Below are 72,089 nucleotides of genomic sequence, written 5' to 3'. Positions count from 1 at the left end.
AATATGGAATGGAATAGAATAGAATAGAATAGAATAGAATAGAATAGAATAGAATAGAATAGAATAGAATAGAATAGAATAGAATAGAATAGAATAGAATAGAATAGAATAGAACAGAATTTGATATGGAATGGAATGGAATGGAATGGAATGGAATGGAATAGAATAGAATAGAATAGAATAGAATAGAATAGAATAGAATAGAATAGAATAGAATAGAATAGAATAGAATAGAATAGAATAGAATAGAATAGAACAGAATATGGAATGGAATGGAATGGAATGGAATGGAATGGAATAGAATAGAATAGAATAGAATAGAATAGAATAGAATAGAATAGAATAGAATAGAATAGAACAGAATATGGAATGGAATGGAATGGAATGGAATGGAATGGAATAGAATAGAATAGAATAGAATAGAATAGAATAGAATAGAATAGAATAGAACAGAATATGGAATGGAATGGAATGGAATGGAATAGAATAGAATAGAATAGAATAGAATAGAATAGAATAGAATAGAATAGAATAGAATAGAATAGAATAGAATAGAATAGAATAGAATAGAACAGAATATGGAATGGAATGGAATGGAATGGAATGGAATGGAATGGAATGGAATAGAATAGAATAGAATAGAATAGAATAGAATAGAATAGAATAGAATAGAATAGAATAGAACAGAATTTGATATGGAATGGAATGGAATGGAATGGAATGGAATGGAATGGAATAGAATAGAATAGAATAGAATAGAATAGAATAGAATAGAATAGAATAGAATAGAATAGAATAGAATAGAATAGAATAGAATAGAACAGAATATGGAATGGAATGGAATGGAATGGAATGGAATGGAATGGAATAGAATAGAATAGAATAGAATAGAATAGAATAGAATAGAATAGAATAGAATAGAATAGAATAGAATAGAATAGAATAGAATAGAATAGAATAGAATAGAATAGAATAGAATAATAGAATAGAATAGAATAGAATAGAACAGAACAGAATATGGAATGGAATAGAATAGAATAGAATAGAATAGAATAGAATAGAATAGAATAGAATAGAATAGAATAGAATAGAATAGAATAGAATAGAATAGAATAGAATAGAACAGAACAGAATATGGAATGGAATAGAATAGAATAGAATAGAATAGAATAGAATAGAATAGAATAGAATAGAATAGAATAGAATAGAATAGAATAGAATAGAACAGAATTTGATATGGAATGGAATGGAATGGAATGGAATGGAATGGAATGGAATGGAATAGAATAGAATAGAATAGAATAGAATAGAATAGAATAGAATAGAATAGAATAGAATAGAATAGAATAGAATAGAATAGAACAGAATATGGAATGGAATGGAATGGAATGGAATGGAATGGAATGGAATAGAATAGAATAGAATAGAATAGAATAGAATAGAATAGAATAGAATAGAATAGAATAGAATTGTAAGGGACCTTGGAGGTCTTGTAAGGGACCTTGGAGTCCAGCCCCCTGTTCAAGCAGGAGAACCTATATCATCTCAGACAGGTGATTATCTAGTCTCTTCTTAAAAACCTCCAGTGATGTTTTTTCTATAATAGCCCTCTGGAAACTCATCGCCTTCATATATGTGAGAATGCAATTCCCATTCAATGAGACATGTTAGCAGCTCATTGTGGCAAACAATCCAAGAAAAAGATTGACAATTTATCTGACTATACCACTGTATATGTATACGTATATGTATATGTACATATGGGTCCACACAATTTATGTACATATTTGTTTTCACAATACATGGATTTTTCACAATAAATCAATATAAGAAATTAAAAAAACCTCCAGTGATGGAGCACCCACGATTTCTGAAGGCAAGCTGTTCCACTGGTTGATTCTCCTCACTGTTAGGAAGTTTCTCCTTAATTCCAGGTTACTTCTCAGCTTGATTAGTTTCCATCCATTTTTTCTTGTCTTGCCTTTGGAAAATAAGTTGGCCCCCCCTCTTCTTTGTGGCAGCCCCTCAAATACTGGAATATTGCTATCATGTCACCTTTAGTCCTTCTTTTCCCTAGACTGGCTAAACCCAATTTCTGCAAACGTTCTTCATGTGTTTTTGTCTCCAACTTTAATCATCTTAGTTGGTCTTCTTTGCACTTTTTCCAGTCTCAACATCTTTTTTGTAATGTGGTGACCAAAACTGGATGCAGTATTCCAAGTGTGGTATTACTAAGGTTTTATAAAGCAGTAGTAATACTTCAAGTGATTTTGATTCTATGCCTCTATTTATACAACCAAGGGTTGTATTAGTTTTTTTGGCTGTTGCTGCACACTGCTGGCTCATGTTTAAGTGATTGTACTTTAGGACTCTAAGGTCCCTCTTATAGTTACTGTTTTTGAGCCAGGTTTCTCCTAATCTGTACTGCCACCTTTGCTGCCTAGGTATAAAACCTTGCTTTTCTCCATTTTAAATTTCATGTTGTTGGATAGGGCCCATTTTTCAAGTCTTTCAAGATCTTTTTGGATCCTGACTATCTTCTGGGGTGTTGGCTATTCCTGCCAGCTTAGTGTCATCCGCACATTTGATGAGTTCCCCTTCAATTCCCTCATCTAAGTCATTTATGCAGATATTGAAGAGTAGTGGCCCTAAGACAGAATCTTGTTGTACCCCACGGCTTACTTCTCTCCATATAGATGTAGTACCATTGAAGACTACTCGCTGAGTACAGTTTGTCAGCCAGTTACAAATCCATCTGGGGACGATGCTGTCTGTTAAGTTTTGGGATCGGTGAGACATTGACAAGGCAGAACAGTGAAACGGCAACACGTTTACTCAGTAACAACAGAAGCAGCACTAACTGCTGCTTAACTACTATTTATACACTAGGCGGTGACCAATAGAATCAAAGCATTAATTCCCATGCAAAAACACAGTTAACAGTCCTGGAGACAAGCAGTCTGGAGTTCAAACAGACATAGCAATTAGCAATCATTCAACAGATTACAAGTAATTAAAACCAATACATAACACCCCTTCCCCAGATAGTTCTTTACCTTTTACCTATCTGCTCAGATCTACCTTATCAATAAGTCTAGTGGGATGAGCTCTACTAATTTGGAACTTAAGTAAAAAGGGCATTCAGATGGGCACTCCCACGTTGGAGCCCTTCAATACTTGAAGAAATCTTGGTTTCCCATTTATAAATGGAAACAGACTACAGCATTGTACATATCAACCGGTAACCCCCATCTTGACAATTAAGATGTTTCTGTAAAATTTATTTTAAAAAAATAAGACATGAACATTGAGCATGTTGTATTTAATTCAAATATTTGCACCCTGCTCTTCAACCCAGAAACCTCTTAGAATGGCTTACAGGCTAATAAAGACCAAATAGATAAACAATTTAATGGAAGCTTCATGCAGCTTTCATTAGAACTTTCATCCTCCAATTTCTGCCCTCTGAATGCTTCTTGTTTGTGACTGCTTTCCCTTGAATGCCCGTTAATTAGCCAGTTAATTAGTCATCTGCAAAAGTCCAGTAAGTTTTCCTTTAGTTATTGTTTTCTTCCCTTTACCTAGCGTATATCAAATTACAGAGTAAAGTGATGATGACCTGTTGCTAATCTCCCAAGAAAGGAATTATTTAATTAAACAGCAATGGAAAGGTTAATTCATCAAAGATCCTGCTATTGAGCCAGTGGCGTAGCATGGGGGGTGCAGGGGGGGCGGGCCGCACCGGGCGCAACATCTGGGGGGGGCGCGCTCGCACTGAGCTGCTCAGGGAGCCCCAAGGGCTGCACAGAGTCGGCTTGGCTCTGCTCTCGAGCTGCTCTTTCTTGCAAAGCGAAACAAGTCCGGCAGGTGAGATGGGCGGCCACATAAACTGAATAAAATAAATAGAAGCGCCCAACTCTCCGCCCAGGCTCAGGCCAACCGCAAGCGCCCCGCAGGCGCCCCGGCAGGCTTGGCCGAGCGAAGACGGACCCGCCGGCCGGCTGGCCTAGCTTCATGCGCATGCGTGGCTTTATTTAGCGGGGCTCACGTGCGAGCTTGAATGCAGCGGCTCTTGCAGGTCGGAGCCCCGCCCAGCCGCCCTCGAGAGGAACCCGGAAGCATCCCGCATGCGCGCGACTCTTCTTGGAAAGTCTACGCCGCTGCGGGGCGCGTCTTTTCGGCGGTGCCATGACGTCACCGGGTTAGGGGGCGCAAATTGCCCCGGGTGCTGACAACCCACGCTACGCCACTGTATTGAGCTGAACAAAATAGGAGCAAAGGTGTAAAGGGGAATGTTTTTCACTAAAGACATGGTTATTTCCAAAAAAACCCACTTGTTTATTCCCAGTGGATGCACAACTGTGAATTTCTGCAAAACATGACCCACAACTCAAATATAAACAAAATTGGGAGGATAACCTTAGTAGCCATGGAATTCAACAGGGTGGCAATGACAGTATATTGGTTTTCTCTAAAAGGTATACAATGAGAGAAGCAATTGCAAGTTAAAATTTTGGAAGAAACCATGAATTCAATTATTTTAAATCAGTTCTCATAATCCTAAAAGCAGAAAACTACTGTAGTGAAAACCAGAAAATATTTCCTTAATTTGGATCCCTGCAGATCACCAAAGCCATTATGTCCAAACTGAGCCCAGTTGCAAGTAATAGCTGTTAGAGAAACAGATAGATGGATTACAATTGGGGAAAAAAGATTAAAAATGCAATTAGAAAAGAATAATGCAAAGATTACAATGGAGAGGGGGAAAAAGGAAGAAGATGAGGAGATGGGTGGGACTGAAGAAATATCCATAATAAAGAAGCATATTCCCAGCTTCATAGAAGATAAGGTAAAGGTAAAGGTTCCCCCGCACATGCGTGCTAGTCGTTTCCGACTCTAGGGGCCGGTGCTCATCTCCGTTTCAAAGCTGAAGAGCCAGCGCTTGTCCGAGGACGACTCCGTGGTCATGTGGCCGGCATGACTAGACGCCAAAGGCGCACGGAACGCTGTTACCTTCCCACCGTGGTGGTCCCTATTTTTCTACTTGCATTTTTATGTGCATTCGAACTGCTAGGTTGGCAGAAGCTGGGACGAGTAACAGGCGCTCACTCTGTTACGTGGCACTCAGGATTCGACCCGCCAAACTGCCGACCATCTGATCGACAAGCTCAGCGTCCTAACCCACTGAGCCACCGCATATCATAGAAGATACATTTCTTCTATTTTCATACGGAGATTGAAAGAAAAAAAGTTTGACCCCAGCAGTTTCAGGGGAATGTAGATGCAAACAATGGATAAGAGCCAGCAAAATGGCTTCCATGTGCCATTTTGTCCAGTGGCCTGAACTAATGTTTTTCACGATACCAGTAGAGGCCTCATCAAGTCTGGAACCTTTTTCTAAGTGACAAACACAGTCCAAGCACAGCAATGGAAGCAGTGCTTGCTTCTCTGATTGCAGCAGGAAACAGAAAAATGTTATGAGGGCTGAGTGAAAAGCAGGTGTCAAATGCCTTAGGAATGTTCCAGCAAACTGGCCAAAAAACTTGGGCATTGAGTTTCCTTGCCCTTCTCCCCTTCCCCCTTCACTCTCTCTGCTTTGCTAAGTGGAGTTAAAATGTTTTTCCCAAGGCAAAACATAATATATTTTGGTTCCAGGAAATGGATTCTTCCAGCTGTTGACCCCCTCCCTTATGTTAATTGGCCTAATCCTGTAAAGCTCTTTCTTCACACACAGGCTTCATCCAAGGCCCAGAGGCACTGCAGGGAGAAGCTAGAAACCATCCTGGATTGATTGGAAAATAAAGGCTCACCAGAAGAATTAATTTACTTGTGAAGGTGTTTCCCATTCCTCATTTAGGCAGGAAAAATGTTTCCCATTCCCTTCTACATTTAGGCAGGAAAAATCAAATGCACAGGTATAGTATAGCTGGTACCTTGCTGAATAGTAGCAACTGTGAGAGAGATCTCGAAGTCCTAGTGCACAATCACTTCAATATGAGCCAGCAGTGTGCTGCAGCTGCCAAAAAAGCCAACACAGTGCTAGGCTGCATTAACAGAGGGATAGAATCAAGATCGCGTGAAGTACTAATACCACTTTACAATGCCTTGGTAAGGCCACACCTGGAATACTGCATCCAGTTTTGGTCACCACAATGTAAAAAAGATGTCGAGACTCTAGAAAGGGTACAGAGAAGAGCAACAAAGATGATTGGGGGACTGGAGGCTAAAACATATAGGGAACGGTTGCTGGAATTGGGTATGTGTAGTTTAACGAAGAGAAGGGTGAGGGGTGACATGATAGCAGTGTTCCAATATCTCAGGGGCTGCCACAAAGAAGAGGGAGTCAAGCTATTCTCCAAAGCACCTGAAAGCAGAACAAGAAGCAATGGATGGAAACTAGTCAAGGAGAGAAGCAACCTAGAACTAAGGAGACATTTCCTGACAGTTAGAACAATTAACCAGTGGAACAACCTGCCTCCAGAGGTGGTGAATGCTCCAACACTGGAGGTTTTTAAGAAGAGACTGGCCAGCTACTTGTCTGAAATGGTATAAGGTTTCCTGCCTGAGCAGGGGGTTGGACTAGATGACCTCCAAGGTCCCTTCCAACTTATTATTATTATTATTACCTGCCAAATATATGTTGATCAGTGGGTTGATCAGATTATGTAACAGAGCAAAGTGATAGAATTTCATCATCAAAGAAGAGATGATGGATAGAAAGAGATGGCTTTGTTTTTCTTCCCAATAGCTGAAAAAAAAATGGGGGGAAAGTAATGTTTATGTGCATCTCAGATATGTTTGCAAAAACAAAAATGCCCTAGTCTGATGCCCCCAAAGTGCTGAATGGTTAACTGTGAATGCTACTCTGAGTTCTTCTATCAGCAGTATTCTCTTCTTCCTCGTCCCCCTTGAGTGGCCAGAAGCAATTCACAGCCCAAGAAGTACATCAACTTTAACTACTATAGAGGTTAAATTGACAGAATAGAACTGGGTAGACCTCTGTTCTAATTATCCCTTAACTGTAGAGCTCACTGGAGGGATATGAGGTCATCAGGACCCCTGAATGAAACCTCCTGTTCGGGATTGTTGTTATCACACATACCAATCATAGCATTACTTTCATGGTAAGCAATATTATACTAAGTGCAGAAAAGGAGTAAGAAGTAGCTGTCAAAAGAAACTAAAAGCAGGAAACAACAGAAAGGGAAATGTAACTAAATCTCATTTACCCAAACATCATTCATTATAGCTATCCATCTCTTTCTTGAAAATTATCCTGGCTTCCACCATGATCGTATATTACTTCATATGTTGCCTTTTGTTCTTTAAACAATATCACCTCTCTCTATTTCAAGATCTTATCAACTCTAGCCAGGCATAATTTTCTCAGTCCCCCCCCTTCTTATTTACTCTTCCTTCATAGAATGGCTTTGCTATTCAGTCCTTAACCTTAGGGTACTTTTTGTACACATTATTCATTTTTATATTCAATATACACATATTCATCTGCTATTCATTCCTGATTCTAACTTTTCTCATTTTGCTAAATACACTTCTAAAGTATTTTATTCCCACTTCATGCAATTTACTTTTATATATCTTTCTGCATGAGTAAACCTCATACAATCTAGTATATTCCATTTTCCTTATCAGTCATAACTATTTCATCTTGTAATTTGTACCTTGGCTAACACTTACTTCAAATCATGTAAGCTTTTAGATAGAAACATGTATATTCCTCAAACATGTAGCCATACATATCTTAAATAACCAAAGGAACCTTGCATGACCTTATCTTATTCTTCTGTGGTTCTTTATGACCCAATGGGCATCATTTCACCAGAGATGTCTTTCAGCAACTGCTTCTTTGACTTATTCTAAGTTCACACATATCATCAGAGATAATATCAAATCACAGTGACTTCTTTCAGCTCTTTTTTAAATTGCACCAGGATCTTCTTCAAACATTTTTCCTTTAACACAAGCTTAATTTTTATTGCTTACATCTTCAATAATTAGAATTATAACATCAGGGGTGTAAAAATCCAGAGAGCCATTAGATGGCAGACAGATACAGAAAATGAACTCTTTTCTAACAGTTAGCAGTCACCCAGATGTTTATAGCCCAGATCCAGTAGTCCTAAAACCCTGGAAGGTTATATAGCAACTTATTCATCTATGCTGGTCATCTGTGGAAGCCCTTTCTTTGATGTCCCCACTGCTTGATAGATAGCTGAGACTTTGAAGAGAGAGAGCTTTCTCCATTCTGCTGTCATGATTAACAAATTCTATCTTTTCATAGGAGTTACTTAATTGCTATGCTAGTATAACTTGCTTTTAACATTAGGCATTTTCTCTTTAACCTTCTGGTTCTTTTAATGCTAACTTTATTCAGTTTTTTGTGGCTGAGTGGATATAGGATTTTAACGATCTTTGAAAAATCTTATAGTTCATAAACCTCACAGGAAATTATATATTTCAGTGCAATCTATAAACTGATGATCTAAAAATGAGATTATATACAAAGGTATATGGAGACAAATATAGAGCATAAAGAACAATCTAGCTGGCTATGAATCCTGGGAGTTGTAGTACCAGGCTGAGTACAAGGTGTAGCAAATATTAGAAAAATCAAGGCTGCTCCAGTCATAACAAGCAGCTATTGCAGAGGATGAGATCAGTCTGTGTCCCATTATTATGGAGCCAATAGTGAGCTTGAAATAAATATTTGTTTTCTTCCACTTTGTTTTAGCGTTCTTTGCAAGAGGCCACATCATTTGGGCTGCAGTTATTTAAACATTTCCTGGGTTCTTCTATTTTCTACCAGCCCTTTTAAATGAGTACTATCTTTGGGATTTGTCCTTTTTTTTCTTGCTGTGACTCTCATGAAGAGTTTGTGGAATTGTTGTCATTGTTTATTTTTGTTGACCCTTCAAAGCAGGATGTAAACATGATAAGTAAAAGACAATAACACTCTGAATGAAAGACTCATGCTAAACCAGTGTAGAAAGTGTGCTTTGCACAAGGGAAAATGGGAGAGGGGAAGAGAAGAGGAAAGTGTGTGGGTTATGGTTGGAGAGAAGGCTAAATATAGCTCAGACCACAGCAATGTTTTATGTGGCCCATCTGGGGTTTTAGTCTTGAATTAAGTTCTGTTTGGCAGCGGGAAGTGGAAAACCCGAGCACATTTGAGTAAGAAAATTGTTTGCCTATCAAAGAGGCTCATTGTGCCCTGTGCCTGTCAGTTTGTGAAAGAGCCATGGAGGTATGAGGATGGGGGAGGGAAGGGGAGGGAGGAGGAACCCTCCTTAATGCCTTTAGCAGCTGTGAGCTTGGCCAGACTGAAGTTCAAGGAACTCATATTAGGTACAACCTTGTCCTCCATCAACGTTGCTCTTCTGAAGATCTTGCCAGATGGGGAAAACTTGGGAGCTGGCAACTCTTCTGACTCAATTTAGTGAAGTAGGTTGTTATTCTTCTACATAGGCATACTAGGGAGTGTGCATTTCAAAATAAAAATTTATTGGAAAATAATGGTTAGCCGTTCCAAATTCTAATTCTTGCAGCTTTTTTCTATATCACACAAACCTCATGATTCAACATTATCAGTCTTCTTTTTTTGCTTTTGTTCCTTGTCCCTGCCACACCTCCGTATCCTTAGCTTTGTAATTTCTTGCAGATGAAAATGTAATTGAGACTCTCAAATATTTAAGCAATTTTTTTGTTGTGATTCTTATTACTATGACCTTATAAAAATAAAGTACTGTGCTATGGATTGGGAAATTTTCTTACACTTAGTAATTCAGACTGCTTATTATGGTCACAAATTCACACATTTTTTATGGCCAATGCAAGCTTGCTTTCTGCTTAATTAAAGATTTCTCCAGCTATGAGCCCAAGATATACAACTACCATCCATAATATTTAAAGAAAATGGTTTTGTTATTCATTTCTATATGACCTCCCAGCAAATCCAATAACAAATAGAAATGGACATTCTCTGCACAAAGAGACTTTCTCCAGCCTGATCCCCTCAAGATGTGCTGAGATGATGACTTCTTTATGGCAAGGCATAAAGCCCACCCTAGCACCCAACCTTAAATAAGCATCAGACTAGACAAGTTTATTCTAGAAAATGCCTTTTTTCTGGAAGGCAATGAAAAGGGTTGTTGTTTTTTTACAAATAAAGAAGAAAGGGGTTCACTGGCAGTGAGACCAGATTCACAGGTAGACTAAGATCAAAATTCAGAGCTAGTGAAAATCTTGCTAGAGACTACAATCTAGCTGCAGATTGGAGATGCTCAATAATTATTGAAGGCAGCCGTGTTTAGCATCATTCTCCCCTCGCTTTTTGTGCTGTCTCATGGATTCATGGAAATTATATCAAAGGGGCTTTCTGAATGAATATCAAAGTCTGATTTGCTAGGTCAAATCCTTGGGATTCCATGCAACTTTCAAAGAAGCAGTTGTGAATTCTGTGGAGAAAGGTATGAAAATACATAAAGAAATCCACCCCTCAAAATTTAAAAGACTAAGATAGCAAGCTATCAAAATAAAGATGTCCATCTGAGTTCTTGCAGGACAGTTGGAGGTGCATCACAAACCAGTCTTAGGGCTTGTGACCAACTAGTAAGGCCACTTCTTCTTATGTGTAACAAAATTGGCTCATAATTCCTTTTCAGTCATAAATAGCTGGTTCATATCTATCTCTTCCTCAGGGTAATCTTCCTCTCAATCCAGAAAAATCAGACTTAATAATCTTTTGTCTAAAATCTTCTTCATGTTGTTCTGCAATTCCTCTAAATCAGGGGTGTCAAACTCAATTTCATTGAGGGCCACATCAGCATTGTGGTTGCCCTTGGGGGGCCGGGTGGGTATGGCCAGGGTGGGTGTGGTCTACTGGGTGGGCGCAGCTGGAGTGCGTATGGCCTACTGGGTGGGCGTGGCCAGCTCTACATCGTTCGCATCAAGGGTGCCTGTGGGGGCCTGGGCAGGAGTGAGACAGATCTGAGGGTCTCTGGCAGGAGGAGGGTCTCTGGGCCAGGGCCAAGGCAGTGGGGGCCGTTCCCTCACTGTTTCCAGGATGGCTTCAGGGGCCACATGAAACCACTTCGCGGGCCGGATCCGGCCCCCAGGCCTTGTGTTTGACATGTCTGCTCTAAATCTTAAACTAAAATATTAATTGTTTTATCTCTAAATCCAGATTTAGCAACAACTGGTTCAGGTTGCCATTCTGAGAAATATCAGTTGGTGAAAGTAAAAGGCAGGTTCTGTTCCTGCTGATTGGCTGATTCATAATTGGCTTCAGATTGGTACAATTATATTTTGAGTGACAATTTATGAATGTCTATGAAGCCCTTCATTCTGACTGGTATTATATTATATACAAAGGTCTGAAAAATAAGTTCCAATAGTTGTTTGGGTAGAAAATTGTTTCTTTTTTTCTTTTGTGTTTAAACAATAGTCACACTTTGATTCCTTTTGTTTTTTCCCCCCAAGTCCTAATATTCTTTCCATCCAATTGCTAAATCCTCATCTTTTATTTTCTTAATTAGTCTCATTACTGTAATCACATCTTTTAAACAAGGATCATTACTGCGTGTGCAACTTAGTATTCTCTTGCATCAAACTGCATCAGTTCCAGGAAATGACTTGCACCATGGTTTGTTTTTCCTATTCCTTTTGGTACACTGCAAAGTTCATTTTTAAGCACAATTTCATAAGAACATTGCATCAGATTATAGACTTCTATATTTTTTTACAAAATATGCTTCTTGCAGTATTATATTCCTGCCTTCATTGTGATTTATGCAGCACCTCAGTTCAAAATTACCTTTTCTACATATATCTATCAACATTTTATTTATGAAATTTTACAAGGCTTTTAACAACACATATGTTGCAAATATATTGATTGATGTGCCATAAGAGCCTTGGTGGAGCAGTGGGCTAATGCCTCCTTAAGTAACACCAGCTGCCTGCAATTAGTGCAGGTTCGCATCCCACCAGGCTCAAGGTTGACTCAGCCTTCCATCCTTCCGAGGTAGGTAAAATGAGGACCCAGATTGTTGGGGGCAATTAAGCTGACTTTGTAATAATGCCGCTTGGGGTGTGTGTGAAAGCCCTAATAAGCAGGCATATACATAGAATGAAGGCTACTGCTAAGTTTGTAAGCCACCCTGAGTCTTCGGAGAAGGGCGGGATATAAATGGAATTAAAATAAAAAAATAAAAAATAAAAATGAGACAGCAAAAATTGATTTTCCTTTCAAATACAGAATCACATCCAAGTAAGCATTAAATTGTAAACATACTGTTTCCTTGTATGCTTCTCATTGTATTTACAATTCATGGACAGATCTGTCTTTTATGTCTCTCTGTTATATGTATTTTAGTTCTGTAAAATCTGCCTCCTCAAATTTCACAATGCCTCAATGGGAATATTTATGGGGGAAAAAACAATAAAATCTAACTAAGCTACAATCTGAGGGGGAAATGGTAGAAGATATTCTATAGGTGTTATATCGGTAGGTTGGATACATCATACACAATAAATGTTGGAAGTGCTACAGTAAAGAAAGAATGCGTTATCAGAAATACTGATTATGTTGGGGGGGGGAGCCCGAAAGAATTGGAAAAACAAAACAGCAAAAACAGCAATTAAAATGATCCAAACAGAAATGAGTATTAATATTTAAAGTAAAATGTAAAAATATTCAAGCAGCAAGTAGCTACTACTTCTGACTGGGGGAGAAAGAAAGGCAGGGGATAAAAGGGAGGGCTGCTAGAATATCAGAACATCCTTTTAATAAATACTTTAGATATTATTTGTTTGTTTTGCTTTTTTAAAAAAAAGTCCTTTATGTGTAGTATTTCCTTTCGCTTGTGTGTTTTATTTAACCAATAAAAAAGAGATGTAAAAAGTTTGTTTAGATTAGATCCTTTTCAAAAAGAAATGACCTCAATGCATTTATATTGGTGGTAATGTAGTGAAACTAACATTTTATTTTAGGTGAAAATTAAATGTACCATTTCAGAAAGAAGTTTTATTCTATGTGATAGAATTGAATTCTAGACAAAGAAAACGAACTCACAATCAAAAGACTGTTCAGTATTGGAAAGATAAATATCTGGGTACTTATGTGTATGATTTTTTCCTTCTTTTGTATTCTGATTCTAAAAAAATTCTGATGCTGGAGATGCAATAAATTTGAAAGAATTTAGTACAAATGTTACAGTTTTGTTCACTGGTAGTTGCTTATTGATTAGAAGTTATTACTACAGGTAGTCCTCAACTTATGAACTGGCTCTCAAACTATCATACTTCAGACATGTTATGTATCTTAGCTCTCTTGAAAAGATCTCTCTCTCTCTCTCTCTCTCTCTCTCTCTCTCTCTCTCTCTCTCTCTCTCTCTCTCTCTCTCTCTCTCTCTCTCTCTCTCTCTCTCTCTCTCTCTTGGAAAGTAGGATGAGCCCCCCTCTCTCCTGTACTGTTAAAGAAACAATTTGATGGACAGGAAAAATGTATCCAATCTGTTTATCTCCATGCCAATGGACTAGGCGTCCCTGCTTTTAAACACATGCTCTTTGCTCAAACCTCAGCAGATTTACTATAGAAGTTTAGCTAACATGTTTAAAACTGTGGTTTGAATCAACAGTTCTTTCTGGGAAACTTTGAGCTTTTTACAAAGCTTCACATCTTTTTATATGAAGTTCTCCTTGTGGTTCAACAAAACTTACTGGAGAGGCAACTTCAAACAGAGAAGAAAAACTGCAATTTTTGAAGCTAACTTTAGAAGAGCTGATTTGAGAGTCTGACTCATGTGTTTGTTTTTTAAAATACTCTAGCAATGCTGGGAGAGGAATTGGTGATTGGAACAATTTAGTAATAGAACATGATACACTTGTCTATCATGCTTTAATCTTTCCGTGAATAAACCTTTTCTAACCTGTGATTATAAACTGTCAGTTCATCTAGCAGCTTGGGGACAGCTAACAGTAATTTACAAGCTATTCTCTTTTTGTTGTTGTTGTTTATTTAATATAATAATGTGCTCCTTGACCAGTGGCTTGGCTGCACTGATAACTCCTCAGTTGCAATCCTACACACATTACCTGAAAGGCTTGGTGAGATTAACTTCCCTGTTAACGGCATATATCAGTGATGGCGAACCTTTTAGACACCGAGTACCCAAACTGCAACCCAAAACCCACTTATGTATCATTGGGTGCCGGGTGGGTGTGGCCCATTAGGTGGGCAAGACTGCAGTGGTAACAGCAGACTGGGTGGGACTAAAAATTTCAATCAATCAATTCCAACTTTGCGAGATCTTTTTTTCCCCAAGAAGTTGAAATTGATTGATTGATTGATTGATTGAACCTTTTTTTGCACATGGCGGCTGAGGCCTAAAGCAAAAAGGTTTTATAAAACCCAGCTGAAGGCCTAGGACTGGGACAACGGCGCACATGCCCACAGAGAGGACTCTGCGTGCCGCCTGTGGCATGCATGCCATAGGTTCACCACCACGGGCATATATTAACTACAGCCCAAGACATATCCTTGCTCATCCAGGAGTATTGGATTTGTGGTCCTATTTCTGCATCACCACTTAGATATTTTAGTACTGAGCTGAAGATTGATTTGCGTGTGTTTTTCTTGTCCTGAATGACATTTTTCAAAGAATAAAGTACCGTACCTCAAAGCATTTCAAGTATTTTCATACCCGCTAAAAACAGAAATGCACTTAAATCATGACACTTCCATTCTTCAGAGAATGACATTTTGGAGACTACCTCCCAATTTCCTTGAATGGGTCCATACTGGGGGGATTTTTCCAGCCACTTACAACACTGCCACAGAGAGTCCTACCAAAGAAGCAGACAGGAATTGTTCTGTACCAGCAGTGGCGTAGCGTGTTGTGGACATTAAATTGATGTTGAATTTAATTATGGCAGCAAGACCTTTAGTAGGGCAATATTGGAAGAAGGAAGAACTGGGTAGGGTTGGGAAGGGGGTGGGTGGGTTGGGAGGGGTTGTTTTGTTAAAGATAAAATGTATTGAAAAACTTTTCAATAAAAAAAAGGAATTGTTCTGTACAGTTAACTCCTATTGACTCATCCATCCAAAGTCCTGTTTAAAAACATGCAATAAGTATTTTGTTTCTTCTTGTGAGAAGTCTGGCTTCTGGCTTCCTGATTAGAAGTAATCAGAATTCTGTTTCTCCGTAATGCTGATTTCTGTCCAACTTCTGTGACTGTGTTAGCATAAAGTCCTTTGCTTAATGCATTTCAACAAGTGCACTTTTTAGATATTCAAATGGATTCTGTACATTCTCTGCCCAGCCCCCAATCCCATTTCTCATTTGTCTATTAATACAGAATTATGTTGGCTTCCCTCCTTTGTCGGCTAATACAAAATTATGATCAAATGTTAAAAGAGCAGATGGGTGTTTAGATTAGGGGTGGGTAGCCATTTTCCATCTGGGAAGCCATCTTTTCCCACTGCTCTGCCTGTTGCCTGCAGGACTAGGGCTGGGGCCAGGAGGACATCATTGGAGTGAGCATGGATGACATTTTTAGACATATTTCTTGCCAGTTATGGGGCTTCTGACAAGTATCCCTTAGCATTTTGGCTGTTAGATCCCCAATGAAAGAATTTGTTCTGATTCTTTGGGGTGTTATGGTCTGGATGACCTAAGGCAGGGGTGTCAAACTCGCAACATCACATGACGTGTCGTGCTGTATCATGACTTTTTTTTTCATTGCTGGCAATGGGGTAGGCGTGGTTTTGGCATGACGCATCCGGCCTGTGGGCTGGCAGTTTGACACCCCTGACCTAAGGGTTTTGCCTCTTTATTCCCCAAACCTCAAAAAATAACTATGGACTCCAAATGTTCTGCCCACACATTCTGTGGGGGCTGCAAGGGCATTTCTGGAGGCTGCACACAACTCACAGGCTGTGGGTTACTTAACTAGTCAGGAGAAATAATCACAGCAGAAAAACGGTCATCCTATCCTGGCTACTTTGATTCTACCCTACTACTAAATTGTACCAATGTTTTGCCCATCTGCATTTTAACATTGCACCATTAGATAAACATCAGAAATGAGATTCATTGTCCTCTTGATGTTATGGACTTCCTCTTGGTGCATGTTGAGCCGGCATTAGGAATACCAAAGATCACAGATTAATACTTGAATATTCTTGTTGAATTTCCTGCAACTAGTGAAAGAAGACATCAAGGAGAGCAGTGTTTCTTAACCTTGGCAACTTTAAGACATGTGGACTTCAACTCCCAGAATTCACATCTTAAAGTTGCCAAAGTTGAGAAACACCAAAGCAGAGCCAGAATTTACTGTGCATGCATAGAATGTGCTAGCAAGGCTTGGAAACTTTTCCAACCCCAGATAATCTCTGCAGCAAAATCAAAAACCGCCAGAGTCAAGAATAGGATGTTTGGCGGTGTCCAATGGTATTTTTGTTGGCATGGGGTTTGGACTAAGTGCCTTGATTTTTTAAAAATCTTTGTTTGCTTATTTAGTTGCTACCTTTTTGCCAAGGCACTCAAGAGAGTTAATAGTTTCATAGTAAAGAAAAGTTACCATAAACAAAATTTGTCTGAGGTCACAGAGAGTCTCTTCAGAGGAGGACAGCATGGGACTTTTGTAATGAAGTAGCCTCAGAATCATTCTAGAAATATTGTTGCCCCCACTTTAGCTTCCAAAACAAATCTCCAACCACCTTAGACAACTATATCCTTTTGACATCCAAACAGGAATTATCTTGTTAGAATGATAACAGCAAAGTCAAATATATCCAACCAATGATCAGGATCTATTAAACAAAAGCATTGACATCAGCCATCTCCATTCTCAAAGGCCAAAAATGGGTTAGCTGAAACTTCTCAGGGTTAATTGCCAGCAGTATTTGGTTTAGTCCAGGAGGAACAAGGTTACCATTCAAGTAGAAAATCAAACAAAGGGTGGTGTTCTACTGGTGGAAAGGGTTTTTTTGTTTTGTTTTTTAGAAAGCTGAGTATTAACTAAGCCTTCTTACCACTTTCAGTGAAGTTAGCCAAGGGGTTAAATGAATGGGAAGAGTGAATCAATGCAAATGAAGGTAATTAGCATTACTTTTATCTGCACTGAAATTACAGATTTATGGCTTCGAAGGGCAAAGTCTAACATGCCCTGTTGCTCAGCAATAAGCTGCCTGCAAAAGAATCAATCAATTAATTTAATTAATGAAATTAATTAAATCAATTAATTTAATTAATTTAAAACTAATTAATATTTTATTCCAAACTTTAAGAAAATACAGAGGAAAAAGTTTACGACATCCACAATAAGAACAAAGAAAAAAACCATTAAGATTTTTTTTTAAAAAAAGGTAATATACATTTGTCCAACAGATAAGTTAAGCAATTCTATTATTAAAACAGAAAAAACAAAAATCTAAGCTTAACCTATTAAATTAGTATAAATCATATAATGTACAGTATAAATACTTTATATATTAAATATATATTGCATATACGCAGTACTCTGCAGACATTTTAGGCAGTTGTGTAAAAATGTTGTAAATTAAGAATGTTTTCAGAAATATAAGTGTATATACAAGTGTATAAAATAGTTTATTTTTATCAATTAACAAAATGGAAAGTAAATGAACAGAAGAGAAATCCAAATCAAATCAATATTTTGTGTGACCACTCTTTGCCTTCAAAACGGCATCAATTCTTACACTTGCACACTTTCACAAAGTCAGGGATCTTGTAGGATTGCCAGGTGCATGATTAATCAATTATACCAAGCAGAGGCTAAAGATCATCAATTTCATATGTAGATTCAAACACAATCATTAACTGAAACAGAAACAGCTGTGTAGGAGGTTTAAAACTGGTGAGGAACAGCCAAACTTTGCTACTAAGGAGAGGCTGTGGAAGACAGTTTCATGTTACAGGTCATACACCATGGAAAAATTGAGCAGAGGAACAAGACAAAAGGTCTCTCCCAGGCTAAGATTGAAAAGCAGACTGGGGTTTCAAGATGTGCTATTCAAGCTCCTTTGAAGAAGCACAAACAAATGGGCAACGTTGAAGACTATAGATGTAAAGGTCGGTCAAGGAAACTTAATGTAGCAGGGGACATCATGCTCACTTCTCTTTGACACTGGAAGATGTCCAGCAGTGCCATCAGCACAGAACTGGCAGAAACCAGTATACTCATCTACTGTCCAGAGAAGTCTGTCCAGAAACGGTCTTCATGGAAGAATTATGCCCCCAAAGCCATAATCTGACTTGGAAACAAGGCTAAGTGACTCACAAAAAAGTAAGAACTGGGATGTAGAAAAATGGCAGCAGGTGCTCTGGACTGAATAGTCAAAATGTGAAATATTTGGCAGTACCGGGAGGCAGTTTGTTCACCAAAGGGCTGGAGAGCAAAGAATAATAAGCATCTGCAAACAACAGAGAAGCATGGTGAAGGTTCCTTGCAAATTTGGGGTTGCATTTCTACAAATGGAGTTGGAGTTTTGGTCAGGATCAATAGTGTCTTCAGTGCTAAGAAATACAGGCAGATACTTATCCATCATGCCATATTCTCAGGGAGGCATGTGATTGGCCACAAATTTATTCTGCAGCAGGACAATGGCCCCAAACATACAGCCAATGTCATTCAGAACTATCATCAATGTAAAGAAAAACAAGGAGTCCTGGAAGTGATGGTTTGGCCCCCACAGAGCCCTGATCAAAAACATGATAAAGTCTGTTTGGGATTACATGAAGAGACAGAAGTTTCCACATCCACATCCACATCTGTGCTTAGTTTTCCAAGATGTTTGAAACAACCTCAACAGAACCTTGCCGAGTTCCTTCAAAAACTGTGCCAATGTACCTAGAAGAATTGGCACTATTTTGAAGGCAAAGGTGGCCACCCCAGGTTTTGATTTGATTTGATTTGGATTTCTCTTCTGTTCATTTGCTTTCCATCTTGTTAACTGGTAAAAATAAATAATTAACATTTCTTTTTTTTTAATTCCTAATTTCAAAATAATTAACATTTCTATTTCAGAAAGCATTCTTAATTTACAGCATTTTTGCACAACTTCCTAAAACTTTTGCACAGTACTGTATGTACTAATGAAATATTATTTATCCATAAATATTCTTCTGTTTTTGTAAAAATATTATGAAATTATGCCAAAGAACTATGACATTTTTAATTGGTAGTAAAAAAATCTTTTCAAAAATTGATAAATTTGCATATTTATTGATACGTATAATTCTCTCAGGTATTTCTCACATCTGATATAACCAAAGTTTCTCAAAAATGGTCAGGTTCCACCATTTTGAGATATAATTAAAAATAATATACACAACTTTAACGTGAAAACATTTACCCCACAATTTACTTGCATATGATACTATATAACTCCAAAAGGTAATTAATAATGGGCAAAAATATCATATGAATATCGTATCTTAAATTTCATACATTGCCAACAAAGATTTTCAAAGTTTATTTATTTATGCTCACAGATCAAAATACAACATAAAACAATGTCAAAAAAGGTTGAACTGAAATAGTAAAGAAGATTGCAAATAATGTCTTCTAAAACAAGATAATATAACAAAGCTTGGTTATACCTGAAATTTACTTATTGTGATCACAACTGAGTGATATGTTATCACATTGATTGGCTAATAAAAATGTGTTATCTTCTATTACAGAGTTGAAAAAAATAATGAGGAGCTTTAACATTAATTCAGAATATCAAGTATGATATTCTTAAGGAGAACAAACTCCACACACAGGACGTATGGTCCTAGAAGTGAAGGTTGGTGTACCTCTCTTCCAGAACCTTTGATGACAAGGAATTAAGTCTGGCATAATAGGTAAAAGCTCTCTGCAAGGAGCAGTGAAAGAAAATATTGTATAACTATTTAGGAATACATTGCAAGAGATTCTGATTCTTTTCCTTTGTAAGTCTAGAATATGTTGCTTGTTGTAAGCACCATAAGATCCTAAATGACTGATCTGAAAATCCAGGATAAATTTGAGAATATACTTTTTCCATGAGGAATTAGACTTGTTGACAAGGATTGGGATGGAGGTCTCTCCTTCAAAATGAGTTTTGGCAAGAATTTTGATTGGCAAATCCGCCTGCTAGCCTCTATTGACATGAAACCTAGCATTGACCTCAAGGTTGCATTGGAAATGCAATGGGGAATACAAATCTTTGCTCTTGAGAACATGTTTACATACCATAGATTCCAAAATGCATGATTGCAATGGTGACCTAATTGTTTCCATGGTGGTGGCAAATTTAATTAAACAACTAGAACACAATTCCTAAGTTGTTACAATTCTTTTTGTTATCTTCCTCAATCTGAGTGCACTTCATTTTCCATTTATGAAGTAAATAGAAGCAGATTGTTTTGTGAATGCAACCACTTTTGTTTTACCATAATTTTTAATTTACTTTCATACAATAAGGCTCATCAACTCTGTTAGAAGCCAGTTGGTGCCCAGGAAGGAAGTCTGCAATCCATCCTTCCTTATACATTTTATGGAGTATCCAATAAACTTGCATAACGTGTTTTGAAGAATAAACGTCAGCCTCGGGTCCTGTGGAAGAATGTTAAAAATATTCAACATTTTGAGGAACCAAAGGAACCAACTCAGACTGGCTAACTATCAAGTTGAAACATGACCTAAATATCCTTTTCTTCAATGAACAGACTGAACTGTTTAGATTGGCTGAATGTATACAACTTGCTAAAATGGAGTTAGTTCATCTGTGGTCCACATGTTGTGGAACCCAGTTATCTCAGCAATTTCTATGAACCAAGCTACCACATGAGGTCATAATGTGATTCATTAGTGAATGTTAGGTGAATATAGCAATATTTTGTTAACCTGGTTAACATTCTATGAACCCAACTCTTATGCATTTATAATCTTGTGCTTACTAAATTATGTATATATTGTAATGCTTCATACAGCTGATCATTTTTTCTTTTGCAATTTATATTTCGAACCAGAGGCAGACATTGCTCCAGCCCAATTGGAGAAGCACGTTAGAGAAGACTGGTTTGTTAATTCACAGGTTAAACAGTGAATATAATTACTATAAAACACTGGCAACTAAATCAGACTTTCATGTCATCTAGGATAGTACCTTACCTAGGAGACCTAAAGCAATTATGCCCACAAATTTCTGTCATTCAGAATTATTCTGCATCTGAACACAACAGCTGAACTTAAACACTTAGGTCTATTAATAAAGCCCAAACCTAAATAAACCTGCAAGGGAAGCAGAATTGTATCCAAAGAGAGAGATAAAATGCTGCTTCTAATTGAAGATTTGTGCTTAGTGGTATACAGAGGATCTAAAGTAAGAGTCATATCTCACTCCACCTTAATGCCTAGTAAAAAGACGGATCTTGAAGACTTTCCAGAAGGCTAAAAGGTTGAGGGCCTGCCAGATCCTCAGGAGGAGAGTATTCCATATGGCAGGGGCAGTTATGGAAAAGGCAAGACCCTCTTGATGGGAATATTTAAGGGAAGGAACCTGGAGCATGACCACTCTATCCAGCTGGCAGGATGGGCAGATACTTTCAGTGGTATCCAACCTCAGGGCATGTAGTGTTTTGAAGGTGATAACTAGCACATTGAATTGCATCTTGCGCAACGTGTGATTGGAGCAAATTGACAGCACCCAACATTCCATATGTCTCCTTCCACTTGTGAATCCTAGGTGATCTACAAGGACAGCTCCACACAGAGCGCAACTGGCCCATAAGAATATACAAGAATAAAATAAATTCCAAAAGATAAAATAGTAAAATGCAAATATTAACATATATATTTCATCTGCGTCATTTTAATCCATGTGCACTTTGTTCAGATACACAGACTTGTCTTCTGTATCTTCCTTAGGAGAGAACTTTTGGGTCATCTCACCCTATTTCTCTCAGCTGTTTCCTTGTCCACACCGTGCTGATCAGATAATGATCATTCGTTGTCCCTAAGCAATTCTTCACTTCCATATGTTTGTAGGATTTTTTTTCTTTCCTTTTAAAAGAGAGGAGAGATCCAATGGTCCCTAGTTCGACATTTTCTAGACTGATATTTGCTATTTGCATTTTTCATGAAGGAAAAACAATAGAGGTTCATTTGGGCTGCTGCAGCAGCAACATTACTGGGTACTATTAGCTTTGCTCGATCCATACATTTCCACCCTTCACTGAAAAAGAAGCAGCTGGCACAGCACGTGGTTACTACTTGAAATGCTAGGCTCTTTTGCAAACTGGCTCTACCATCCTCAGCAGTGGAGCCAAAAACATTCCCACCCCACTCTCTGCTTTCAAACTCTCCCTGCCCTCCAGCAGGTCACCTGAGGTCTGAGAATAGTAGTGACATGTGGCAGCTGATTCCAGCTATGGGGTTTTATGAAAGGCTTGTCCTTACAAGATACTCTGCCCTAAGCTGCAGCTCATATGCAAATATACATCTTAGAAATACAATCGCCTTTTTGATTTTCCCGATTAATATACCACACACAGAGATGTGTGTGCAGCAGAGCCCTGGCAGGGCATACAAATATTTCATCAGCTTTCATTTTCAGTGAATATAAAGGAGGAGGAAAACAGCCAGCATAGTGTAGTGATGAAAGTGTTGCACTGGGGGGGTGGGGTGGGGGGGAGAGACCAAGGCTTTTGTCCCCCATTAGTCACGTAAGCTCACTGAATGGCTTGGACAGGTGATTCCCTTTCAGCCCAACCTACCATACAGGGTGGTTGTGGTGGTGAAAAGGAAGAGGCAGCATTATGTATGCCTCCTTATGTTCCTGTACAAAACCTGGAATCTAATTCTAATAATAAATGAAAAATACAGAATAAATGTGTAAGGTCCAGTGGTACATTGAGTACATAGGGCTGTTTCCCCCTTCATCAGTTCCTGCAAGTTGTCACCAGCCTGAATGTGATTCCATGTTGTTGTCCCTGCACTCCCAGGACTGTCTCTGGATTGGATTGCTCTTACGACATCATAAAAGGGGGGAACAGAAAAAGAAAATTGCTATCCAACCTCCAGTACTTAAAACAACTAGTAGCATTTCAATCCCTTGAGTATCCCAACTTTTATTTTGCAATGGCATTTTTTGTTTTAAAAACAAATTTTAAATAATATCGTAGAAGCTAAGACCAGCAGCAATAATGAAATTCCAAAGAACAAACAATTGGGAAAAGGCAGAAATGGGAGCTGGACTCAGCAAAGTTTAGTGCCCAAAAGAGTTAAGTACAATATTGCATCTTTGGCACTTCCTGGTTACCACCTCCATACTTCAGAAGATAGAGGTATCTGGAAAGGTGACCCAGGGAACTCTCAGCTCTGTGACTACTCTTGTGCACATGTACATAACCGGGCATCTTTGCCTGCATAGTTTAGTGTTGCCGATCTCTGAAAAGTGGGAAAGGGAAGGAAAGGTTTAGGTTTAGGTTTAGGTTTTATTGTATTTGTATACCGCCCTTCTCCCAAAGGACTCAGGGCGGTGAACAGGGCAAAAGGATGAGTGGAATCTCTCTCCTCTTGCTACTAAAGTGGCTCTTGGATCAGAGTTCAAATAATTGAGGCTGAACAGCAGGCAGCAATTTGGGATATACTACAAGGTTGCTCTATGGCAAGAGCAAATAAGGAGGCAGCATGACCCAATGCAGATCTACCATACACAGGTTGCAATAATCCTGGCAGTCACCAAATGACAGCCAGGAGATACAGAATACGCTAACTCTTTCCTGCCATCTAGTGGCTGTTGGAATTTTTACAATAGGACTCAAAAGGCTTGTTTCAGAAGAAGGAAACCTTTTGTACACCTTCCTCTTAGGGAGATGTGAAGGGCACCTGGGCTTGATGGAACCTCAAGTAGAAGCTGCTGTCTGGTATATAGCAGTCACCTGCCAAAAAAAAGCTTTTTCAGAACCACATCTTCCCCAATTAATTCATTGTATTCCAGAAGAATGGAAAACTGCAAAAGTGTAATGAATGAACTTCAAGGATGTCCATAGGGTTTGACTGAAAAAGTTAAGCTAGAGACCATTATGGTGTTATCAAAATGTTGCTTGTTTTTTGTCAAGCACATACGAATGTAAGGGGCACTCCAGCTGCACCATTGCGGCTGCCATTTTTTCTTTGTTTGACCATTCCCTATGGACAATCTGGCTACCTAATTTCTGCCTACAGTCTTTGTGGCTTCCAGAGTTTCCAATTGTAGAAACCTTTGTAAAATTGGGGTTATGTGAATTAAATCATAAGAAGAGAGAGCGCAAAGGAATGAGCATGTGTAGCCTTGAGAAAAGAAGAGGTGCCACGAGAGCACACCTCAGGTGTTGAGAAGAATGTCAGTTTCTCTTTCATATTAATGTGGAAGGCTGGACATGGAAAAACTGATTTAAGCTGCAGGAAGGCACATTCTGATTGAATGTTTAAGTGATATTCTTAAATAAAAATAGAAATTGAAGAGCAGAACAATAAAGTGCTGCGGTCTTCTTCTCTGGATCTCATCAAAAATAGGTAGACAGGGGTGTCAATCTTGAGGACGCAGTCATTTGAATTCATTTGGATTGCAGCATTGAGCAAGCTGGTGGCCTTAGTGGCCTCTTACAAGACCAGGATTCCCTACCATCATATAGACACAGGTGAAAATATTGGTGAGGCTATCAAAAGCAACTGCCAGAAGATTTAGACTTCCTTAAGGCTCCCTGAAAGCAATGCCTTGGTCTCTTTCTCTCTTTTTTAAAATATATTTTAATAAAAGTTTTAACAGCAATACTGTGTTTTCCTAAAAATAAGCCCTACCCTGAAAATAAGCCCTAGCTTGAATTTTGGGGATGGGCCTAATATAAGCCCTACTCCAAAATAAGCTCTAGTTTTGGGGTGAGGTGCATGCCTAAAAATCAAGCTAGGGCGTGGGTGGGGGGGAGCTATCCCACGGGCCCCACACCTGCTTATTGCAGCCCGGCCTCCCATGCCCCAACACCTGCATCGCCCAGCTGGCCTACTTCTTCCGCAGCTGCTTGCTGCTGCTTGTACACATGCATCACCCCTGGCCTCCATTTCGCTGTCAGAGGCCTTCAGGAAAGGCCCCTGCAGCTGAGAACCGAGCTCCGGATTGGGGGGGGGCGCCATGCTCTTTATAGCAGGAATCCTTACAATTGCAATTACATTTCATTCCCCCCCTCTAAAGTTCATTGGTCACATCACTCTATTTCCATAATCTATTCTGTCTAATCATCAAAATCAAAAATCACAAGTTCATTTTTTTTATTTTTATGCAAAAAGTCTATGAAGGGTTTCCAGTCACTATTAAAGGCAGATCTTTTCTCTAATAATCAAAGAAGTCAGTTTATCCATCTCAGCAAGATTTTATCAACCATTCCTCCATAGTGGGTAGTGGTGAATTTTTCCATCTTTGTATATATAATACCTCCTCCGCAGTAATCATATATTGAAACAATCTTACACAACTCTTTTCTAACTGTGTAGCAATGCCTCACTCTCAAATGGCAGCGGGAGGTCTGTTTCATCCATCTTTCTCCATTGGTGGCTACAGTATTAAGTAACACAGATTTCATTTGGCAAATAAAAATGATAACATCCCATTGCATTTCAGATATCAGGGTTTTCAAAAAAGATTGTTGGTATGCTAAGTTGCAAGCTGGGCATTTCCCACTAGCAGACAATAAACACTCAAGCAGTTGCATGTGGGAATTGGCCATGCAATAGAAGGGAGCCCTGCGAAGAGTGGTGCATGATGGGATATAGTTTACAGAAGGGGAGACTGAATAGGTGGAGGAAGTGAGTTTGTGGCTCTTAGCAGGAGTTCCTCCCAAGGACCTCTATTGCTTGTGCCTGGTGGGCTGTAGGCTGAGCATAGAACCTCCTTGTGAAATGGAATGGCTACAGGAAAGAGGGGAGGGGAGAGGAGTGGAGGACTCTAAGGATCTCAGGTAGGGAGGCCCAGTGAGCCCTTCTCCCAAGCTGGAAAATGCATGCCTTGCCCTTGCCCTGAGGACACTGGGAAGTTGAAGACTTGCCTTCTCAGTCAGATGACAAGTCAGTGGTGATAATCTGAAACAAAATATCTCGTACGTTCCTTGCTACCCTGGCAGCAGATGAAACAGGTTTAATTTTATGGCAAGTGATTGCCAACGTTGAGATGGCCAGAGGTATCTCTCTGGAAGTGAGTGGAAGCAATGTTCCCAACCCTTCGCCTCACTGCCTCCCACCCCTCACTGCCTTCCAGGTTGCAGTGAGAGCTGAAAAACAGACTAGTGTGGCAGTGAACGAGCAGTGCTTTCCAAACCTGTACATTCTTTCTGTACAGGCTCACTTAAGGCTACATGTTATTAGGCGTGAGAATGCAAGCCAGAATATTATTAATGAGAATGGATATCCTGCCACCCACTTTTTGCACTGGGCTCTGGCATGTGCCCCACCCTGGAAAACTAACTGAAAGGAAACGCTGCCCTGTGGCTGAAAATTGCTCCCCGCCCTTGCTTCGCCTTCCCTAGGCCAGCGATGATCTCCAGAGAAATCGGGTTTCAACTTCCATAATCTTAGGGGTTAGGAGTGTTGGAGTCAAGTGGCTTTCTGGATGATTATTCCCAGGCCACAGAGGCTTATTTGCTTGCTCTAGGAATGCATATTTTTGCAACTGTTGTAACTTTCCCATATTTTAATTGCCTCTTGGAGAAGCAATGCTCCTCTTAAGAGAAAAAAGGACAAGGAAAAGCTCCTGCTAGTCAAGTTTGAATTCTAGGAATTTCACAGACATGTTGGTGCAGTTTTCTTGGCAGCAGTATAGAATAATTTGCTACTGTGCTTTTTTTCTAAGATAGGTTTTTGGCTTCCCAATCTAATCTACAGTCCTGGGGTTTCCAAGTGGTCTTCCATCTGTCAATATACCAGGTCGAACTCTACTTGGCTTCTTGAAATCAGCCCAAATTGGCCAGATGCTGCCATCTAGCTGACCAATTCTTTTCTTAGATTTATGCAGTAGGGATCCCTCACACCTCCTTTCCCTAAATTCAGAGATCTATGCCATGACTTGCTGGAATTGCTCTGAGAGCTGGGATTATAGGAGTTGAACGTGTTGCGTCTACTGGGTCCTGTTTGGGGAAGCTTGCAAAACAGGAACCCAAACTTCAGAGGCTTGAAGCAAATCTGCAGTCTATCATCTTGCTCGGTGGTAGGATTCAGCCAGTTCACACCAGTTCGGCAGAACCAGTAGCTAATTTTTTGTTGCCCAGGCGCAGAATGGACTTCCAGAAGCGGCATCCACACAAAGAACTGGTTGTTAACATATTTGAATCCCACCACTGATCCTCCTGCGTGTCAAGGATGGGATGTGCTGGGACACTCCCCGCTGTCCTTGTTTGCGCAGATCTGTGGCTTCCACAGAAGCCCAGCCCAAGAAACACAAGCTGCTATGAATCACTGCAATATTGGATTAGATGTCCCTTTCTGCAGATGGCTAATTCAAACCATTCCCTTAGTCAAGCCTTCCAGCATAAATGGGTAGGCGGAGGGGCTTCTGCAGTGGGACTAAATGGGGGTGGGGGAGATAAAAAGCCAGGATTTACTGAATCGCTCTACTTTGTTCTCTCTTTTTGGCTTTGCTCCTCTGCCTCCAGGCAAATCACATCGCTGCCTTCACTCTTGCCTCAGTTTACCCCCTAGTGAAATGGAATTAACCACTCCATGTAATTTGTTGTCTTTAGCGCTAGTGTATAATTAATGAAAGACCAAACCAACAATCCCAGACTACTAACTATTCAGCAACCGGCCTTGCATTCAGTTTTGCCTCCCAAAAAATAAAAATTGCAGGAGCCAAATCTGCTAGCAGAGACTGCCCCCTCTTGGCCCATATGAATTAATGCTAGCAAATTTCATTCCTGGGCTCAGTCAAAGGGCCATGACTTTCAGCAGCAGAGCATGAATGCAAGCTATAGGTGTAGAAACACTTATCCATTTATCTAATGTGGCTTCTATTGAATAGTGGGCTTCAATAGGCAAGGAGCAGACCAGCATAGTTACAACATTATTTATTGACTCAAACTAGAACTGGAGAACTGCAGGCAATTGCCTGTAATTTATACTCTGAACCCACAGGGCCTTAACCAATCACAATACTTGAAAAACCCACCCAAATATGAATGTTCAAAATTTCCCTCCAAAATAGTTGGAGTTAACAGTCAGGGTCATCTAAAGATTAGTTTCATTTTAGCTTCACAAGCAGTTGGAGTTAAGTTAGTTTCACTTTAGCAGGGATTAACACAACTTTATATATATTCAATACATAACACCCCTTTCCCCTACAATAGTTATCATCCTCAGTCTGTTCAATATTCATGGCCTTTGAGATAGGCTGGGGGCCCATGGATCCTGGTGGACCACCACAATGTTATTGGAGAGTCCTGTTCAAGTGGAGTATTATCCATCTGTCTTCGAGCGGTGGTGCACTCCGACCCTCTGGCTTCATCCTGCTTTTCCGGGGGTGGGGGAGGACAGGTACCTGAGCTCAGGCTGGTTTATTTGAATGCCAGGTCTGTGGTGAATAAAGCTCCCCTCATCTGGGATTTGATCGAGGAGGAATGCACAGACCTGGCATGCATTACGGAAACTTGGTTGGGCCCAGAGGGAGGAGTCCCCTTGATTGAGTTATGCCCACCAGGTTTCCATGTGCTTCACCAGCCTCGGGCTCAGGGTAGGGGCAGTGGGGTGGCAGTTGTTATTAAGGAGGCTCTTTGTCCGTGGAGGCCCCTCAGATAGGCGGATGTGAGTCCCTCCTCTTGAGGTGGGACCCTGGGGGTCAGATGGGCCTGTTACTTGCGTACCTCTCTCCCAGCTGCGTGGCAACGGCCCTGCCCGGGCTGCTTGACGCTCTCTCGGGGTTGGTGGTTGAGTTTCCCAGATTTATGGTTCTGGGGGATTTTAACCTGCCCTCCCTGGGGGGTGCGTAGGGGGTGGCCCGAGAATTCATGGCTTCCATGATGGCCATGGACCTGACCCAGATTATTCAGGGTCTGACCCACGAGGGGGGAAACACGCCCGGCCTTACTTTTATCTCCGGGCAGTGGCTTAATGATCTGGGTGGGGTTTTTCCTTCCATTCAACCCCTTTCATGGACCCCTTTCATTATCTCTTGTGGCTGGGCCTCCGTCATGCCACCTCCCACTGCTGGGAGGCAGAACCGACTAGGTGGTTCCGCCCCAGGCGCCTGATGGACCCGGAAAGGTTTCAGACGGCACTTGGACTGATTCCTGCCTCCCTTTCCCACAGCTCGGTTGAGGCCTTGGTTGATGCCTGGCAACGGGCTGCTTCAGAGGCTCTTGACCGCATTGTGCCTTCACGGCCTCTGAGCCGGCGCAGGTCCCGGTTGGCCCCTTGGTTTTCCGTGGACCTACGGAAGATGAAACGCCGGAGGAGGGGCCTAGAGAGCATTTGGAGATCCAGTCGGTCCGAATCTGACCAAACACAGTTAAGATCCTTTACCAGATCTTACCTTGTGGAAATGGGGGTGGTGAAGCGTGCTTACTTCGCCACCCTCATTGCGTCCGCAGATAATCGCCTGGCCGCCCTGTTTAGGGTGACCCGCTCCCTTTTAAATCAGGGGACAGGGGAAGATCCCTTACGGGGACGGGCCGAGGAGTTTAGTCAGCATCTGCTGGACAAAATTGCTCAGATTCAGACCGGTCTGGACTCCGATTGGGCAGTATCTGACGAGGGAGAAGCGACGGGTCTGGCCAATATTATTTGGGAGGAGTTTGACCCTGTGACTCCAGATGAAGTGGACAGGATCATGGGTAAATTAAGTGCTGCCACGTGTTTGTTGGACCCGTGTCCCTCCTGGCTGGTTTATGCGGCTCAGGAGGTCACACGAGGCTGGCTCCAGGCAGTGATTAATGCTTCTTTGAGTGAGGGGTGCTTTCCTGCCGCCTTGAAGGAGGCGGTGGTGAGGCCCCTCCTCAAGAAACCTGCTCTGGACCCAGCTATTTTGAATAATTTTCATCCTGTCTCCAACCTCCGCTTTCTTGCGAAGATTGTTGAAAGCATGGTGGCACGGCAGCTCCCGTTGGTCCTGGAGGAAACTGAGTACCTGGATCCATACCAATCGGGTTTCAGGCACGGGTACAGCACGGAGATGGCATTGGTCGCACTGGTGGATGATCTCTGGCGGGCTCGGGATAGGGGTTATTCCTCTGTCCTAGTCCTATTAGATCTCTCAGCGGCTTTTGATACCATCGACCATGGTATCCTGCTGCGACGTCTCTGGGGGTTGGCAGTGGGAGGCACCATTTTACGGTGGTTCTCCTCCTACCTCTTGGGCTGTTCGCAGACGGTGTTGACAAGAGGACAGAGGTCAACTCCAAGGCCCCTTGATTGTGGGGTGCCTCAGGGGTCGGTCCTCTCTCCCCTTCTGTTCAACATCTATATGAAGCCGCTGGGCGAGATCATCCGTGGTTTCGGGGTGAGGTATCATCAATATGCTGATGATAGCCAGCTTTTCATCTCCACCCCGAACCAACCCAGTGATGCCCTCGACGTGATGTCCCGTTACCTGGAAGCGGTACGAATCTGGACAGGGAAGAACAGGCTCCAACTCAACCTGGCCAAGACTGAGTGGCTTTACGTATCAGCATCTCGTGCAGTCCAAAATTTACCATCTTTGGTTATGGGGGGAGAGGTGTTGCCTCCCGTTGATAGGGCGTGCATCTTAGGCGTCCTCCTGGATGCACGAATCAGTTTAGAAGATCACATAGGAGTCATGGCCAGGGGGGCATTTGCCCAGGTTCTCCTGGTGCGCCAGTTGCACCCCTATCTGGACCAAGATGCTTTACATACGGTCACTCATGCGCTCATTACCTCCCACATAATTACTGCAATGGTCTCTACATGGGGCTGCCCTTGAAGACCACTCAGAGGCTTCAGCTGGTGCAGAATGCAGCCGCGCAGGTTGTGATGGGAGCATCCCGATACTCCCATATTACACCCCTCCTGCGTGAGCTGCATTGGTTACCGGTTGCCCTCCGAGTGAGATTCAAGGTGCTGGTTCTTACCTATAAAGCCCTACATGGCTTAGGCCCGGGTTACTTGCAGGACCGTCTGCTGCCAGGAACGACTTCCCATCGCCCTATGCGCTCACACAGAGAGGGCCTCCTCAGGGTGCCATTCGCCAGACAATGTCAGCTGGCGACCCCCAGGGGGAGGGCCTTCTCTGTGGGGGCACCTGCCTTGTGGAATCAGCTCCCCCGGGAGTTCCGGATAGCCCCAGATCTCTGGTCCTTTTGTCGTAACCTCAAGACATACGTTTTCCAACAGGCCGACCTGGACTGATGATAAGGGTTTTTAATTATGTTTTTAATGTTTTTATTGGTTTTAGTGGGGCTTTGTGATAGTTTATTTTTTTTAATATTTGTATTCTGTATTTTATTGTTGTTAGCTGCCCTGAGTCCTTCGGGAGATAGGGCGGCATATAAGTCCCATAATAAATAAATAAATAAATAAAATCTGCAGTTGAACAGAGTCGTGATGGCCATTTAGGTTGCCCATGAGTGTTGGTGGCTCTACGGCCCTTAGTACCTCCATTTCCCTGGAGGTGGCCACGGGTGATGAAGGCAAACTCAAAGGAAAACAGTTCTCTTGTGTGTCTGATAAAACCTCGGGATCCTCACCCGGGACTGGCCCAGCCTGCCAACACCATAACTGATCAATGTGGCATCTGACCATACAATCATTTTCCAGAACAACCTCGTATGACAAGGGCCCTATTATCTTAGTTACCCTAGCTGCCACCCAAGGTGCCCCAATTCCATAGTTCCTGGCCCAGACCAATTCACCCAGCTGTAAGTTCCTGGGGGGCTTTGGTTGAGCCGTCTCTGCTACTACTCTGTCTGGGTGACGTTGGTTGAGTTTGTGCTGAGCCGGCGGCCCCACCTAAGCTCCCCTGGGCTGCAACCTGTTGCTGTACTGGGAGTTGTGTGTTGACACAGGAGAAAGTTTGCCAGGTGGTGATTCCTGTCCCCAGTCGTCATCCACTTGAGCGCCTCCTTTGTGGTCCTGACCATTCGTTCGGCCTGACTGTTGGTCGCAGGATGGAATGGAGTGGATGTTATGTGCCGAATCATGTTGGCGTTGAGGAAAGATTGAAACTCTCCTGCCATGAATTGTGCCCCATTGTCGGACACGATTACATCTGGCAGACCATGTGTGGCAAATAGCTGGCACAACTCTTGGATGACCTTGGTTGTTGTCATCAATGAGACCGGTGCCACTTCCAACCACTTGCAATAACTGTCTACTACAATTAGGAACACCTGCCCTTGGAAGGGGCCTGCAAAGTAAATGTGCATGTGAGACCATGGGGCGTGCATGGTTTTCCAGCGGTGCACTGGTGCTTGTGGCATCTCTGGTCGGGTTTCTTGGCAGGCCTGGCAACTCCTTACTTGATTCTCAATGTCCTTGTCCAGGCCTGGCCACCACAAGTAGCTCCTGGCTAGAGCCTTCATTCGAACAATTCCTGGGTGCCTCTTGTGTAAGGAATCCAACACCCTGGAGCAAAGACTGGGTGGAATGATGACCCTGCTGCCACACAGCATATCCCTTGTGGGTTGACAATTCATTTTTCTGAGAAGCGTAGTGATGGAACTCAGGGCCTGGCTGGGTCTCTGGCCATCCCAGTTGACACCCAGTTGAGAACGCGGCTAAACGTTCTGTCCATGGTGATTTCAGCTGCAACATCCCCTGCATGTAGGGGTGCTTCAGGCAGGTCCTGGATCACCAGGATACAACAAGCTGGGTCTAGGTCCAGATCAGTCTGAGGTAAAGGCAGTCGGCTGACAGCATCGGTGTGGCCCATTTCCTTACCCAGCTTCTGGACTAGCTGGTACGAGTATGCAGCCATGAAAATGGACCATCATAGCATTCGCGGGGACAGGATCTGTGGTGTCTGTTTCTCTGCTCTGAAGAGACCAAGCAGAGGTTTGTGGTCTGTAAAGATGGTGAAGGTTCGTCCATATAAGAAGTTGTGGAACTTCTTAATGCCAGCCACTATGGTGAGGGCTTCTTTGTCTATTTGGGCATAGTTTCTTTCAGCCGATGATAACATTCTAGAATAGTATGCAATGGGGGCCTCTCTACCAACTGGCTTAGTACTGCCCCAATGCTGTATGGCGAAGTGTCACAGGTGGTAGGTGTTCGTTGAAATGAGCTAGGACGGAGTCCGAGGATAATAATGATTTTACCACCTTGAACGCTTTGTCTTGGGTGCGTGAGCAGACCCAGGGCATTTTTTTGTCCAGTAGGCGGTGTAGCAGTTCTGCCAGGGCAGCCTTATGCAGTAAGAAGGAGTGGTAAAAATTGACCAAGTCCAGGAATGCTTGTAGCTCTCCCTTGGATTTTGGTGTGGGGGTTTGCTCAATTGCCTTTAGCTTTGTGTCAGATGGGTGGATTCCAGCAGCATTGATGCAGAAACCCAGGAATTCTGTGGATTCCATGCCTATCTGGCACTTTTCCTTCTTGAGTTTTAGGCCTGCCTCGTGGAAACGTTGGAGTACTGCACGGAGACGTTCCACCAGGACTGCCACTGATTCCCCTGTGATCAGGACGTCATCAAAATACAGGCAGACGCCGGGAATGTTCTTCAGTGTTTGTTCCATAATACTTTGGAACAACCCTGGTGCTACACTTACCCCAAACTGCAAGCGGCGTACTCGGAATGCACCTCTGTGTGTGACAATTGTTTGTGTTTCTGCAGTAGCATTGTCTACCGGTAGCTGCTGGTAAGCTTGGGCGAGGTCTAACTTAGCAAAGATTTGGCCTCCCTGGAGCAAAGCGAGGATGTGGCTCACTACTGGTACAGGGTAAGCATGCTGCTGTAGTGCCTTGTTTATGGTGCACTTGTAGTCTGTACAGATGCAGATGTCCCCATTAGGCTTAACTGGGCTCACTATTGGAGTCTCCCACTGGCTAAAGTCCACCGGTTGGAGCACTGCCTGCTGTACCAGCTTGTCTAGTTCCACAGCAATTTTAGGCTTCAATGCAAAGGGAACCCTGCCACTGAACAAAAGTTAGAGTAATTATTAAAAACTCTACTAAAACTGAAACTAAGAGAGCTAAGAGACTGACAGGATGGGGATGAGGTCTTCTTACCCCATCAGCCACCTCCACTGGGGGGTACCACCCCCCAGGGCCTCAGGCCAACCAGCAAACCCAAGTTTTCATACCCTTCCAAAAGGCCAAAAGAGAGGGGGCAATACAACCTCTAGTTCAGTGGTAGGATTTAGCCATTTCGCACCGGTTCAGGAGAACTGGTAGCTAAATTTACCTGAATTAGGAGAACTGGTTGGCTTCTGGAAGTCCAGTCTAGGTCTGGCCTAGAACAGCCCACCGGAAGTGCATGGTTACCACTTCCAGAAGTCCGTTCTAGGCCTGGGAGGCCTGGAGGAGGCCTCCCAGGCCTAGAATGGCCCACCGGAAGTGCATGATGCCACTTCTGGAAATCCATACTAGGCATTGGAGGCCTAGGGTTAGGGTTAGGCCTGCATCACATAATTAAACTGGTTAGTGCTTTAAAAAAAAAAGGTGCCGGAACTCTCATCTTGGTGGACGCAGGAGGCAGGGGGGTGGGGGGCGGTGCTGCTGCGGTCATGGGTGTGAGTGGTGTTGGTGGTGGGCTGCCCCCCAGGGCCAGAGCCAGCGCGGCTGGTGCTGTGGGAGTAGCAGGGCCTGCTCTATATGGCGGGGCTGCACGGGGCGGGTGGCGGAGGTGGTGCGGGCCAGGCAATGCAGGGAGACCACTTAGGCACGCGGGGCAAGGCGACAGTGGCACAGGTCCAGCACCAGGTAGGCCATTAGCCTGGGTGACACGGGTGAGGACAAGAAGGAGTGCACATGGACTCCGCAGAACCCACCTCCCACTCTTTGTCCTCTCTTACTTACCTAGTTGAGATGGTGTGGTTGGGCAGCAGGGAGGGATGCAAAGTTCCTGCCAACTTGCCTTCGCTGCAGACATCTTGCCAGTGCAACATTTGCTGGCCAGGTCTTTTGGCACGCTCAGCAGCAATTCCTATTGGCTTTCGAAAGGCAATAGGCTTTTGAAAGCCAGTAGAGGGAGTAGCATAGCTTGTGCAAAAGCTTTTGTGTGTGTGTGTGTGTGCAAAAAAAGGGTGCCGGAACGCCATTCTGAGCATTCTATGAGAAAAAAAGCCCTGCTTTTATGTTTTAATCTTATGATTTTAAAAATATTGTAAGTTGCCCCAAACCTCGCCATGTGGATTGCATACAAATATTATGTAATTGGTAAATAAAGGTAGAACATATGTTAAATATACATCAAATGATAATATGCTTCCCTACAAAGTCAATTCTTGCTCAATGACAGACCAAGGAAAGGGAAGAGGAAAATCTAGAAGAGGTCTGTGCAACTTGTAGAAGGGAAAGGCCCACACTGATAAATTAAAAATCTTTGTGGTCTGCAAAGGAATGCTGGTGGGCTAATCAATGATTTGGTGACTAGAGGAGCATCTACAGTGTTGGAGTTTGTGGTCATGGTAAGCCATGGAGGCACTAGGCAACATGACTTTCAGGGCAGTGGTGGTGATTTTATTACTTTTTTTTAAAAAAAAGTCTGTGCTCTGTCCAAGGGTGCTTGGTAGGCTGCATGTACAGGCCTGGTCTAGAATTTATTTTGGAGCATTCAACTATCTAGAGCAGGCATGTCAAACTCATTTTGTTTGAGGCAACTTCTTATAAAAGAATTGATTTGTTTTAATAAAATAATTTAAATCAATTTTTCACTTGATTTCAAATTAAATGAATTATATTGGTTGACAATGAGATTTTTTTAGTACAATTGCCAAATGCAATAAACTGGTTTTAGGTATATGAGTGCACTAATTATTTCAACACCAATACATTTTAACAACATATTCTATTTGTAAATGAATGCAAATACAAATTATACAATTTTTTGTGCAAAAATAAAATAACAGATTTAAGAGCTATTATCATTAGTTATCCTTACATAAAAAAATAATTCCATCATCCAAAACTTTGTTATACTGTATTTAACGAACAGATGCTTTGGGATTAAAAAAAAAGACTGACTACATTTGATTGTGTATCACCATGGCATTAAAACAAAATTTGAACAGTGTATGAAAGATAAAGGTTCCCTAAACGTCTGCTGGCTATATCTATACATTTTCCTTGATAGCACTCTATTGCCTTCTTTTTAGCCTTTTTTTTCAACTTCCCAGCTTAAAAAAGGCAAGGCACCAGGAGCTGAAAGTTACAGATTGTTTAAGCAGGTTGCTAAGCAACCTGTTCACAATTGGCCCTTCTTACCCTCCCACTTTTAAATTAGCCTGTATGGATCACATTTCCTTCGATTTGAGCCATCTGAAGGCCTGTCACTGCGATGCATTCTGCTGCTCTGCAACCTGGATGCCTGAGGAGAATTTGGCTCTCTGGAACAGTTTCCTTCAGCTTTTTTTGTGTGCGTGCAAACAGGTGCCGGAACGCCGTTCTGAGTGTTCTATGGGGAAAAAAGCCCTGGATATATCACATATAATTGAAGATTGTAATTAGTTGCGTGTGCACGTTCAGCAAGTGTGATATATTTGTGCTGGCATTTCTAGGCCTCTTTCCAACCACATCCAGAAAAATTTGTAACAAACATTGGAATACTTAAGGCCATGTTTGGTATTTCCCAGCAATCTGTTACTGGAAGGAAAAAGCAATCCCTGCTGCGTTACTGATCCCAGAGAAGCATTTGCATGTATGCAGGTATCTTTAGGGTGCCATAGTTATGGATGAGAAATATTGGTTGCAAAGTTGGCATTTCTGGATGTAATACAGATATTTTGGACTTATTTTTGTTTCTTTGCATGTTTGATATTTTTAAAAAGGCATATGCTACTGACTACGCTTATGCACATATGTAACATCTTTTGCTAGGATACATGACCACTGCTTTTCCAGAATGTGAAAAGTGAAAGATTGTGACTAAACAAAATTTTCATGTACAGATAATACCACCAGAAATTATTTTAGCCTTTTTAATAAATATTGTTATTGATGTTAAGCTCACCATGGAAAACATCATACACTGTTATGTATATACTAGGTTAATTATTTAAAGACTGAAGTGCAACATAACTAGATTCTAAATAATCTATTTTTCAAAACACACAACAGTCCAAACAGTAAAAGTAAAGTCCAAATTAAGAATATTTCATTCTTAAGAATTGTTTAATTTAAAGTGGTTTAGTTGTAATAAATAGTTAGATTCAAAATAGTTTTCAAGAGTATATACAAAAGATACTATTTTTTTCTAGCATCAACTAAATTAGACATATTACATTGAGAAAAATGTTTCTCATTTCTTTCCTGTTACCTTTATTGATTTCATTGCAGAGATGTTACCATAGGAAATAGATTATTTTGTTATCTAATTTTACCTTCCAAAAGACAGAAGCAGATGAAAAATGTGAGGTTCTTTCTTGTTGGCTTTTTTGAATTAGCTGTTTTAGATTCTAAAAGTTTAGTTCCCAAAGAAGTAACCTTGTAAATAATTTTAATGTCCTCCTCTAGTGCAGGCTCTTTTATGACTGAAGGACTTCAACTCCCAGAATTCCTGAGCCAGCATGGCTTAGCTTGGAAACCTCTCCCTTTCCCCTCAGCATGGCTGGCTCAGGATTTCTGGGAGTTGAAGTCCACAAGTCATAAAAAAGGCCAAGATTGCCTAGCCCTGCAATACGCTTTCAGAGGGAGCTTTTTTTTTAAAAAAAAAAAAAGGTGCCGGAACGCCGTTCTGAGCGTTCAATGAGAAAAAAAGCCCTGGAACTGGTTGTTCAAGTATTTGAATCCCACCATTGGCTCCATGTCTGCCATCTTCAATGATAATCAATTACAGGTAATCCTCAACTTATGACCACAATGGAGCCCCAAATTTCCCTTGCTAAGTGAGACAAGTTGTTCTATGTTCTATGTTTTGAATGGCATGTAGATGTTGTTTATCTCTATGTGCCCTTTGATGGCTGACTTGTCTGAGTGACATGCTTCCAAGTGTTACAGCTTTAATGTCATGTGTTTTTCAGAAATATAAGCAGTGTAGGGTCCATGCTTCTTTTCCCCAATGACCTCCAAGGTTCTAAGATGCTTGGTAGCTACCATAAGTCATTTCCCAGGAACAGGGGTAACCTAGCACACCTCCTAAATAGACTACAGACCAAGAATTTGTTTTGAAGCCTGTACACAGCCTGTACACATGAACATCTAGCCCTGTGCTGGTGGGCAGGAAACACTTGGAGAAGCCACCATTTAAAAATGTGAGCCTTTTTACAATTTCTTTACAATTTCTTCACTCTCAGGACCTCATATTTAAGTGCTGCCTAAGGCTGGAGGGGAAAAGCAATGCAAAAACAACCTGCCAAGGAAATGGCTCATCAGATTTTCCAGGAATTGGATGAGCCAATTGCTGGAAAAAGTTTCAGAAGATGTGATGCAAGAAAGTATCTAGAAACATGCAAAACCAGAGAGATATTTTGAGGGATAAAAGTGACATGCTTATGCTTATCACCTGGTTCAAACCCTCACTTAGAGAGGGATGTTTCTTGTTTGGGACTAGATTGTCAGGCACACCCATTAATGCAGACATGTCAAACTCGTGACGTCATGTGACATCGTGCAACGTGTCGGGACAGTTTTGACATTGCCGGCAATGGGGTGGGCGCAACTTCCGCGGGCCGGCAGTTTTCAAGTAAACATTACACACAGTCTCCTGTTTTCCACAGGCATACTTATCTTCTGGAAAACCAGTACACTTCTTTACTTCTTGTTAAAATATATGTTTACAATCTTGGGAAAGGCTGATAGACCTGTCTCTAAAAAAAGAATTATTGTCCCTCTGGTTCATTTAACCCAAGAAAGGGAGCCAGATGCTGACAATGTTTCCTTGTTGTTTCCATCCCAAATGGGGGCAATTATAGATTTGCAGCTGCTTCTGCTCACAAGAGTTTTGATATGCCTTCAGGAAGGTGGCATCATTTTGCCTACTCAAACATTATTTTTGTATAGTGCAAGGGATCCTTCTCGGGGCTGCCGGTCAAGGCTGGTCACCATCCCTTGCTATAAGTGCTGTAATCCCCATGCAGCACCTCATTGGTTTGGGATAATTGGGAGTGAAGTCATGGACAGGACTCGTTCCCATTTTCCTTTTGCTCTTGAGCTTTTTGTAAACATAGCCTCTTCGTTGCTTGGAAGGTCAGAATTGTTGAGACAAAGGAAAACTACACATTACTCTTGGCAAGTTAATGGAGTGCAGGAGGGGCCTAAGATGAAATGAGGTGGATACTCTTGCTCCTTCATGCACCAGTCCTGTCAGCTGACCTGTTGGCTGAAATACTTGTGGGTACAGGAATATTGCTTATCTAGAACACTGTCATTCCCAAATCAAAGCAACCAATAGAGAGAATCATGTTCACCTGGGTAACTTGACATCTTCCATCTCAGGCAGATGCATGGAATCCCCCAATCTTGCAGTGTTTGGCAGATCAATTGGTGGCTGATTTTCTCCTTGCAAGAGATGGTGAAAGGAAAGAAAGCCTGGGAACCCACCAATCACTTTCTTGAAACTACTTTGTATTACAGGTAGTCCTCAACTTACAGCCTTTCGTTTAGTGACCATTCAAAATTACACCAGCACTGAAAAAAATGATTTATGACCATTTTTCACATGACCATTTCAGCAGTCCTATGGTCATGTGATTAAAATTTGGGTGCTTGGCAACTGGTTCATATTTATGATAGTTGCAGTGTCTTGGGGTCCTGTGATCACCTTCTGATCAAAGTCAGTGGGGAAACCAGAGTCACTTCAAAACTGTGTTACTAACTTAGCAACTGCAGTGATTCACTTAACAGCTGTAGCAAGACAGGTCATTAAATAGGGCCAAATTCAATTAACAAATGTCTCACTTAGCAACCGAAATTTTGGGCTCAAATTGTGGTCATAAGTCACAGACTACCAGTAATTAAACCTGTAAGGCTAATAGTGTTCTCCAGCCTTAGGGAAAAATGCAATTTATGTTGGACTACTTTTATGCATGCTCAAGAATAGGAGAAATGTAAGCTTATAGACCTGTGAGGAATTGCCCTTGATCTCAAGATGATGGTTGTAAAATAAATAGTAGACTATGACTGGACCACAAAATTTTCTGGGAGAGGATTGGCTGATCAAAGCCTCACTTGTAAGCATATTTTTAAAAGACTTCGGGATCTCTAGAAGCCAGAGAGCTTTAGATGGAAGGAAAGTGGGGATCTAGTAAAGAAGACCTTTTGTTTGGCCCATGTTAATAATGCAGCTTATAGCCAAAGTATGATGCCAATTTAATTCCATCACCAATGAAACATTGTAAGCTGTAATAAGCTATCAAATCCCCAGGTCTGGCACAAGAGGGCAGCATATGCTTGGGGAAAAAGTATGTATTTTCATTCAAGGGAAATGAAATTTATGATTAATAGGAAATGGGGGAAGGAGTATCAGTGCTCAGGTTCATATTTCAGCCTCAGCTAGTTCTTACTATCTGCAAATTATTATATCTTATTGTTATTTTGATTAATTACATTTTATAAAGTAATAAGAGTTTTGACTGTAAATGAAGCCGCCTGCTTGATTTTTAAAAATGAAAGCAAATAAATCCCAAGATGCTTTTTCACAAGGACTTTCTTGTTTTTCTTTGAAGACCTTTTGCCTTCATTTGGTTTCATTTTTAAAAATCAAGCAGGTGGCTTGATTTACAATCACAACTCTTTGGGATAACTATGATCTGGATGACTGAGAATCTCCATAGAAAGCAAATAAAGTTTATTCTGCACTTGGCACCTTTTTGGAGGGTTTTTTTATAGCCACTCCATACATGTTCCAGATGTACTGTCAGCTTCTCAGAGGCAGTGGACGCTCTCCTTAGTGAAGATAACACTTAAGAAATATACTTACTGCTGTAATTGTGGCGTGAAGCACGAAGTGCAGAGCTGGTGAAGGCAAACCTGAGCACTTGCAATGAACTGCAAGTGTTATGGTTTTAATGGTTTGAGAAGCTCAAGTCAGCCAGATGCCTTCCAGATGCCTCAGGAGAAGAATTCTCCACCAGTCTTCAGAGAGTTGTAGAACATTGGACCGTCTAAAAGGAAACACTGCCCTAAAGTTCAAACCCTGCTTTGCATATTTGTCATCCATTCCAGCAAATGTGTGTAAAATGATGAATACCTTTTTACTGAATGATTATATTATAAGCAGAGACCCAGTTTAGGGTGGCACAAAAGGGGCTAAGTTGCACTTTCAGATTCTCAGAATACAAATACGGATGGAAACATGTGAACTGCTCCATAGAGGGTTCTGTTTCCCTCCCTTTCCCTAAATACCAAGTGGGGAGGGGTATTTTTAAATTTTGGAGACTTGAGAGAAGTAGCTGCTTTAGCTTTTCAACCCATTAACCCCCTCATCAGAAATACATCATCCTGATTTGGGGGGGCAGGGTTAAAGAAAGGGACGCGGTGGCTCAGTGGGTTAGGACGCTGAGCTTGTCGATCAGAAGGTCGGCAGTTTGGCGGGTCGAATCCCGAGTGCCGCGTAGCAAAGTGAGCGCCTGTTACTCGTCCCAGCTTCTGCCAACCTAGCAGTTCGAGAGCACGTAAAAATGCAAGTAGAAAAATAGGGACCACTATGGTGGGAAGGTAACAGCGTTCCGTGCGCCTTTGGCATCTAGTCATGCCGGCCACATGACCACGGAGACATCCTTGGACAAGTGCTGGCTCTTCGGCTTTGAAACAGAGATGAGCACCGGCCCCTAGAGTCAGAAATGACTAGCATACATGTACAGGGGAACCTTTACCTTTACCTTTTTAGGGTTAAAGAGCAAGACATAAAGCATTCATTTTGCCTTTAAATACTCCCAAAAACTGAAAAGGAGAAGTTTTCTCCATCCACCTTAGGGACTAGGTGCATCAAGGCACACTCCAGGCTGTCCATTTTGTTCAAAGGTGAAGCAAATCCAGCTTAAACCTTAGTTGGATGGGCAATATGGCTTGACTCTCTCCAAAGCAGTTTCAGTTGTTTCATAGCCCCGTGTGTGAACCTGCATTGCTTCATGAGCATTATGTTGTGTTGTGTATAGATGCATGTGTCTGTTTAAGGATGCTGTATGAATGTATTTGATTGCTCAACAATTGCTTAACCTTATAAACTACCCTGGTTCCTCTAACATTATCCCCGTCTAAATGTGCTGTTGCTTTAAAAGGCATCTGAACAGGATGGCTCCTGGAATGTTCTTTTCTCATTAACAAGATCATCTTACTCGCAATGTCTGGAATCACCTTTACACAATTAGCATAAGGGCACTTCATCTTCCAAACGTTGCTGTGGTTGGGGGCTCATTCCCTAAGCTCAGGGTGTTCAACAGTGTTAATCAGCCCTCACTTTTCTGGCTGTTAAGTCTTCTCACCACCTCCCAGCAGAGTCAAAAATAGCCCAGGTTTATACCACAGAGGCTCCCTTCCCAAACAGCTGCAGAAGAGATGGGTTGAACAGAAGCCTGCTATCTTTGCACATCACAGCATGTTTGAAACCAACAGAGCCCACCACACTGTCTCTTCCTCAGCCAATTTCTGTTTGGCTCCCCCCTGACCCCAGACCACAGGCTAACGGTTTCCTGCTTCTTCCCATGTGTAGCATCCGGGACACAGGGCCTCTTTCTGAATACACGGATACACAGCTGCAGCTGCCCCTTGCTGTGCAAGGAAGCCGCGTGCATATCTTCATTGCTAATTCTGGGGAGGGGGGGGAGTGGAGGTAGGGATTGTGGGTTGAGGAGAAAATTGAGTGGTGGGGGAGGTTTAAATTAGGAAAAGACTGAATCTCATGAGAACAGAAATCAGCTCCAAAATGGAGGCAACCCTTCATGGCTCACACACCTTAAGACATTTATAGGGAAAATCAGCCTGGGAAGAAGCTATCAGATGGAAGTATTGTCTTTGCTCTGGGGCTCCTCATGATCTGAAAAGGATCCAAATTAATATTCTTCTGAAATAGAGTGGAACAGCACCATTGTGTATCACCATATTTAGCTGACAAACCTGTTTTGTTTTCAGGAACATATAATCAGCAGATCTAGTTGTCAGATGTTGACTGTTTATTTCATTCCCTTCTAATCAGCTTCAGACCTGGAAAGAGGACATAAACAGCTCTGGTGAAAAACGTATACACAATGTTTTTTAATCTTCTGGTCCTGTCTACACAGGTTTCTAGCACTGATTCTGTTTTCCTTCTGGAGTTGGAGACACGGTATCAATCCCAGTGGTGCTTGTCCTTCCTGTGGAAAAGTGTCCAAAAGCAGTATGTGGAATTTCTATTCTTCCTCACCAGGATCCTGCGGTGTCCATCTGTTTTTAACATTTACATGAAACCATGAGGAAGTCATCCAGAGGTTGGGACTGAAGTATTGTCACTGTGCCGATTATATATTTGTTTCTATATTTTAGTTCCTTCCATGTGTCCTGGGAAAGCTTATAAAGCCTCCTGACTAGTTTAGAAATTGCTTGAAATAGGTAAAAGTTAACAAGTTGAGACAAAAACTTGTTTAACATTTTGCTTCAGAGAACTACTGTAAGTATTCCAGAAAGGCTACACCTGGTCTTTAGTTATAGTTGAACTCTACTTGAATGACCATGAGTAAAATTTTCACTAACTGGACAAGCAGGCTTTAGCATTAGGAACATTTTTTATCAGCTGGGATTCCTCATGCCAGTTGTGATCATGTCCGGAAATGATGGATCTTGCATTGGTTGCCATGTATTACTGATATCCATGCTGCACTCCTGCATGAAATGCTTTGAATATAGGGGGAGGACCAGTCTGCATCAGCTATGACAGAAAGAAGACAGTTGGTGTTGTGTTGTGGGTTCTGAAGAGCAGGAAAGACGCCAGGCAGATGAGTACAGAACAATCATAGCTTTATTGTAACTCAGACTGTACTGTACTGGGGCTTTGGGGTAACATTGCACAATATATATAGTCCACATGCTCTGAACAACCAATCAGATTGAACCCATTATTCCCGCCACGTTAACTGCTGCCAGGACTGGAGACGTCCTGTCTGGGTTGCTGGAGAACCGTTAGTTCTCCAGCAGCACACGTGATTAACCCCCCAAAAGCTCAGTACATAACACCCCTCCCCCCTTTAAGAACAAATAATATAACCCTTACAAGTTTAAAGAATTCAATTCACTCCCAACTTCCAATATATAAGTGAATGTTTGACCCCATTCAAGGTAGTAGATTCATAATGCGACCTTCTCAGACGTGTTATGCACAACTGCATGCAATGAGACTAATGACAGTTCTGCTGTTCTGCCAGTAGTGTTACAGTACCTAACAGTACCTTATGATAGCTACAAAGAAATTAAAGAACATCTCGATGAAAAGACTCACCCTCTGTTAATCCCTTTTCAGTATGCAGTGCATCACAACTCTTGTGTTGATTAACAAAAGAATCAAAAATATCTTAAATGAGCAGGCATGCCTAAGAACTGGTAATCATTTTACATAATTGACCTTTATTTAACAACATAGTCTGTAAGGTATGCAGGAGGTTTGTGTGGCTGTGAGGAACGCCTTGGAGTTCCAACCACTTTGTGGTCTACCTGCTTATCTGGCATACCATGTGAATTCATGCTCTGTTGTGATTCAGGGTCAGCCTGTGGGTTCGGCAGTTGGGTCGGATGACTCAGATGAGGGGGAGGAGGAGGGTGTTGAAGAACTTGCTGATGATGGCTTTGAGGCTCCGCAGAGCCCCCAGCCAGGCCCCTCCCACCTGGTGGAGACCCAGCTGTGTGAGCCTGACAGCGTGGATGAAGATGGCCCTGTTCAAGGACGCCCGACGCAGGAGGCAGTCAAGTAGGAGTAAACAGAGGAAGGCAATGGGGCTTCTCGGAAGGAGGGAGAGAGAAGCCACGCCCTGAACTCTTTATAAAGGACTTGTGTGGGGAGGGCTGGTTTGCTGAAAGCAACCACTCAGATAGTGTTTCAAAGCTCTGGTATCTTGGTTCGTGTCTTGTTTGTTTTTGTAATAAATTTGGCAGACGTATTCCAGCCTCTTGCCGTCTGTAAAGGGGTTGCCTTTTCTGCAAGGCCGGTAGCAGGCTGGTACAGAACATGCTCTCCTGTGCTGCAGAATTTGAAGACAGAGAACTACTCTGGCTGGCCTCTCCAGGTTGGCCCACCCCAGAGTCAAGACTTGGAGCAGAGTGAGCACAGCTGTCACTGATGCATGGCTGATCCGACTGATCAGGGGTCCCATGTTGCACCTCAGAGTTGTCTTGGTCCTCCTCGGACTCGAATTCCGCTGTGTGCTGAAAATACTGGTGGTACGGATGAGAGCTAACTTGTGTGCCAGCTGGAGAACTACGGGAGGAGCTTGTGCCAAGGTTCTCACTCAGTGACCGTTCTGGAAATCTTTTCCTTAACTGGTCAACATGCCGTCTGACCAGTCACCCTCCCTCCACCCCTACTGTGTAAGATAGGGGTCCAGTTTTGTCAACCACCTGTCCTGGGACCCACAAGTGTCCGGGCCCATAATTTCTGGCCCAGACCAAATCACCAGTCTGTAGCCCCCTCGGGGTTTGGGTTGAGAAGCATCTGATGCCACTCTGTCTGGATGAAGTCTGCCTAGTTTAGTGATGAGTCGTCTACCCCAACGAAGCTCCACCGGACTTTTACCTGTGGCTGTGCAGGGTGCAGAGTGTTGGCAGAGTAAAAAGTCCGCCAGTCTATGATGCCAGTCCCCTGTGATGATGCACTTGGGGGCGTCCTTGGTTGTCCTCACCATTCGTTCAGCTTGCCCGTTCGACGATGGGTGGAAAGGTGCAGATGTGGCATGTCTGATTAGGTTCGCTCTGAGGAAAACCTGAAACTCAGCAGCAGTAAATTGAGCCCCATTATCTGAAACCACGACATCAGGTAGCCCATGTGTAGCAAAGAGTTTTCTCAACACCTGGATGGTCCTAGCAGTAGTCATATTAGGAACCGGAATTACTTCCAGCCATTTTGAGTGGCTATCCACTACTACCAAGAAGAGCTGTCCTTGAAAAGGCCCAGCATAGTCAACATGCCGACCAGCTGATTGTACTCTGCGGCGCCGACCAGCTGCTTGTCGGCTTTTCGGAGGGCCCCGGCTGCTCGGAGGAAGTTTGGGAGAGCCGGGCAGGACCGAGGAACTGGCTAGCCCCGTGTTGTACTTTTCGGCGCCGACCAGCTGACTGTACTCCGTGGCGCCGTTCAGCTATTTGTCGGCTTTTTGGAGGGCCCCGGCTGTTTGGTGGACTTTGGGAGAGCCGTGTAGGCCCGGAAGAACTGGCAGAGCCCTGTGCTGTGTTTTTTGGTGCCGACCAGCTAACTATGCTTTGCGGTGCCGATCAGCTGTTTGTCGGAGCCCGGAACAACTTGACGGAGCCGGCGACTTCGAGGAGAACTTTCCAGTTGCTCAGGAGCCGGATGCTGGTTGAGTTACAACTACTATTATGAACTATGGCTTGGAGCAGTGTCAGCGTTTTAAGCTGGAGTGGTGGAGACGGCCCTAGTTGCCGTCTGAGACGGCTGGCGGTGAAGGAGTTGGAGTGCCGCGACCGCCCTGGTACGGTGACTATGGCTGGGTGGAGTATGGACTTTTATGCCTGGACATCTGGAGGCATGGACTATTATAGTTCACTGGACCATATCCTTGAGCCCCACTCTGTGACTTTATGGGTTTTTACCCTAATCCATCTCGCTGACTGGTTTCCCCCTATTGTCCTCCCTTTCTCCCTTCCCCCTGGGCTGTGGAAGGCGCCGGGTGTATAATCACTGTGAGAGAGTGATTAAGAGTTAGGAGTTTCCATCTGTTCCGTCTTAGAGGTGAGAGCTCTAGGCGGTATCTCTTTCCCCGGCTGCATATTTCAGGCTGCTCCCCGGGTTCTGACCGTTGTGAGAGAACGGGGATTGTCCCGGGGTTACCCAGCTCTAGTGGCAGAAGAGCTGGGTTTGCAGTCTGGATGCTCTCCTTCCATTTTTAAGATCCTCCCATTTTATTTATTCGATCTGGGTCTGTTTTGCTGTACTATCCAATTTTACTATGGTCTTGAGATACTCCAGCACGGTTTTACTCGCTCTCAGGGGTGCCCCCCCATCCTGGGAGCGACCCGCCTTATCTTTTAATTCACCTCTTGATGACGGGTCTGACTGTTGGGACCCTGAGAGATGGCCGGGCAGAAACAGGGGCCTAAGATATAAATTTAACAAGAGGCCCCTGATTACTTTTTTAGCTAACTTTTTTGTAGGGTTAGGGAGGGGGGAGGGTTGTGGTTGGTTGGAGAGGGGGGGCAATCCGCCAACTGCTGTTCAGACCAGGCCTAGGAGAGATCGCGTTGAGAGGGAGCCGGGGTCGGTCATCTCTGGAGCTCTGGAGCGGGTCGTGGGATTGCCAATTCCCACGACGATAGGGAATGGCTGCAGGTGTAAGATCAGAGGGCCGTATCGACCTCCGGGAGGGCCTCTCCGCTATCTTCAAGCGGTAAGGCGCTCCGACCCTCTGCTTTCGACCCAAGGCTCTGGGAGCGGGGATGTGCAGCCACCTGAGCTCCGACTGGTGTACCTAAATGCCAGGTCCGTTGCTAATAAGGCTCCCCTCGTCCGGGATCTAGTTAAGGGTGAGCAAGCGGACCTGGCTTGCATTACGGAAACCTGGTTGGGCCCAGAGGGTGGTATCCCCCTGGTGGATCTCTGCCCACCAGGCTTCCGGGTGCTACACCGGTCTCGGACTCAGGGTAGGGGTGGGGGAGTGGCTGTGGTTATGAGGGAGACCTTATGCCCGCAGGAGGCCACCGTTCCTCAGATAGTCGGGTGTGAATCTCTCTTATTGAGGTTTGGTCCTAGGGCGCAGTTGGGCTTGCTTCTCGCGTACCTTTCGCCTAGTCGCGTAGCAGCAGCCCTGCCCGAGCTTCTCGATATCCTCTCAGGGCTGGTGATTGAGTTTCCTAAACTTATGGTTTTGGGAGACTTCAATCTACCATCCCTGGGAGAAGCATCTGAGTTAGCTCGGGAGTTCATGGCTTCCATGACGGCCATGGACCTGACGCAGGTAATTCATGGACCGACCCATGAGGGAGGCCACACCCTTGACTTTGTTTTCTTATCTGGTCGGTGGTTAGATGATCTTGGTGGGGGCTCCCCAATTGTTATGCCCCTGTCATGGACCGATCATCATCTCCTGCGGCTGGTCTTCCGTTTTGCCACTCCCCACCGTGGGGTTGTTGAGCCAACTAGATGGTTCCGCCCCAGGCGCTTAATGGACCCTGAGAGGTTTCAGGCAGCGCTGGGGGCCCCACCTGCCTCCCCAGCTCACAGCTCGGCGGATGCCTTAGTGGAGGCCTGGGAAAGGACGGCCACGGAGGCACTTGACCGAGTTGTACCCTTGCGGCCCCTGACCCGGCGCAGATCCCAATGGGCTCCATGGTTCTCCACGGAGCTCCGGGAGATGAAGCGTCGGAGACGGGGCCTAGAGAGCGTTTGGAGGTCCAGCCGATCTGAATCCGACCGATTGCGACTAAGAACCCATATTAGGTCTTATCTCGCTGCGATGAGGGTAGCGAGATCTAACTACTTCGCTGCCCTCATCGCGTCCGCAGATAATCGCCCGGCCGCCCTGTTTAGGGTGACCCGCTCCCTCCTTAACCAGGAGGTTAGTGGGGATCCCTTGCAGGGGCGTGCCGAGGAATTTAGTCAACATCTGTCGGACAAAATCGCTCGGATTCGGACCGGTTTGGACTCCGACTGGGCAGTATCGGACGATCAGGACACGAGCGATCTTGTCGATGTCACCTAGGAGGAGTTCGATCCTGTGACTCCGGAGGAAGTGGACAGGATCATGGGGAGGCTGAGCTCCACCACATGTTTATTGGACCCGTGCCCTTCCTGGCTGGTTTATGCAGCCCGGGAGGGGACACGAGGCTGGTTCCAGGCGGTTATAGCTGTTTCTTTGAGTGAGGGTAGTTTTCCCGCCGCCTTGAAAGAGGCGGTGGTGAGACCTCTCCTCAAGAAGCCTGCCTTGGATCCGGCTGTTTTGAATAACTTTCGTCCAGTCTCCAACCTTCGCTTCCTTGCGAAGGTTGTTGAGAGTGTGGTGGCGCACCAGCTCCCTCTGGTCCTGGATGAAGCGGATTATCTAGACCCGTACCAATCGGGCTTCAGGCTTGGGTACAGCACGGAGATGGCATTGGTCGCGCTGGTGAATGATCTCTGGAGGGCTCGGGACAGAGGATACTCCTCTGTTCTAGTCCTATTAGACCTCTCAGCGGCTTTCGATACCATCGACCATGGTATCTTGCTGCGGCGTCTCAGGGGATTGGGAGTGGGAGGCACGGTTCTTCAGTGGTTCTCCTCCTATCTCCTGGGACGCTCGCAGTCGGTGTTGCAGGGGGGCAGAGGTCGACCGCGAGGCCTCTCGCTTGTGGAGTCCCTCAGGGGTCGGTCCTCTCGCCCCTTCTGTTCAACATCTACATGAAACCGCTGGGTGAGATCATTCGTGGTTTTGGAGTTGGGTACCATCAGTATGCTGATGATACCCAACTTTTCATTTCGACCCCAAACCACCCCAGTGATGCCCTCGACGTGATGTCCCGGTGCCTGGAGGCGGTCCGGGTCTGGATGGGGAGGAACAGGCTTCGTCTCAACCCTGACAAGACGGAGTGGCTGTACGTACCGGCATCTCGGGATATTCAGGATATCCCACCACTCATTATGGGGGGTGAGTCATTACCTCCTGTAGATAGGGCTCGCAACTTGGGAGTCCTCCTAGATTCACAGCTCTCTTTAGAAGACCATATTGTAGCTGTAACTAGGGGGGCGTTCGCCCAGGTTCGCCTGGTGCGCCAGTTGCGGCCCTATCTAGACCGGGATGCCTTGCGCACGGTCACTCATGCGCTCGTGACCTCTCGTCTTGATTACTGCAACGCTCTCTACATAGGGCTACCCTTGAAGACCACTTGGAGGCTCCAACTGGTACAGAATGCAGCCGCGAGAGTTGTATCGGGGGTCTCCCGATACTCCCGTGTTACACCTTTGCTCCGCGAGCTGCATTGGTTGCCAGTTGTCTTCCGGGTGAGGTTCAAGGTGTTGGTAATGACCTACAAAGCCCTCCATGGCATGGGTCCAGAATACCTTGGGGAGCACCTGCAGCCGGCGTCATCTTCCCTCCGCCCAGTACGCTCCCACAGAGAGGGCCTCCTCAGGGTGCCGCCAGTCAAAGAATGCCGACTGGTGACCCCCAGGGGGAGAGCGTTCTCTGTGGGTGCACTGGATTTATGGAACCATCTTCCGGTAGAGCTCCGGATGGCGCCCGATCTCCGCTCCTTCCGGCGCGACCTTAAAACCCATCTCTTTAAGGAAGCGGGCCTGGCCTGATGGGACGGGGTGGGATTGTTACTATGACTTTAATTTTAAATTTGTATTATTATGGGCACTGTTTAATCATGTTTTTAATAATTTTAATTTTTTTGTATCTGTTTTTATGTATTGCCCTGTTAACCGCCCTGAGTCTCTTGAGAGAAGGGCGGTATATAAATTAAATAAATAAATAAATAAATAAATAAATAAATAAATAAATATGAATTCTGGACCAGGGAGTATGAGTGTCCTCCCATCTATGGACAGGTGCTTGGGGCATTTCAGGCCTTGACCTTTGGCAGATATAACACCCGTGTACTTGCTCCTCAACAGCCTTATCTAAACCTGGCCACCAAAGGTAGCTTCTCGCTAATGGTTTCATGAGCACTAAGCCTGGGTGTCCTTCATGCAAGGACTGTAATACTCTGTCTCTTAATACTGAGGGAATAATGACTCTGTTTCCCCACAGCAAACATCCTTTATGAGCAGACAATTCATGCCTTCTAACAAAGTAACTTTGGAATTCAGGGCCTGGACTTTTCTTTAACCATCCCATGAATACCCATGACAATACTCTGCTTAGAATTCTATCTGTGGCCGTTTCTGCAGCAATGTCCCCAGCATGGAGGGGGAACTCAGGTAAATCTTGTATGGATAATATTCGTGCAACAGGAGCTGGGTCAGAATCTATAAGTGGCAGTGGTAGTCTACTGAGGCCATCTCCATGGCCCATTTCCTTTCCAGGTTTGTGAATTAACTTGAATTTATAAGCAGACAGAAATATAGACCACCTGAGCATCCTTGGGGATAATATGTGGGGGGGAGGGTTGTTTATCTGTTGTAAATAATCCCAAAAGGGGTTTGTGATCAGTGTACACAGTGAAATTTCTTCCATATAAATAATCATGAAATTTTTTGACCCCAGCCACTATGGCTAAGGCTTCTTTGTCAATTTGTGCATAATTGTGTTCAGCAGCAGATAAAGTTCTGGAAAAGAATGCTATGGGAACTTGTTCCCCATTCTTTTCTATGTGGCTTAAAACTGCCCCCACCCCATAAGGAGATGCATCACATGCAAGACATACAGGTTTAGACTCTATGTAATGAGTGACTGTGGATTTTTCTGATAAGAGGGCCTTAAGGTCCTGAAAACTCTTTTCATGTACACTAGTCCATTGCCGTACAGCTTTCTTATTGAGTAGCCTGTGGAGGGGCTCTGCTATAGCTGCCTTATGAGGTAGAAATGTGTGATAAAAGTTCAGTAAACCCAAAAATGCTTGTAATTCTGCTTTGTTTTTAGGACTAGGAGCCAGTTTGATGGCCTTTACCTTTGATTCTGCGGGGTGGATTCCACTGGCATCGATACAGACCCCAATACTACATTTATTCTTTTTCAGTTTAAGGCCCGCATCGCGAAGTCTTTGTAAGACAGCCCTGAGCCTATTTGCTAATACTTCTGCAGATTCTCCGGCAATGAGAACATCATCAAAATATGGGCAAACACCTTGAATGCCCTTGAGGGTGCGTTCCATGATCCCTTGGAATATCCCTGGTGCTACGCTTACGCCAAACTGCAACCGTTTGACTTTGAAAGCTCCTCTATGTGTCACTATTGTTTGGGCCGCTGCTGTGGCCTCATCTACTGGCAGTTGTTGATATGCCTGCGCTAAATTGAGCTTAGCGAAAATGGCGAACCCTTGCAAAGAGGCTAGAATATGGCTGACTATTGGAACCGGGTAGGAGCTATAAAGCAACAGGGGCTGCATTTGCTGACAACACAAACTATGTAAGGTGGTTAAAACAAAATGGAAATGTGAAAAGTTCCAAAGGGGAAGCTGGGACATCTAAAGAGCAAATAAAGTTTAATGTAAGCTTGTGTAAAGTAGTGTGGTTCATTTCATATACATTCCATTAGAATATACTGCCTTATCAGGAATGGCAATCATACTTGAAATATTGCATCATAAAATCCTAGCGCTGGAGGTCCAGCTCCCTTCCCAAGGCAGGGATACTATTCCAGACAAATTGTTGTCTGATTATGTCTTCTAAATCTTTATGAAAACCAAGATCATGGCATCCGGCTCTCTCAATTCCTGGCAAATAGATGGGGAAGAAATGGAGGTAGTGACAGATTTTGTTTTCCTGGGCTCCTAGATCACCACAGACGGAGACTGCAGCCAAGAAATTAAAAGACGCTTGCTCCTGGGGAGGAAAGCCATGGCAAATCTAGACAGCACACTAAAAAGCAGAGATATCACCTTGCCAACAAAAGTGCGTATAGTCAAGGCTATGGTCTTCCCAGTTGCAATGTATGGCTGTGAAAGTTGGAGCATAAGAAAGGCTGAGCGCCAAAGAATTGAGGCCTTTGAACTATGGTGCTGGAGAAGACTCCTGCGAGTCCCTTGGACTGCAAGGCGATCAAACCGGTCAGTCCTAGAGGAGATCAACCCTGACTGCTCTTTAGAAGGCCAGATCCAGAAGTTGAAACTTAAATACTTTGGCCATCTAATGAGAAAGAAGGACTCACTGGAGAAGAGCCTAATGCTGGGAAAGATTGAGGGCAATAGAAGAAGGGGACGTCAGAGAATGAGGTGGCTGGATGGAGTCACTGAAGCAGTAGGCGTGAGCCTAAATGGACTCTAGAAGATGGTAGAGGACAGGAAGGCCTGGAGGAACGTTGCCCATGGGGTCACAATGGGTCGGACACAACTTCACAACTAACAACAACAACAACAACTATGACTCCAGGAGGCAGGCTATTGCACTGCTTAATAGATCACATGGTCAGGAGAATAGAATAGAATAGAATAGAATAGAATAGAATAGAATAGAATAGAATAGAATAGAATAGAATAGAATAGAATAGAATAGAGTAGAGTAGAGTAGAGTAGAGTAGAGTAGAGTAGAGTAGAGTAGAGTAGAGTAGAGTAGAGTAGAGTAGAGTAGAATAGAATAGAATAGAATAGAATAGAATAGAATAGAATAGAATAGAATAGAATAGAACCTTGGAGGTCTTCTAGTCCAGCCCCCTGCTCAAGCAGGAGGACCTATACCATCTCAGACAAGTGACTGTCCAGCCTCTTTGTTTGTTTGTTTGACTGTCTCTTTTAAAGATTCCACCTACTGCTTCTACCTTTGAATGTTAGGGAAGAATAGAATAGAATAGAATAGAATAGAATAGAATAGAATAGAATAGAATAGAATAGAATAGAATAGAATAGAATAGAATAGAATAGAATAGAATAGAATAGAATATTTATTGACACTTTAAATGTACACTAATCAGCATTTATTAAAATGAAATTTCATTGTATTCAGCTTTCAATAATGAATAATAAATGAAAGAATAATAATAATGATAATGAATCCATACCTTTCTCTCTGCAACAACCCTTCAAGTATTAGAGAACTGCTATCATGAGTCTCCTTTTCCATCTCTTCTTTAGTCTAAAACCAGTCTTTTACTCCTCAATCCTGATTAGAGAATTCTGGAAATTGAAATCCACACATCTTAAAAGTTGCCAACTTTGAAGAACATTCCCAGTTCTCCATAGATTTCGGTCTCTAACCTTCTCTTCTTCTTCAGGGCGAGTTATTTTCAATGCATTTTGATATTGTAGACTTGGTAACTAGTGCCAACTGGAATAACTATAATTGGAGGAAACGTTATAAAAGAGAAGTTGCTTTAAGTCATACATAAGAAAAGCAGAGAGGGTCATGGTTAGAGATATATAAAATTATGCATGCTTTGTAGAAAATTAAGAGGGAAAAAGGTTTATTTTCTCATATTACTTTAAGAAATTTCAGGGTGGTTTTTAGCAGCAGTGATGCAAGCAAGGATAGACTTTGCCTCCCATGGCCGACCTGATGTCATGTTCTGAAATATTTATCAGGATACAATTTTCAGAGAACACAGGTCAGTTATTTTATTTATTTTTTATTTTAATTCCATTTATATCCCACCCTTCTTCGAAGACTCAGGGCGGCTTACAAGCTTAGCAGTAGCTTTCATTCTATGTATATGCCTGCTTATTAGGGCTTTCACACACACCCCAAGCGGCATTATTACAAAGTCAGCTTAATTGCCCCCAACAATCTGGGTCCTCATTTTACCTACCTCGGAAGGATGGAAGGCTGAGTCAACCTTGAGCCTGGTGGGACTCGAACCTGCACTAATTGCAGGCAGCTGGTGTTACTTAAGGAGGCATTAGCCCACTGCTCCACCAAGTTAGAATGTTCATATCAGAAATGACAGTGGAAAGTCAGAAGCTGAGGGAAAACTTTCACCCAACTCTGTGCCAATGAAGGACTAGTGTCATCTCAAGAGTCATCAAAATTTAAGAGGGGAAAGCCTAGAAAGTTAATATTGTGGCAAGAATATGAAGTACAATGTGAGAACAGCTAATTGAGAAAATAAGAGTTAATAAAAGGAGATGCCTGCTAAAAATCTAGAAGTAATGGAGAAGATGCTATAGACGTGACAGGAAGGGTAAAAGAAAGACCAGAATTCAAGGACAAAGAAAGTGGAAACTGGCAAGAAAGGAAGACAGTCTAAAAAAGGTTACCTCTATAGGCTGATACCTAAGCTTCATTCAATCTGCTGCTGCTTGTTGGAACCTCCATCAAGAGAACCACAAAGATTGTTAATAAAATGTTGACACATGTCCCAAATGTTTTGGATATTTTCTGTGGACCAAACAGACAGGTACAGCATCTTAAGAAGAGCCTCTCCTGAAGACCTTAATTGCTGCTTTGAATTAACCGGTGAAGGCAAGGGTCAAGTGAATTAGTAGTCCTCTTTTTGTCACATACACTGTCCAAGTTCTCAATGTTTTGTATATTATTATAAGAATTTGAAAATTTTGGTGCTACTTCAGGTGATCTGAAATGTTATAAACAAAAGACAGATATTATGAAAAAAGCCATCTTTGACATTTTTATTATTCCTGGCTTAATACTGCATCACACTCAAGCAGACTGAACCTTAAACAAAAGTGCTCCTAACCCATATTTAAACAACTTTTTCGTTTAAACAACTACAGCATGAATTGATTAAGCTACAAATTAAACTAGGTCTGCACACACTCCCCAAGTGATGCCAGTTTTATTACATAGACCATCAGTTAAGGGGGAAAAACAGAATGAATGTTAGAAAACATTCAGAGCTTCAGATGCCTCTTTAGAGAAGAAAACAGCTCTCAACAATACAGAAGAATAGTATATTATAGTATGAATTGTTGCTTTATCCAATGTTGTTATAAGTGCACAATAAATACAATTATTAGTGCTATTGTGTGAAACCATTTTATCTCTCAAACTCATGTCCTGTTTAAACAGGCGTTGGCAACCAGCAACACAATATCTATTCAATACTGAATTCAACAGCACTTATTCCTGGAATAAGAACACAGTTCCTGGGGAACACACAATATTCTTCTTTTCCAGAAGACTGCTAGCTGCTCCTGATGCTGTTACTTCTGCTTAAAATTGCTTCGCCCCCTTGGGCAGGGTAGAAGGTGAAGGATGAAAAGAGAAGAACTCTCATTATCTAATGCCAGGCTGCCTAGATCAGACTCTTCCTGTCCCACTTATTCATTGGTGCATCAAATTCTGCTTTCAGCAAAAATGTGTTTACAGCGTGAATCATATGAAAGAGAAAGCTAGGTTAGCTCATGTTTCAGAGGCAGGAAAGTTCTAAGTTTCCTGATCCTGGCTTTCAGATGGAGATGCTCTGAGTAATTTCAGGGAGTGGGACTCTTGCTTTCATATTTGAGAAGACAAAATGAAGCAGAAATTTAGCAGAGCAGCAGAAGTTATCTAACTAGGGACCAGTGGGACTGCTGCCATCCTGGCAGTAGCTGACCTCTCTACCAGGCATCTAAGAAGCTTTGTTTCTTCTCACGCAAGTTCAAACAACTGAATACAGATTCCATTCTCAAAGCTGACTGCAGCCATGTGCCTGTCTCCGCTGGTTTTGTGACTGGGGGCACAGAGGCGGCACTGTTTACCTGGGTGGACTGATCATTCAGTGGCCAATGGGCCTCTGATGCTCTTGGGGCTACTGTGGGCTCAAAAGCAGTTCCAGTAATATGGCCAAGGAACGGACGTGGTTCTCTTGTGGTGTGGTGACAAGATCATACATCTCTTCCCGCTCAATTGTTTCCTAGTAAAGGTAAAGTGGAAACATGAACTGAATCATTGTGAATGAAGACAACACCCTTTGGGGAAGAGGAGAGAGAAGATTTTGTAAGGGTGGCAGTAGGACAGATTTAGTCATGAAGAGATGGCAGCATGTCTATCAACGTCTGTCTGTCTGTCTGTCCATCAACAATTCCATTCCCACAAGGAAAATTCCATACCAGGAAATAGTGAAATCCAAATGTAATAGATAATCTCAGGCTTTTAATTAGAGGAACTAGGATTGTGTCTGATGAGAGGCTGGAAAGGAGGAGGAAGAAGAGAAAGCAGAGCATTGTGAAATCCTTGATTCTGAGAGGTACAACTACATCAGTAACATCAGCTAAATTTGCAAAGCTTCTTTGAAGCCCAAACCACAAGTTTTCTTCATTAGATAATTCAGCTGTGGCTCAGGGTGATTAATCTGTAAGTGCCATTTGAAATTGGTGAAGTCTGGCTTAAAACTGAAGGCATGTTTCAACAGTGAAAAAAGAACATGAGTCTGCTTTTTGATTGCAACACAAATAAACAATTAAAACCTTCTTCCGAGGTGTGCCAATTCCTCAAAGAACATGTTTATTAGTTACAAAGTATCAGCAAGGTCAAGAGTGAAACCAAGTCTGAATACACAAATAACAATTTCCCAATACAAAGTTAAATGTCCCACCCCTAAGACTATGTAAGCCAGGGCTTTTCAACCTTTTCACCCATTGTAACACTTTTAGGATATGGCAACATCCAAGTACCACCAGTTGCCTAGCAAGGTGTCAAAACCTTGATGACCCCCCCCAAAAAAGGAAAAAAGTGATGAAGTACAGGTAGTCCTCAACTTACAACAGTTCCCTTGGTGACTGTTCGAAGTTACAATGGCACTGAAAAAAGTGCCCCCCAAGCCACAGCCGAGCAAGACACCTGCCTGCCCGCCCGGCAGCGCTCTTCCTCCTGTCATTGTTGTAAGCATTTCTGTTGAGGATTGGCAGCGGGGGTGGGGGGTTTTTGTTTTTTATTCCCCCCATCTCCTGGGTGGTTGCAGCAGATTTTGGTTACTTCACATGACCCTGGGACACTGGGACTGTCATAAATATGAATCAGTTGCCAAGCATCTGAATGTAAATCACAAGACCCTGGAGATGCTGCAACATTCCAGCTGATCGGCGCTTCTTCTGGGCTGAGAAGTGCCAGGATAAGCACCGAGCTGCAGCTGGAGCCTGGCGCTGATCCTGGTGCTTCCGCTGAGCCCTGACAGCCCTGAAGAAGCGCTGATCCTGGTGCTTCCACTGAGCCCTGACAGCCCTGCAGCTCCAGCCATCTCTTGCTCAGGCTTGTGCAGTGCTGCCACCTGTTCAGCTCATTCCCCTCCCCTGTTACCATGTTTCTAGGATGGTCGCGTACCACCTGCCAGGTGCCAATGTACCACAGGTGGTACCCATACCACTGGTTGAAAAGCCCTGATGTAAGCAACCACGTTCCCCAATATGATTATTTGGCAGCCTTTTTACGCAACGCCCAGTCCCTGGTTGCGGAAGCAGCCAATGACCTTGGTTCCCAAAGGACAAAAGATTATTTTGACTAACGAAGCACTGGGGCAACCCCCCTCCCTCCATTCTATGTGGCAACCTAGAATGAGAAGGAAAAAATGGCTGTATCCATGCTCATTTGCAGAGTTGACACTTTTGTTCAAATAGGGCAATAGCTTTCACTTCTTGCAGGCTTTCTAATTATTCTAAAGGTTTCTGTACTAAACTTTTTAATATGCTGACTTATCTGTTTGTCTGTTTATACAGACTTTTATAAATAAAAGTTATTGATGAATTCCAGAATTAACTGATTAAGCACTGTGTTCATGGAAATATGGATGAAGATGGTGGCCATTTCAAACAAAAAACTAAAAAGATAAAATATGCTCTCAGCCTCTTTCCAAGTGTTTCCTTCAAAGGAAAAACCTTGGCAAGATAGAAAAATGTGAGATAGACAGCCAGGTGGATTCACAACTGGCGGATCAACTGCACTGAATAAGAAATCCTCAATGGAACCACATCTTCATGGAGGGAAGAATGTAGTGGAGTACCCCAGAGTTTGGTCTTAGGCCCACTCTCTTCAACATGTCCATAAATGATTTAGACAAGGGGATAGAAGGGGAACTCATCAAATTTGCAGACAACACTAACACCAAAGGGAGGGGGGTAGAGCCAATACTCTAGAACAGAGGTCCTCAACCTCTGGGTCACAACCACTACCAAGCCGTGGCCCCTTGGGAACCAGGCTGCCAAAGCAGTTGGCGAGTGTGTGAAGGTTCATTTGAGCACGCATGGGATTTAGGTTGCACGTGTGAAGCCATTCCACTACCATCCGCCACTGAAACCACCAAAGCTGCCACCATCGCTATTCCACAGAATCAAAAAGGTTGGGGACCCCTGCTTTAGAAAATTAGATTCAAGATCCAGAAGGGTTTTGATAAACTTGAAAACTGGGCCTTATTCAACAAAATGCATTTCAGTGATGGGGAAAGTAAGGTCTTTCACTTAGGCAAGGCACAATATAGAATAGGTGATATCTGTCTCAACAGTAATGACTGCATGGGGGATCTAGGTACCCTAGTGGGCAATCACTTAAATATGAGCCAGCAGTGTACCGCAGCTGCCAAAAAAAATCTAATGCTATCCTAGGGTGCATCAACAGAGGGATAGTATCAAGATCACTTGAAGTGATAGTACCACTTTATACTGTACTGGTAGGACCACACTTGGAACACGGCATCCAGTTCTGGTCACCACAATATAAAAAGGATTTTGAGACTCTAGATAAGAGTGCAGAGAAAAGCAACAAAGATGATAAGAGGCTAAACTGTATGATGAACAGTTGTGGGAACTTGGTATGTCTAGTCTAATGAAGCGAAGGAGTAACATGATAGCAGTCTTCCAATATTTGAGGGGCTGTCACAAAGAGAAGGGGATCAACCTATTTTCCAAAGCACCTGAGGGCAGGGACAAGGAGTAATGGATGGAAGATTATTAAAGGGAGATCCAACCTAGAATTAAGGAGAAATTTCCTGAAAACGAGCACAACCAATTAGTAGAATGGCTTCCCTCCTAGAAGTTGTGGGTACTTCATCGCTGGAGGTTTTCAAGAAGTGATTGGACAAGCAATTGTCTAAAATGATATAGGGTCTCCTGCTTGAGCAGAGAGTTGGAATGGAACACCTCTAAGTTCCCTTCTAACTCTATTATTCTATGTTCTGTGTTCTCCTATAATGAACCTGATTTCTTTTTTAGAAGCCAAGAGACTATTGCTGTCTTGGCTGCAACAGGCTAACATCATTTTTGCCATATTTGTGATAGGATTTTATTTTAAAAATGTTTTAGACATCCAAAGATTTCAGCTTTATATCACAATACTACTGGCCAAGGATAAGTTAGTTGTTTGATGGTTCAAATATGAGTAAAGACCGTGGCCACATATCCCTCTTTCTATGAGCCTCAGGAAAAAAGTTAATCTCATTGGCTGCTTCAACACCCTTTCAGAATTTGGAATCAGAACAATTTGATAAATTTACCTTCATTTGTGAATTTGATAAAGAATCTGGTTACTTTCCATAACAATTCCTCACTCTTCTGCACGATGGCAGTGCCTCAGCAAACATTGGAAGACTAAGAACATCCAGTAGTTACCATAAAGCACAATATTATCACAAACAGGAACAAAAGAGGGATCTCAAATCTTCCTGAGCACACTGCCAAGGTTCAGAAAATGTCAGAGGTATCCCACAAAATCACCCCCATGTGAGTGTAAACCAGTATTTCTTAACCATGGCAACTTTAAGACCCAAGGACTTCAACTCCCAGAATTTTTGGACTTGAAGCCCACTCATCTTAAAACTGCCACAGTTGAGAAACCCAGTTGAGAAACAATCACAAAATAGGAATAATTGAAAAAGCAGCATTGAGGAGCTGTTTCTTACTTAGTCGTGTATGATTCAGGGATGAGATTTCTTTGTAGTTCTTATCTAATCAAAGCTTATTGGGAATTTTATTATTGGCAGCATAATAATTCCACAAATCCATTGCTCTTCTGCACTGTCACAGTACAAAACCGTGCATGTTCCTGATCTTCAATTGCATACTGTGCCTGTATATATGTGACACCCTGAAGGTTATGCTGTAGGGTTCCATCTGATCAGCAAAAAATAGTCCCTAACTTGTTTCCCAGAGATAATGAAATGAAAAGAAAAAAAATGCAACATCAGGGGAGAAATTTGAGATCAGCAACTGCAAGAGAAGAGAGAGTAGTAGACTATCAGACACAAACGACACTGCCCAAGAGTCCAGGCACAACAAAATCCACCAGTCAGAAGCTGAACAGTTTGATTCTCAGTGCTATACCAGCCAGACATGATCACAGACTGCAGACTGAATCCTTTCACGCACAGGCTTTCAAGGCTGCACCCAGCCATTACATACAAACCAGCAGAAGTTGCTGTGTAGACTTGTGTCTCTTAAAGAAAATTTTCCCCGAGGACAAGTGCTGAGTGCTTGCCAGCTTCATGTCTTTGAACTTCCAGGCATTGGCCACTGAGGCTCAGTAAGGTTTCCAGTCTTCTGACACGATATGTTGATGATGTCTCTGTGCTTCCCTTGAAAAGTGTTTAATTGAAAGAAAAAAACTAACAAGAGATCAAGCTGATGTCATCATCAACAAAACAATGGATTTGTAAATGTTATTTCAGGCATTAGTAAATATTATTTTTTAAGTCTTCAAAAGCCAAAAATGTGGCTCAGCAGTGTATTCCCATACATAACTTCCCTAACTCAAAGTGAGCAGCAACTTCAGCACACTGCCCAAACAAGGCACTGGTGTCCTCAAAGCGTATCCTGGAGTGAAATCAGAATTTTGCTTGGGCCATGATCATCAGAGCTGTAGACAAACAACCAAGCATCACCTTGGGCAAAATCATCCAAACCTGGCAGCTAGCAATTCTCCAAGGGTTCAAAGCTCCCAGGCTCCACACAGCTGGAGGGAAGGAGAAAGAGGGAGGAGACATGGGTTAAAAGTCAAGGGTCTCTCCTTTGCACCTCACTGTGAATTGCATATCTGTGCTGCCTGCTTGCCTCTGAAGGAGCACCTGGATTTCCAAATATGAGCCTATATTATGCAGTTGCTGTCTTTCTTTGGGGACGTTTTCACTCTGGACAGCACTGTCTTTCATTGACATTTTCCTCCTATCTGTGGGAGGACAAAAAAATTTTCAGGGCAGAAACAACACTTTGCCTTCACAGCCTGTTTGGGTTTTTGCATGGAGCTTGATGTGTGAGGTCATGTTACCAGGTTAGATGCAACACCATTTTTCCAGTACATTTTCACTTGACTGTTTTGAGGAGGGTGTTGGTGGTGTTGAGAGGCTTAAGAAATGAAGGGAAGCATGTCACACACACTAAATATCATTTTATAACCACATGGACCAGGTGGGGCTCTTCATCACAGGAGACAGACATCAAAGCAGAGGAAATTTGGAAGAACAGCCTTGAAAACAGCATAATTATTATTTATCTTTACTTTGCTGGCACTTGAGGGGAATCATTAAGAAGTAAATAATTAAAAACTTGAATGTGGGAAATGAACTTAAAAGTGCCTGGGCTCAAAGAAGGGACTTCACTGTCTGGGTAAACACAGGGTAACTTGACTTAAAATCCAAAGGAAGACAGAGATGTTGACGTTTTGCTCTCGTAGGAAAATTGCTGTGTATTTTTAAGTTTTTCAAAAATGCATTTGCTATTGAACATAAATTGGATTCTCCCAAGTCCCATGCATGATCACATCATTGTTGCATAAGCAGTCTGTTTCTCAACTATGATAATTATAATGCATCTTTTACTGGTTAGATTTCATCTTTGAAATAACAATTTCTTAACCTGGGAAAATTGCTGAATTGTACTGTGATTGTTAGAGCTGACAACTCAGTCTAATTCCTTCCATCATGAACAGCTAAAAAGGTAGATCAATTAGCTAGATTTATGAATACAATTAATTTTTCTCAATGCAATACTTACCCAATCTGTGTCACCTGTTTTTTCACAAAAGAATGACGTGCTTCTAATTTCTTTTACATGCTGTAACCAACATATCTGTGTGTGTGTGTGTGTGTGTGTGTGTGTGTGTGAGAGAGAGAGAGAGAGAGAGAGAGAGAGAGAGAGAGAGAGAGAGAGAGCAGGATCAAGGCAAGACTCTGGCTCTCTTCTCAGGAGATCCTCAGGAATCTCCTGAAGAACTGCAAGTGGAGCTCTAGACCAGGGCTTTTCAACCATGGTACGGGTACCACCTGTGGTACATTGGCACCTGGCAGGTGCTACGTGACCATCCTAGAAAAGTGGTAGTGGGGGAGGGGAATGACCTGAACTGGTGGCAGCACCGCACAAGCCTGAGCGAGAGATGGCTGGAGCTGCAGGGCTGTCAGGGTTCAGTGGAAGCACCAGGATCAGTGCCAGGCTCCAGCTGGAGCTCGGCCCTGATCCTGGCGCTTCAGCTAAGCTCAGAAAAAGTGCCGATCAGCTGGAATGTTGCAGCATCCCCAGCGTCTTGTGATTTACATTTGGAAGCTTGGCAACTGATTCATATTTATGACGGTCACAGTGTCCCAGGATCATGTGAAGTGACCAAAACCTGCTGCAACCACCCAGCAGACGGGAAGGGGGGACAAAAACCAAACACCCCCCCCCAACCCCTGCTGCCAATCCTCAACAGAAATATTTACAACAATAAAAACCTCGGACAGGAGGAAGAGAGCCGCCAGGCGGGCAGGCAGGTGTATTGTTCGCCTGTGGCTTGAGGGGCACTTTTTCAGTGCCATTTTAAGTTTGAACAGTCACTAAGTGAACTGTTGTAAGTCAAAGACTACCTGTACTTCATCACTTTTTTTCCTTTTTTTGTCATCAAGTTTTTGATACCTTGCTAGGTGACTGGTGGTACTCAGATGCTGCCATATCCTAAAAGTGGTACAATGGGTGAAAAAGTTGAAAAGCCCTGCTTTAGACAAACCTAAGAGGGGCATTCCCCACAGCTTCTCTCTCTCTCTCTCTCTCTCTCTCTCTCTCTCTCTCTTTCTTTCTTCTTTCCTTTCTTTTCTTTCTTTCTTTCTCTCTCTCTCTCTCTCCCTTCCCCCCCTCGTTTCTTTTCTTCCCCTTTTCTTTCCTGGAGGATCCACGTATGATGATAGACTATGTGATTATGAAAAATGGACTTTAACACATTGGGAGCCTAAAATATTAGGGAAGGCAGGTTTGGAACCTGAGACTCACCTCATTCCATCTAATTTTCCAAGGACAAGTTCTATTTGGTACTTATTTCCCTAGGTGCTGTTTTTTTTTTAAAAAAATGCTGTGTTTCTTCTCAGGCAGGAATGCTGCAGCATGAGATGCTGCTCTTTGAAACATGTCCTGAAGACCCTCACATTCTGTTTACAACAAATTCTTCTCCTCCTGCACCTTCGAATGCTCCAAAAACAAATTTTCTGAGAAGGAGACTGCAACATGTAAGCTTGCTTTAAGCTGCTTTAACATTGTGGATTAGATGCATCCAGAAGGCTTCATAACAAAGGTATCAGATTCAGGTAGAAAAGCCTATGTCTCCCAGGAAAAGAAAACTGGGTTACATAATTTTTGTTGTTATAATTGTTGTTGTTGTTACAAAAGTTATAAAGAAAGAGGATCCAAATTTGCAGTTTGAATTTGAAGAACTACTATATGCATGTTACAGTCAGAGAATGAGATGTCACGCCTGCTTATCACGCATATCAGGCTTATCAGGCAGATATAGGCCAGCATTGCTAATACTGTATTTTTCCCACAGTTTCTTGTGGCTTAATAGTTACATAGTAATATTAGGACTGGTTGATTATAGACGAGCCCTCCCTCCACCTGCTAAGGCTTCAGCAGCCGCTGGACCTGAGCCCAGTGCTGGCAGCTGGCAAAGCTAGGCACCTGCTGAGGCTCCTGAAGACACTGGAAATGTTGCAGTTGCCCACGGCCAGAAGTCTTAAACTGTGTACAGCTAAATGTGAACATGAAACTAAGTGAAGTTTTGCAAGTCCCGAAAAGCCAAAGGGCAGGGGGATGAGTGGAATGGTTGCCACAACTCAAATATTCTGGGGATGATCTGCTCCAGGGATGGCAGAGAGGGCCCTCAGCCATCAAAAGCTCTGGCAGACGCAGGAAATTAGCTGGGGGTGGGAGATCTGGGAAGCCCTTTGCCCCAAGACGTGCTAAAAGATCATTGAGGATACTGTGACAATCATTAGTTGTTCTCAGACTTTTGCAGTATTTATAATCCACCCCCCCTCCCAATGGGCACAGGGGAAGTAGGGAAAAAACAAGGCATTCTATATATAAAAGTGAGCCCAAACGAGTTAAAAATCATATAACCCAAGGCCTGAGAAGAGCTCAGAATAATTAAGAGCTGAAATTACATTCGAACAAAGTTTAGCTTGTTTACGAAAGATAAGATAGGGGTCCTCACCACGAAGCCACCACATCTATATGAAGCCGCTGGGTGAAATCATTCGTGGTTTTGGGGTGAGGTATCACCAATATGCGGATGATACCCAGTTGTTCATCTCCACCCCAAACCAACCCAGTGATGCCCTCGATGTGATGTCCCGTTGCCTGGAAGCGGTACAGATTTGGATGGGAAAGAACAGGCTCCGGCTCAGCCCGGCCAAAACTGAGTGGCTCTACGTACCGACATCTCGTTTAGTTCAAGAGGTTCCATCTTTGATTATAGGAGGAGAGATGTTACCTCCCGTTGATAGAGCACGCAACCTGGGCGTCCTCCTGGATTCACGACTCAGTTTTGAAGATCATATTGGAGTCGTGGCTAGGGGGGCATTTGCCCAGATTCGCCTGGTACGCCAGTTGCGCCCCTTTCTAGACCGAGATGCCCTACGTACAGTCACCCACGCACTTGTTACCTCCCGTATAGACTACTGTAATGCTCTCTACATGGGGCTGCCCTTGAAGACCACCCGGAGGCTTCAACTGGTGCAGAGTGCAGCTGCACGGGTAGTGATGGGAGCACCCCGATACTCCCATATTACACCCCTCCTGCGTGAGCTGCATTGGCTACCGGTTGCCCTCCGAGTGAGATTTAAGGTGCTGGTTCTTACCTTTAAAGCCCTACATGGCTTAGGCCCAGGATACTTGCAGGACCATCTGCTGCCGGGAACGAATTCCCATCGCCCAGTACGCTCACACAGAGAAGGCCTCCTCAGGGTACTGTCGGCTAGACAATGTCGGCTTGCGACCCCCAGGGGAAGAGCCTTCTCTGTGGGAGCGCCAGCCCTGTGGAACCAGCTCCCCCCTGAGCTTCGGATGGCCCAAGATCTCCAGTCCTTTTGCCGCGGCCTCAAAACACTCCTTTTCCACCTGGCTGACCTAGACTGACAGGGATTTTAATTATATTTACAATTCTAACTTTATTCTTTAATTTATTTTAATTTATTTCAAATTTTACTTTTTAATTTACTGTACAGAGACCTTTAAGTTTTGTTGTTGTTAGCCGCCCTGAGTCCCTCGGGAGATAGGGCGGGATATAAATCCCATTAATAAAAATAAATAAATAAAATGGCTTTTGCAGATCCGTGCCTCGTGTGCCTCACAAGAAAGCAGGGGGAACTTCCACAGGCCCTCTAAATGCCTGGACCAGACAGGCAGGTAGGATTCTGGCTAGGCATTGCCTGGTATCCTTGTCCTTTCCTAAATTATATTTCACCAGATTACTACAAAGCTTTGTCTGGGTGAAGCCTTCTTACCTCTGTTCAAGCCAAAATGGTACAAGGTATTTATTTGCCCCTGTGTTGATTGTTGCCACTCTAAAAGGCAGACTGTGGACAACTGTTGTGCTAGTCTGTACTCTTTTCCTTATCCCCATTTAAGAGCATATAAGAATTAAACTATATACTACTGGTTTTTAACTATTAAGATTAGTGGCTGACTGCCATGGTTTCCCTGAGAGGGAGGCAAGGGAAAATCATTTCCAAAAAAGTTGCCTGGGAAAAAACTGGCTCAAAGACATCCCTCCCCCCACCAAAAAAAAAAGACAACAAGGCAGCGTTCTCTCACCCAACCAATAAAAGTAAAAATTATGGTCCTGAAGGAAAACCTGTAATTGGTGACAAACTCAAGCAGAACCTGGCTCCCTTGTTTCACTTAATCACACACATAGCGCTCTTTCAGAAGTGTGCCAAACCCATGTTTAAAAAACAATGTATACAATGTATATAAGAAGACTTCTTTAATACCTGACCAGCACTTTCTGAAATGCCAGCCGTTCCTTAAGCAGGCAGATGACGGCATCATCACCAAGGGAATCAGTGAAGCACTGCGATCAGATCCATGAGAAGAAGAGTCAGGAGAAGAAGAGAAACATTACTTAAAAAACTGGTACAGTCCAAAATAAATGCAAGCAGCCCAGAGAACGAGACAAAGGCAACGTCACTGAACATGTCCTTTCAAAGCCTCGGGATCTCTTTGCGCCCTGGTAAGCGGACCACAGGGAATATCCCCTTTCGGTCTCGGCCACCTGCAATTTTCGAAGCAGCAAGCACTGATGCTATGCCAAGCAGGAGACTGACAGATCGGCGCTAGGAGACAGAGTCTGTTTGGAGCACTATGGGAAGGGAGGAAGGAAAGAAAGAAGCAAGGAAGGAAGGAAGGAAGGAAAGAAGGGAGCCAGGAAGGAATCTAAAAGAGAACCGCACCCGCTCACCTTCGTATCAAGGGGGCCTCCACAAAAGACGCTTCTCGGAAGGATCCCGGGGCGGGGGGGGGGGGAGGATTCTGGACAGCGCTGCAGCTCTAAAGCCGCCCCGCCCACCCACCCCTCCCAAGAGCAGCTGTAGTTTGTGCCCCCTTTGATTCGATCAACGGGGACCTGCGCCTCCGTCCTCTTCTTTTGCTAAACTAAGGCCACCCGAGGTGGTCGGTCAACTTTTCTTCCTCTTAGGCCCCGACTCCAGCGCTCCATCGTACCAAGGACCCTGGCGTTCAGAAACCCACAGATGTGAAGTGTGGGGTTTTTTGCCCCCAAATCTTTATTTCTACGCCAGAACTAGGGTCACGCCAGAACTAGGGTAACCGACTTCTTTCCCGGGTAGCAGTTCGTAGCGTCTGGAGAAGAACTAGATGGCCATCGGTAATGGTATATCATTCGCCTTGGGAAATGCGAGTTCTTTGGACGCCCGCCGGTCTCTCCTTCATCGCCTCCCCCACTTCCTCCCTCCCGCCTGCGTCCGGCATGCTGGGGGTTAATGTCTGGTACTTGGCGAGCTCGTCTGCAAAATCCTCCCTCTGATATCCAAGACCGTTCTTCAAAAAAAAGAAAATCAATCTTCAGGGCCCGTGGCCAATAAGAGGAGTCCTGGGCGTGCCAAACGACCAATTGGGTGATAGGATTTGCGCCGATCTGACCCACCCTATCTCTTTCCTGAAAACTGCCCACATATGGGTTGTGTATGTAAGACGTCTACGTATATTTCTCTAATATAGCGAGGGGTCCGATCCGACGTAGATTTGAACGGAGACCGGGAGCGAGGGGAACCGGCGCTGGATCCGGAGAAGACGGAACGCAGCGAGAGAGTGAGGCACCGGCTCCCAGCCTCCACTAACCCCCCTCCCCGTGCAAGGGTTCGCAGGGACGAGGTCTGGAGATCAAGGGCTCCAGGAACTTCGCGGGAGGGTGGGGCTTTTTGTTCCCTGCGCAACAGCGGCACCCCTTCCCACATTCGTCCGGCGTGAGCATCGCGCGCCTTAGCAGGAAGAGTTGCCACCGAACGGTCCCACGCGTGGGAAAAAGTCAGCGGCTAAAGCGGCCTCAGACGACGCGCAGGGGCGGATCGGGACGGGCAGCCGCCCCGCATTTTATAAGCGCCCACCGCGCCAAAGAAATGCCCCTTTCTTTTTGGCGGAAGAAGCGGCGGTTCGGCGGCTCAGCCCGCGGCGTCTCTCCGAGAACTTTCGCCTTTCGCTGCCCGCAGGGTCTCTGCAAACGCCAGAGGGAGGGGGCCTCGCCCACCCACCCCCTCCCTCCCTCCCTCCCTCCCCGTCAAGCTTTTTTTTCTTCTGGGCAGTCGAAAGCGCCTTGCTGGGGAGCGTGACGGCGAAAGAAAGACAAGCCGCCACCCTCTTTCGCCTCGCTCCGAAGTGACAGCGGCGGCGACCCGGGAGAAAAAGACACACAAAGGGAGAGGCAGCCAGCCAGCCAGCCGAGCGTCTTTACGCGCACAGCCCCTCGGCCCGCTTCGCCCCGGCGCGAAAGAAAGCCGTGAGTACGAGGGGCTTGGGACGGTCCTCAGCTGCCCGCTTGAGCGATCTGGGAAGATCCGTTTCTGGGTCTGGAATAGATTGCCCCGTCCGCCGCCGCCGCCGCTGTCCCGTCCCCCCCTCCCCCCCCCGCCTCCCCGCAGGCACCCAGGCGACGGGAGGGAAGGTCGCCGCCGCTCCCTCTGCCTCTTGTCTGCGGTCAGGATCAAGTGGGAAGGCAAAGCCGCGTGACGGCGCGCCCACCGGGTCTTAAATCTCTTGGTCGTAGACGGCCCTGGACGGCGGGTGGGGGGGAGGGGGAAGGGGAGAGCAGGGGGAAGAAGGGAGATTGCTTTGCCCTCTGTGGCAGACGTAGGCGAGGAGGGGAGGCTGGAGTTAGCACTTGCTATTAGAATATGCTTTGAAGTCTTCGTGGTAGTTTCAAAAATCCTTTTCTGTTTCATGCTTACATGGGATGGGTGGGGAAAAGGAGACTTTCTCAAACCGGAATAACGTCGCTTAGAGGGGGGAAACGGAGTTGGTGAAATTACTTTTTGCCACACGCTTAGAAAGTGTACAGAGAATACTGGCCGCGGGGGGGGGATATATGGAATGGGGCTGCAGGTTTGTGAAAAGATCTCCCAGCTTCTTGGAGACTTCTGTGACTTTTGTTCTGATTCCATGAACAGGCAGGAGAGCAGTGCTGAACTTACACCCAATCTGAAGCCACATTGACAAAACTAGTGTTAATATGTGTTGGGGGAGGGATAGTTCTCATGACTACCATCTTGTCTTTCTGCCCCCCTGTTATGCTGCTGATCTCTCCCAGCTTCTGCATTTGAAATTAGCAACTAGAGTTCTTAAGCCCAAATCTGGCCTAACTGTTGGATACATACATAAGTAGTTCTTGATGCTGCGCTGTTCTGCTTGCTGAAGTTAAAATCTATCAACTTAATTTCATTGTGCCTGGTGAATTAAATTGCTTTGGCTCAATTGGTACAGAGTTTAGCAATGGCACTGAAGTCTAGTCCTTAGGTATAAGCTTTGGAAACTTCAGTTATATACTAGGCTTGTCCATGATGCTACCAGGGGAAGTTGAATAGCTTTTAAGCTACAATTTTAAACATATTTGTGTCTGATTGTGTGGCTTATGTGTGGATGGTCTATCCACAAATAGATTGGCTATTTCTTTTTTAAATTTCTTTTTTATTTCCTGTATATACTTGTGTATAAGCCCATTCTCAGATGGTCAAACCATCCAATTTTTAACCAAGATACCATGAAAAATGCAGGTTGGTTTACTCTTATGTGGCACGTTTTTCTGGTAGTTTGATTAAATAATTGAGGGTCAATTTATCAACCAGGTATATACAGTAAATTAGAAATGTTCAAAGTAAATTAGAGCAGCTGGCAAATTACAAAGGAAGACAAGTGCTCTGAAGAAGCAGTATTATCTTGGCCCTTCTGAACATACTCTGGTGCCAGGTTTTTTTTTTAATGCAGAAAAGGTCTCTGCAAAAAGAAATTCCAGTGAAGCTTGCTTCTGCCTAAGGAGAGGGTTGCAACCTGAATTTATATGCAGAAAATAGAGACGCTCTTGTAGGAATCAGCACTGGGTTGAGAGTGCCTAAACCTGCTCCAAACTCTTAATTGCCAGGAAGGAAATATTTCTTTCAGAAGAATATTAATTTAGATCCTTTTCAGATCATGAGGGGCCCCAGAGCAAAGACAATACTTCCATCTGATAGCTTCTTCCCAGGCTGAATTTCCCTATAAATGTCTTAAGGTGTGTGAACTGATTATCCATCATTGTAATGTAGGTGGTTATTATAGGGATGGATCTGGCACAGCTCCCAGAATCACATTTGCTGTTCATGTGTCTTAGACTCCTTAGAGAAGTGTCTTGAGATGTTACAAAGATATCAGAGGCTGTTTCCCAGAAAGAACATTAAGAATGTGCACAGAAAAAATGGCTACAAAGAAGTCCCACTATATTTAATGCTCCATCGCTTCCAATAGTATCTGGTTGACAAGAATGCAAGTGTAAAACTTGTAATTTTATGTCTTGCATTGATCAGTTGTTTTTAAAAGCTCATTTGATAACAGAGAGAACATGACAGAGAGATGGGTTTCATAGAATAAAACCCATGCAGCTTCCCAAGTTAACACTGTGAAGTGTATACCGGAATGCATTGGAGTTCGCTACCGTGCCAGATGCCTGCATAGAAAGCATCCAGATGATCATGTCCATTTCTCTTAGGTTAATGCTTGTTTGCCAACTGAGTCAATCAGAGAGAATATGAGAAGATTTAGAGGAGGGATTCTGCTCAGTGGCCACTCTTACGTTCGGTAAGGTTGGTTTCTTCTTGGTGCTGTCCTCAACAGTAGGAAATCTTTGAAGTCATGTTATTAGTTATCTGACCTGATCAAAATAGCTGCTTTAAATAAATAGCAAAATGGGCATACCAAAAGTAAAAAGTCTTGGGACTGGCAAAATGCAGTACTCTATGATTGCTGAAGTAATTAATTTATTAAATAACAATACTGCATTTCCCTGCATATTTTTCATCACTCAGAGCAATTTATAGTGATATAAAATACAATACAGTGTAAAATATAGTCACAGCAGGTGGCAGCATTCAGCCAACCTTGGCTGGTCTCAAAAAAAGACTAAGCAGGGTCAGACCAGTTTAACATTTGAATGGGAGATTGCCAAGAAAATAAATTAGAGAAGAAAGCAATGACAAACTGCTAACATATTGTTACCAAGAAAATGCACAGATGTAGTTTCATCCAATCTCTAGGTTCTTCAGCTTTACAATATAAAATAATTCATGCAGGGAGGGCCTTCTCAGGATACCGCCGGTTAAGGAATGCCGGCGGGTTATTCCTAGGGGAAGAGCGTTCTCTGTGGGCGCGCCTGCCCTCTGGAATGATTTACCCATGGAACTTAGAACCGCCCCCGATCTGCGTTCATTTCGCCGGGACCTGAAAACCTGGTTTTTCGATCTATCAGGCCTGGTCTGAAGGGGTTTTAGCTTTTTAAATATTGTTTTAATTGGGCTTAATTAATTTAATGTATTTTAATTCTATGT

The 72,089-nt window shown here is 43.4% G+C and overlaps 1 long non-coding RNA gene across 1 annotated transcript; it reads right to left on the bottom strand.

Moving 5' to 3' along the window:
• Positions 1–55,242: 55,242 nt before the first annotated feature.
• Positions 55,243–61,224, bottom strand: LOC308664583. The gene is made up of 3 exons (XR_014025692.1): positions 61,168–61,224; positions 56,542–56,696; positions 55,243–55,415 (listed from the first exon to the last, which is right to left on the bottom strand). It is a non-coding gene; the product is annotated as an uncharacterized lncRNA (long non-coding RNA).
• Positions 61,225–72,089: the final 10,865 nt, after the last annotated feature.

Source organism: Vipera berus, assembly GCF_964194415.1.
Source record: "Vipera berus genome assembly, chromosome: 2".
In the NCBI taxonomy this organism is placed as follows: Eukaryota; Metazoa; Chordata; class Lepidosauria; order Squamata; family Viperidae; genus Vipera; species Vipera berus.
This window is presented reverse-complemented; position numbering and strand designations above follow the sequence as displayed.